Source organism: Solanum stenotomum, chromosome 5 (assembly GCF_019186545.1).
Source record: "Solanum stenotomum isolate F172 chromosome 5, ASM1918654v1, whole genome shotgun sequence".
Taxonomy (NCBI): domain Eukaryota; kingdom Viridiplantae; phylum Streptophyta; class Magnoliopsida; order Solanales; family Solanaceae; genus Solanum; species Solanum stenotomum.
Window position 1 is genome coordinate 45592204 of NC_064286.1, and position 72089 is coordinate 45664292.

Consider the following 72089-nt stretch of genomic DNA (forward strand, 5'->3'; position numbering starts at 1 on the left):
TCATGTCAAGAATATCAACTTTCAAACTCTTTTAGGTCAAATTTCGCTGAAGTAAACATGTTTGGCACGTGGGTGAATGAACCCAACGCTATGAGAGACCTCATACCTTGTAGGGCGAATTCCTCGACGAATCCGCAACCAAAATCGATCATTCTTGGCGAATCTTGCTTTTCCTCTTCTCCTTTCTCTTGCGTTCTTTCTCCAAAATCCCTAACTCTATTTCTCAAAAGTGTAAACTGAACTAACTCAGTTTTGACCCCAACTATTTTATTAAAAAATGCATTTAATTAATTGGGTAAGGAAAACACCAATCTACCCTTCAAAAATCCGGATAGGGCATTTCCTTATTCGAACAGCCCAACTTCCAAAGGGTATAACTCACTCATACAAACTCGGAATCGCGCAAACTTGGTGGCGTTGGAAATATCATTCCAAGAGATTTCTAACCATAGTTGGAACTACACCTAACTCATCCTGAGCTAGAAGTTATGGTCATTTTAAACTTCCTTCTAGTTCTTTCTAGTTGGGAGATGTTACAATATCTCCCCCTTGGGAAAATTTGTCCTCGAATGAGATTTACTCTTACTAAGCTAAGGGTGGTAACATCAAGCTCAAACATCCCAAAAGAAATTTCAAACAAAGAACACGCTCACTCATAATTTAGATAGTACTAAGAAGAAAATTAGTACCTTGGTCTGTATTTTCTCCGGTTTCAAAGAGATGTGGATATCTCTTCTTCATATCCTCTTCAACATCGTAGTTTCTTCAACAAATTGGTTCCTCCAAAGGAGTTTGACTGACACAACCTCCTTTGTTCTCAACTTGCAAACTTGGCGATCTAGAATCTGATCCGGAATCTCCTCATAAGATAAGCTATCCTTGATCTCAATATTTTCAGTTGATATGATCAATGAAGGATCGCTCATGCACTTCTTCAATATGGAGATGTGAAACACCAGATGAACCGCTGCTAATTCCTGTGGTAGCTCCAACTCATAAGCTACATTGTCAATCCTCTTGGCAATTCTATAAGGTCCAATATACTGGGGACTAAGCTTCCCCTTCTTACCAAACCTCATAACACCCTTCATGGGTGCAACTTTTAAATATACCCAATCACCTACCTCAAACTCTAACACCCTTCTCCTAACATCAGTGTAGGATTTCTAACGACTCTGTGTTGTTTTCAATCTCTCTTGAATTATTTTCACCTTCTCCATAGCTTGATGAACTAAATCTAGTCCTATCAACCCTGCTTCACCAACTTCAAACCATCCAATATGAGATCTGCATCTTCTCCCATAAAGAGCTTCATAAGGAGCCATTTGGATGCTCGAGTGAAAACTGTTGTTGTCAGAAAACTCAATGAGAGGTAGGTGATCATCCCAATTCCCTTTAAAATCAATCACACAAGCCCTCAACATATCTTCTAATGTCTAAATAGTGCGCTACTCTTGTCTATCAGTCTGAGGATGAAAGGCAGTACTTAAGTTCACCTTTGAACCCAAACCTTTCTGAAAAGATTTCCAGAATTATACAGTAAATTCTGAAATAATGGAGACTGGAACTCCATGAATTCTTACCACCTCCTGAATATATAACCTGGCATAATCTTCTACTGAATGGGTAGTCTTTACAGGCAGAAAATAGGCTGATTTTGTCATTCTGTCGACGATCACCCAAATAGAATCATGATGTCTGCAAAACCTTGGCAAGCCTGTGATGAAATCCATATTAATCATCTCCCACTTCCATTTCGGAAGTTCTATATTCTGCGCCAAACAACTGGGCCTTTGGTGCTCTACTTTAACTTATTGGCAATTTGGACACTTAACAACAAATTCTGCAATGTTCATCTTTATACTATTCCACCAATACACTTCTTTCAAATCATGATACATCTTTGTGGAACCCAGATGAATGGAATATCTGGAGCTATGAGCTTCTTCCATGATCCTCTCTTAGAGTCCATCCACCATTGGTACACACAACCTACCTTGATATCTCAATACACCATCTCCTATTGTTCAAAAGCTAATACTTTTTGCTTATGAACATTTGCCTTCAATTCAAGCAAAATAGGGTCTTGGTATTTCTTACCTTTTACTTCTGACACTAATGATGACTCAGCCCCATTCGTCACCACTATACCTCCTTCTGTGGAATCCATAAGTCTGACTCCCAAGCGTGCCAGTCTGTGCACATCTTTTGCTAACTCTCTCTTTCCTTTTTCAACATGGGTGGTGCTACCCATAGACAACCTACTTAAGGAATCAGCAACAACATTAGCCATACCTGGGTGGTAAAGAATACTCATGGCGTAGTCTTGAGTAACTCTAACCACCTTCTCTGTTTGAGATTAAGCTCTTTCTGAGAGAACACATATTGAAGGCTCTTGTGATCGGTGAAAACATCCACATGAACACCATACAAATAATGGCGCCATATCTTCAAAGCGAAAACTATAGCAGCCAACTCTAGATCATGGGTTGGATAATTCTTCTCATGAACTTTCAACTCTCTGGAGGCATAAGCTATAACTTTGCCATTCAGTATTAAGAGACAACCCAAACCAACTCTAGATGCATCACAATACACCACAAAACCTTGAGTACCTTTTGGTAAGGTCAAAACTGGGGTAGTAGCCAACATCTTTTTCAACTCCTGAAAGCTTTTCTCACAAGGTTCAGACCATTGAAATTTTACTGTTTTTTGAGTCAACTTGGTCAAAGGAGACGAAATAGACGAGAACCCCTCTACATACCTTCTTTAATAGCCAGCTAAACCCAAGAAACTCTTAATATCAGTTAGAGATGTAGGTCTAGGCCAATTTTGTACTGCCTCAATTTTCTGAGTATCAACTTTAATTACCTCTCCAGACACAATATGGCCTAAGAATGCCATAGACTCAAGCCAAAACTCACATTTAGAGAACTTGGCATACAACTCCTTATCTTTCAAAGTCTGGAGAACTATTCTGAGATGGCTTGCATGAGTTTCTTCATTCCTTGAATAGATTAGTATGTCATCAATGAAGACGATAACAAACATATCCAAATAAGGTTTAAAGACTCTATTCATGAGATTCATGAACGCTGCTGGTGCATTGGTCAAACCAAAGGACATGACCAAAAACTCATAATGAACATATCTGGTTCTGAAAGCTGTCTTTGGAATATCACATTCCCTTACTCTTAATTTATGATAGCCTGATCTAAGGTCAACTTTTGAGAAACAGGAAGCACCCTGAAGCTGATCGAAAAGATCATCAATTCTCGGAAGAGGATACTTATTCTTGATGGTAACCTTGTTTAACTGACGGTAATCTATACACATCCTAAGGGAACCATCTTTGTTTCTCACAAACAATATTGAAGCACCCTAAGGTGAGACACTTGGTCGAATGAAGCCCTTATCTAATAGATCCTTTAACTGTTCTTTCAACTATACTGGTGCCATTCGGTATAGAGGAATAGAGATAGGATGAGTATATGTAATGATGTCTATACCGAAGTCTATTTCTCTCTCAGGAGGAACTCCGGGTAAGTTATCAGGAAAGACTTTGGTAAACTCTTTTACTATAGGAACTGACTGAATAGGAGGTACCTCAACACTTAAGTCATTAACTAGGACTAAGTGATAGATGCAACCCTTTGAAACTAACTTTCTCGCCTTAAGGTACGAAATGAAACGACCCTTAGGCACTGCTGAACTACTACACAACTCTATGACTGGCTCATTAGGAAACTGAAACTTGACAACTCGAGTTCTACAATATATTGATGCATATCAGGCATGAAGCCAGTCCATACCTAGAATGACATCGAAATCCACCATGTCTAACTCAACTAAATCAGCCATGGTGTCTTTGTGATTGATGGAAATAACACAATCACGATAAACTCGCTCAGCTAGAATAGACTCCCCAACACGTATGGGTTCACAAAGTTTCTCAAGAATAACTTCAAACTTATTTGCAACATAAGGGGTTACAAAAGATAAACTTGCTCCTGGGTCTAGCAAAGCATAAACATCAAAAGTGAAGACTTTGATCGTACCAGTGATAACATCTGGAGAGTTCTCTTGCTCTTAGCAACTAGTGATTGCATAGAGGCGGTTTGCTCCTCCGCCAGTACTGGCAGTAGCTTCTTTAGGTACAGCCCTATCTGGTGGAGCAACTAATGAAGACTGGGCTCTATTGCCTGGATTTCCACTACCTTGCTTATTCTTAGGACATTCTTTCATGAAGTGTCTCTCTTGCCCACACTTGAAACAACCTGTCTGGCCATCACGACACTTACCTGAGTGGTTTCTACCACATCTACCACATACAGGAGCCCAACTACCTCCTTGTGCCACACTACCTTGAGACTGTGCTAGTCTAGCTCTAAATTTTTGTAAACTCTTGCCATTATACTCACATTTGTTCTTATGTGCAGGTGCACTAGCAGATGATGGTGCAGGCCCCTTTAGCTTTTGAAAGGACGAACGATTCACACTACCCTTCTGCCCAGACTCATTTCCTGTCTTCACTTTCTTATTCTTGAACTCCTCTCTATCTCTAAGCTTCTTTTCCACTACCTGCTGCACATAGACCATCAACCTCGAAATTTCCATGTCCCCAATAAGCATTGCTGCCCGGCCCTCTTTGCTTGATAGACGGCCCAACCCAGCAACAAACAAGCTCATTCTACTTCTCATGTCCTTAACCATCTCCGAAACATAACGGGATAGTTGGGTGAACTTCAACCCATATTCATGAACACTTAGAGAACCCTGCTTAAGTGTGAGGAACTCATGTACCTTGGCCTCTTTCAGATCCCGAGGAAAGAAACGCCCCAAGAAAGCTTCCTCAAAACAGGCCCAACTCGAAGGTGGTACATCTTCAGATCTACCCCCTTTCCACTGATCAAACCAGGTCCTAGCAACATTCTTCATCTGGTATGCAGCTAGCTCAACTTTCTCAGTATCAGCAATATGCATCACGTCGAATACCCTTTTTCAGTTCCTCAATGAAGTTCTCTGGATCCTCAGTAGTGCTGGAATCAGTGAAATTTGGAGGATTCATCCTCAAGAACTCATGAATCCTTGAAGTGTCAGCCTCTTCTTGTCGAGCCACTCTTTGTAGCCTAACATGGTTAGTTACAGCTTGTCTCAACATCTAGATAGCCTCACAGAACTCAACATTGGTGACTTCGCCTTGAGGTTGCACTTCAGGTACATTGGGTAACTCTTGCTCTTCAACTTTTCTCCTAGCTGGACGACCTCTGACTGCTCTTCGTGGAGGCATGATTATCTAAAAACACGTGCAAGCACTAATTAGGATAAACTTTTTAGAGATCAAACTCTAACACACGAAAGAGTGTGAAAGAAGTGAGATAATTTCCTAAGTGTTGCAGCCTCATAATTATAGATGTGGCGTGCTTCACACCGATAACTAGGACTCTACATACATGGCTTCATAGACTCACTAGGACTCTTGAACTATGTGCTCTGATACCAAGTTTGTCACCCTCTGAGCCAACACCCTGGGCGGGACTGGCACTTGAAGACCATTATTGGCCCCAAGCGAACCCTTGTCCTAGCTTACTTAACTTAGCGGAAGACAATATTCATATCTATAATGAACAATTAACTTAACTTAACTGAATAATAAAATAACTGAGAATGTTTTAAAAACATTCAACTTGGCCAAAGGTGGCAACCCAAGTCTTTAACATAAGAATGATAATGAAAGACTACTGAACTACTAACTGTTTATGAAGCCTCTAAAACGAAGAGGGATGTCGAGATAGGACCCCCGATCATCCTAACATCTGAAACACTAGAAAGCAAATAAAGGAGTCCTCCGGATTGCAAGGAGGCTCACCAACAGACTCTGAAAGCTCAAGCTGGATCAATGAGGCACTGGATGCTGATCCTGGTTACCTGCGTCTGCATTATAAATGCAGGCCAACTGGCATCACTACATTGAATATACGAGTATGCGAGTTGGAATGCTAACAAACAAACGCTCGAAAGAGATTATGGAAGAAACACCTACCTAGCTCTTCTCAACTCAAGGATACTCAACTCAATATAAAGCAATAAAACACATGCGATATATATATAAAGCTTATAAAACAACTGAAAACAATCTCAGTTCGTTAAAGATAAAGAAATAACAAACTTAACTACACTCATTTAGAAAGTAATATATCTTCTTTGGGAGATTTTCTAACCGACAACCATTACTGTGAGCCTAAGTGATGGTACAACATTTTACCTCAGGTTGCCAAGGACCATCCTATACCTTGCCATCGGTATAGAACCTGAACTACTAAATGGATCCACTAGTCTATGCTTAAAGCACTAAGGAATCATCTAAAAAGTAGGATCATTTTTCTGCCCATGATGGCAACATGGTTTATGGAGGCTTGAGTTAATATAAACTCGCGTCCCCATATCGGTGCTCAATACTACTCCCAAAATATACTTAGCTCATATGTTTTTAAAACAACTTCTTCTCTCGTTTGAGATAATTGCTCAAACTTCGCTTAAAAAGCTCTCGTGGAATCAATGTTCCCTTTTGTTGTTCAAAACTCTTTTGGAAATCTCACTTTCCCCTCATCTTAAATGTGATAACATTTACTCTTGGAAATAGTTAGTTCTTATATATCATTTTAAAGAAAATGAACTTTGCTCTCACTCTTTACTTAACTTCAAAACTTAAGTCTTAAAACAAAGTTAAAACGTTTATAAAAGACTTATGAAAACTTGAAATGAACTTCTCTTACATGACTCTTGACTTTGATCTTAACTGCTCTTGTCTTCACTCTTAACTGATCCTTGAATTGCATTATGGATTCAAGGATTATGATTGGTGTTTGGAAATATCTCATGTTGTTTAGGAATGATTTTAGATAGCTAAACATGAGAAAAGACCGAAAATCAAGATTTGAAGGTGGGTCCGTGATGTGGAGGCATAATTAAATTTTGGTTTCGAAAATGTCTTTTGAGGCAGAACACCTAGTGTCAGCTCCACGACGCGGAGCAGAATTTTTCAATCTTGGGAATAGGTCGCCCGACGCGCTCCCATACGAAATTTCTTCTTCGTTTTCCAGCCCCCAATCACCCAACCTTGGTTCTTTTTCTCAAATTACCTTTAGATACAGATACCCAGCAAATATACCTAAGAACCTAACTCGAAACGACTTTATAATGCGACGTAACGAACTTAGAAACTTCTCAATTCATCACATTTCAAGAACAACATTCAAATTCAAGAATTCATGTCAAGAACATCAACTTTCAAACTCTTTTAGGTCAAATTTCGCTGAACTAAACATGTTTGGCGCATGGGTGAATGAACCCAACGCTATGAGAGACTCACATACCTTGGCGAATCGGCAGCCAAAATCGATCGTTCTTGGCGAATCTTGCTTTTCCTCTTCTCCTGCGTTCTTTCTCCAAAAGCCCTAACTCTATTTCTCAAAAGTGTAAACTGAACTTACTCAGTTTTGACCCCAACTATTTTATTAAAAACGGATTTAATTAATTGTGTAAGGAAAAGACCAAACTACCCTTCAAAAATCCGGATTGGGCATTTCCTTATTAGAAAAGCCCAACTTCCAAAAGGAATAACTCACTCATACGAACTCAGAATCGTGCAAACTTGGCGGCGTTGAAAAGATCATTCCAAGAAATTTCCAACCATATATGGAACTACACCTAAATCATCCTGAGATAGGAGATATGGTCATTTGAAGTTGACCAAAAACTCACTTTAACTTACTTAAAATTTTCCAGATTTCCTTATAGTTTCCAAAAATAACTATTTCCAGATTTTAAACTTCCTTCTAGTTCTTTCTAGTTGTGAGATGTTACAAAAGGATCTTGGTCTTGCTTCTCTTTTACTTCTAACACTAATGATGATTCAGCCCCATTCATCACCACGACTCCACCTCTTGTGGAATCCATTAGTTGAACTCCCAAGCGTGCAAGTCTATGCATATCTTTCTCTAACTCTCTATTCTTCCTCAACATGGGCGGTACTACCCATAGAAACCTGCTTAAGGCATCAGTAACAACATTAGCCTTACGTGGGTGGTAAAGATTACTCATGTAATATTCCTTGAGTAATTCTAACCACCTCCTTTGCCTGAGGTTAAGCTCTTTCTGAGTGAACACATGTTGAAGACCTTTGTGATCAGTGAATACATCCACATGAACCCCATACAAATAATGACGCCATATTTTCAAAGAAAACACTACAACAACCAACTCTAGATCATGGGTTGGGTAATTCTTCTCATGAACTTTCAACTGTCTAGAGGCATAAGCTATGACCTTGCGATTCTACATTAACACACAACCCAAACCAACTCTAGACGCATCATAATAGACAACAAAGCCTTGCGTACCTTCTGGTAAGGTCAATACTGGGGCAGTAGTCAACTTCTTTTTCAATTCCTGAAAGTTTTTCTCTCAACTTGGGCAAAGGAGACGAAATAGAAGAGTACCCCTCTACGAACCTTCTATAATATCCAACCAAACCCAAGAAACTTCTCATATCAGTTGGAGATGTGGGTCTAGGCCAATTATGCACTGCCTCAATTTTCTGAGTATCAACTTTAATTCCCTCTCCAAACATAATGTGGCTTAAGAATGCCACAAACTCAAGCCAAAACTCACACTTAGAGAACTTGGCATACAACTCCTTATCTTTCAAAGTCGAAAGAACTATTCTGAGATGACTAGCATGATCTTCTTCATTCCTTGAATAGATTAGTATGTCATCAATAAAAACGATAACAAACATATCTAAATAAGGTTTGAATACTCTATTCATAGGGTCCATGAATGCTGCAGGCGCATTGGTCAAACCAAAGGACATGACTAAGATGTCATAATGACCATAACTGGTCCTGAATGTTATCTTTGGAATGTCACATTCCCTTACTCTTAACTGATGATAGCCAGATCTGAGGTCTATCTCAGAGAAACAGGTGGCCCCTTGAAGTTGATTAAAAAGATCATCAATCCTTAGAAAAGGATACTTATTCTTGGTGGTAACCTTGTTCAACTGACGATAATCTATACCCATCTTAAGGGAACCATATTTCTTTCTCACAAACTAGATCGGAGCTCCCCTAGATGAGACACTTGGTCAAATAGAACCTTTCTCAAGGAGGTCTTTTGACTGCTCTTTAAGCTCTTTCAACTCTGCTGATGCCATTCTATATGGCTGAATAGACATAGGACGAGTATGTGGGAAAACGTTTATACTGAAATCTATCTCTCTCTCATGAAGGAGTCCGAGTAGATCATCTGGAAAGACTTCACGGTCTGTGTGAAACTTCCCAGGACGTTTAGACGTATGTGGTCCTTAACCAGTGACTAGGGGAGAAACACCTTCTGAGTAGGCCACATGATGACCCATTGGACGGTCCGTCAACCTTATCATGGGCCATCTAGGCGTTCGTGTGAGGGACACCTGCCTGGGGCAGGTTCTGGGAACTTACCACGAGCAACCAAACAGACAGTGGTCCCCTACACAGCCCATCTAGGGCACCATGGAGGGTTCCATTGTCCATTTTTGGGTTATTGACAAGCCCATTTGACTCCTTTCTAGCCTTTCTGTAATCCGAGGTGTTACAGTTATAGTATTTAGTTATTAGCAGGCCAAAACAAGGTTTCTCTTGGAACCAACAATGTTTATGACGGCTGGTCGTGTCTAGGGTGTAAACTCAATTCATGACATATACATACCGAATAAATAGACCGTACAACTAGCATATATCATGTAAGCATTTTTCTATGCATGCATCTTTTAGGAACAAATCGCATATTATTGTCATCATAAAAACAATCAAATAAATTATAAGAATGATTCTTTGTGCCCTAGACAATCTTAATTAGGCCAAATAAATACACAATTCCTCTAACTTGCCCCTAATTTTCATTTAGGCATATCATCTGAACTTTGTTCTACTTCAACCCACTAACCCCTATTATATTATTACATAATATTTGAGTATGACTGTAAATTGTAATAGAGAGGTAATTTTACAAAGAATGTACTACTATAATGAATAATTTTGTTGTTATAGGTAGAATGTTTTTTATAGAGAATAAAATAAAACATGAAAAATTGATTATGGACAAAATCAAGGAATTATAACAAATGAGTGTATTCATGTATTTTTTCCTATGAATTACTTACATTAATACATCGCAAACCTTTTTTGGTAATAAATGATACATCTCAATTTTGTTTATATTTTCAACTTTTAGAGCGCAAATTCACTAAAGTAACATAAACGAAACCTAATCCCAGTTGATATTTTGCCCACCATCATCGAACTCGCTCTCCGACGTCAAAACTCAACTTTTGCCCATCTCTCTCTCTCTCTCCGGTTAATTAATTATAATTGTAAGTTGCTTATGTTTTTCTCATGAAACGAATACCCTAAACCCTTTCCCTTGTCAATTTTAACAATAGACATCAGTTGTAAATTCACTAAAATTGCTTTATTTATTTGTGATTGACAGTTTCAAATTTGTATTGATCTTCAATTTAGCAATCTACTCCTATTCCATAATTAATCTTTTTGGTATTAGTATGTGAACATTTGGGGATGAAAAGAGGGGAACTTTTTTAATGTATGTGTTGTGATTTTCTAAAACTTGGATAAAAGTTATAGTATTAAATTAAGACATTTATGAAATCCTTCCTACTAGTTTTAGAAGAGAAGAAATTGCAGGAAAAGAATAAAAACAAGAAAGGAAGTGTATAAATTAACATTGAAAGATTGATGTATTTTCACTGCAGTCTAAAAATATAATTTATAATAAAACTACAACTTCTAAGCCTAAAATTAAGCAAAAAGATATTCTGAAAGTACCAAACTCCTAAAGTCTATAAAATACTATTTATTTAAAATTCAAATAGAATCTAACTCGTAATTTAAAAGGCTAACTAGTTGAGTAGGTCTATTTTAATAAAAATACAGCAGTAAAAACTATACAATTCTAAAGCAAATTTTCAACACTGCTTTAGGAATTGCAAAATTTTGGCCTTCTATCTTGGGATCTCCACACTTGATATCTGAAAGTGATCTTGTGAATATATCTATACATTCATCTTTGGGCTTGTAGTAAACAAGATTCACTTCTCGTTTTGAATGCAACCATTGAGTACTAAATCGTTTTGGCATGTCTTCCTTCTTCATTTGCATCTTGAATTTAAACTTACCTATTTTATTTTCCTGAAACATAGGTTACTCTTCCATTGCTTTAATTCCTTTAGAAATATTGAAAGCTCCTTTAAACCTAAAAGGTTCACATTTCGCTTGTGCTTTTACAATTCGAGGATCATCTTCTAATTTTTTCAGCCAGTGATCTTTTTCATGTTCTACATAAACATCTTCCATTAGATCAAATAAAAAATGTTTACCTCTCATTTTAGTGTTTACAACTTCCTTTCCAGCACCATCATTGATAAAACAATACTTATCCTCAAAAGATACTTTGTATCCTTTTTCTACCAAATGATAAATACTCAACATGGTTTGATCAATATCAGGTACATAAAGAAAATCTGAAACTACTTTATTACCTGAACTTGTTTTGACGACAACAGTTCCTTTTCCTTCAACAAGAACCTTGTCACCATTTCCTATCCTAATTATGAATATTTTAGTAGGTTTTAATTCATTAAACAAACTCTTGTCATAAGTTATGTGGTTAGTGCAACCACTATCAATCAGCCAAAATTTTCTTGAAACCTTACTTAAGACACATGTTGCAACAAAAAGATGGTCTTCGTCTTCTTGATTGACCACATGTACATCTACTTTGTCGTTCTCAAATTTATTTTTGCAAATTACTACTTTATGGCTAAGCTGATTGCAGTTGCTACACTTCGCGTCTGGACTTTTCCAATATTTGTATGGTGGATGACCCATTTTTTCCACAGTGCTCATAAGGTGAGTAATTTTTCAAATTTTTACCCCTGCTATGAGTTTTATAGCTAGTTGTTAAGGCTCCTTCAATGATAACATCTTGCATCATAAGTCTTCTCGGCAAAGAATTTAACACTCTACCAAGGTAATCTTGGTCAGCTCTTGTGTATTTTCTAAGATGGTTATACACACTTCATATCTTTCGGGCAATGTAACAAGATTATTTCAACAATTTTTGAATATTTAAATTCAGTGCCTAGTAATTTTACCTTGTTCATAATGCAAAGCAATTTATCATAGTATTTTTTATTGTCTCTCAAACTCTCTTATTAAATTCAATATTTGCATTCATCTAATTCTTTCATACCCAACATATTCTTTCTTCATATAATCCCAATTTTTTTTTATGATGTGAGTGACATAATTATTGTGAAAATAATTGTTGAAATAGCAGGAAACAGAGTTTCCTTCGCCTTAGACTTTGTGATTTTCTTTTTCTTGTGACTCTTGATTTGAGCTATGGTGGAACTATTTGGAAGCGGATTAATTTCATTATCCACTTCCACGGCTTCCCAAAGATTAAGTTTCCATTCTCACAACCCATAATTGATAATTTTCACAATCAAAAACATAGGGTCATTCGTGGAAAACTAAGAATAAAAAACAAGAAAGAAAGATTATAAATTAACATTGAATTGATATATTTTCATTGCAATCTAAGTACACAATTTATAATAAAAGTACAACTTCTAAACCTAAAATTAAACAAAAAGTACTGTTGAAAATACCAAACTCTTAAAGTCTATAAATTACTATTTATTCAAAATTCAAATAGAATTCAACTCCTAATTAAAAGGGCTAACTAGTTGACTAGGTCTGTTTTAATAAAACTACTGTGATAAAAACTTTACAATTCTAAAGCAAATATTCAACACTTCCAATTAATTGAACTATGGATTTCAATCTCCTGATGTTTTAGATTTTAAACAGTTGCACTCTAGCAAAATCAGCCTTCCACTGAGCCTTCTTTTAAAAAAATTGACCAACACCACTTACTACAAAATCAATATTCAGGCGAGTTAAAGTGAGATAGTTTAATTTCAAAACTAATCTCTTGTATTTCCCAACTAAACTCTTGTATCTCTCTAGAATATTGAAGGGATCACCATCTTTTGTTAGTTGGTTGTATATTGGGATCAATTGGAGTAATACAAGGCTAGGTTGTCGACCTTTCAGTTTCCTTAAGAAGGTCAAGGATATACTTCTTTTGGGATGGAAATATTTCCTTCTTCTTCTACTTGCTTCTATTCCCAAGTATTTCAGTTGTCCCAAGTCTTTCATGTAAACCATCAAATGCAAGATAGACTTCAATCACATGCTACATAGTTAACTCTAACTATGCTCATTGTTGGCTAAAATAAAGGGGAAAAACCATGATATATTCCTTATTTGCGATAAAAGTCCAATCTCGGGTTAGCGAAAATGCACCAAAATTTGCAGATAAGTCCTATAATTCATGCTCAAAATTTCAGAACCTTCGGAATAATTTTTCGACCTTTAAAACTAATAATGAACCCTTTAGTTGCCACAATTTGCTGAAATAGTGTCAAAGCATCCAAGAAGCTTAAAAGCTCACCCAAAACTCATTTGGCACTTCCCGAACACAAACCAAATATGCTACTAGCTTGAAAATGACATTTCGGACTCAATGAAATCGTCGGAATTTGAATTCGAGGTCTCCTTGACCCGGTATCCGATAAGGCGTCAAGAAACTAACTTTAGGCTCAAAAACTCGAAACGCACTCGGGGCCTCTAAAAATTCAACCAAGACTCATTCTAGACTTAGAATCACCCCCTGAATCCAACGGTGCCCTCGGAATTCCATTTCGAGCACCGGAACCTCGTTTGTTGACCAAAGTCAACTCTTGATCAAAATTTCACAATTTTAGCAACTTAGGACCTCAAATCTTCGTTTTAACTCCAAATTCGACTCCGTAAATTCTCATAGACCCGTTTCAACATTCTAAAACTGCTAGAATCGACGGAAATCCGATTCGAGTCTCGAAACTCCAAATGACTCGAAATAGCACTTTTAACCAAACTTTAACTCTTAAAAACTCAACTTTCCAAAAACTCAACTTTTCATCAATTTTCCTTCAAACCAACTTCGAAAATACAACAATTAGGACTCAGGGCAACTATTGGGAGGGGTAAAATGGTCATTTTATGAAAATTTCCAAAACTGACCTTTAGGGTCATTACAAATTTCTACTTAAATAAATATGATGGGAAAAGAACATGTCAGAGGCATAGTTATTAAAGTTGAAATTATTTTTTAACTCTTCAAGAAATCACCATTAAAGTTTGAATGACTTTTTAACTCTTCAAAAAATCACCATTAAAGTTGAATGACTTTTAACTCTTCAAGAAAACACTATATCTATAAGTCTCTTACACGTTGTCTTCTAATGACAATACTGTACATTTGAATTTGGTTTAGAGAGCATAAAGCTCTTATCATATGTTCTTTCAAGCTTAGTTCTTTTCATTTTATGCTATCATTCCAATTATATTCTTAAATTGATGTTTAAGTGTTTGATCTCTCACATGAAAATATACTGCTAAAATTTTGTTTTATGAACTTATGATGTAATTTTTTAATCTCAGGTATAAACCAGAGGTGATGCTTTTGCAAACCGTTGAATAGAACTTTTAGTAGAAATTGCGCCAATACAAATGAGGTATGCGGCATGTCTCTCCAACAATTTTGTAATTTTTTGCATGAGTATTTTTGATAAATTTGATTAACATTTGATTATTGTATTTTTAATTAGATTTTAATAACTTAATGCATGTGTATTTTACAAAGTAGAGCCTCCTTGATAGCTTTAGTTTGACAGTGACTTGTTGAAATTATATTTTATTTTAGTCTCCTATCTTTCAAGGTAAAAAGGATAACTAATGCTTCTCATTCAACAACATCGAGTAAACGAAATCAAGAAAATCGCTGAAAAGACATATTCTAACAAATGAGGTAATTTAATTTAATATGAAGGAGTACTTAAAAGTCAAATATGAACAACATTAAAATTTATCTTTTTAAATATGAAAAAGGAATAACAATCTTAAAGAGAAAAACATATAATAGAAATTGAATTCGAATATAACATATAAGCACTAAAAGAGATTATTAGTTAGTGGTTAACAATTTTCACTCCTGACATGTTGCCAATTCTCAAAAAAAAAAAAAAAAACTCCTGACTCCACCAATATTTCCATTTTATAACTCAAATCTATTATAGATAAAAAATTTATTATCATAATAATAAAGAACAACGTGTAATGCACGTTACCAGAAACTAGTATAAAAAAAGTGTTGATAGATAAAAAGCATTTTGAATATGATTCGACAAATGTTCTCAAAAGAGTAGGAAGAAGGCAAAGAAAAATGAACTATGTAAACAAAAGATCAAAGATTTTTTTGTTTTATATAAATATCATTTGTAAAAAAAAGGTTGTTGATATAATAATAACTTAACAAATAAGAAAATGAAATCCAAAGTGACCTCTGCCAAAGACTCATTTTCTGGATTTCACTTCTTAAAAGACTATCCAATAAGTTGAGATTCTTGTAACTTTCTCAAATGGCCATTCCGGTTGATACCTGATTTGATACGGATTATTTGAGTTGAGGGTCTATATATCATAAATAACCTCTCTACCTTTGCAAGGTAGGGGTAAGCTACATACCCACCTTCCCCAGACACTACTTATGGGATTTCACTCAGTATAATGTGTAGTTATTGTTGTTGGCCTCTCAGGTTGATTCATGGTCCCCCTTCCATGTCATATTTTCAGTGCAAGAAGATGGTTTATTTTTCGATTGGAGTGTACTTCGTATAAGACAAGGCTTAAGTTGAGTGACTATATTGATACAAAGACAAGATAAATGACTTTGTCGCCAATACCGGAGAAGAAAATTCTGAAACTATTTCTATATTTCAATTATTAAGGATAATCTTTTTGAACTATTATAAATAATATTATCATCGAAAACTAACAAATGTATTATAGATTGGTTGGTAATAGACCCGTGATTTGTTTATATGTACTCAAGGAGTCCTCATAAACTGATTTTTGGGATTGAGTTATGCACAAATGTCATCGTATCTTAAAACATATCTTTCATCGGGTTACATGAGACTTGCCTAGTGTAGTTTCAAGTCTCCTATATGTGAAGGCTATTATAAGGGTAGTGACTGCAAGTTTCCTTGTCATAAAAAAACCGAGTGCCTATTTTATAGTAAGCATAGCATTTAAAATATGTTTTACCAGGTATCTCTATCCACCAAAACTTAGGCAAATTGAATGAAACTGGAAAGGATATACTTTGTCAAATGTTGGAGAGAATGTATGGACAAAGTGTGATCTTTGAGTACTTGGCAAGCAAATGAAAAATTCCAAAAAGCAACAATTACTTTCCTTTTTTCTTCTTTATAGTGTCTGTCATTGCAAGAAAGCATATATTTTGGGAAGTCCTAACATGAGTTTGAGTGAAGGAAGCTATGGAATCAGATGTTCACTACTTTAAAATGTTAGCTAATCAATACTCTCACTTTAAAGATATTATTTTGACCCCATTATTCTTATTCTCAACCCTAAATGCACAACTTATAAATCTCTGTGAATTTGTTGCTTGGAATAACACAATCAAACTCTCCATTACCTATATTAAGCTTTCATTTTCATACCAAATTCTCCAACATTGCTACTCTTTGATTTTCATACCAAATTCTTCATTTCCAATCCGCTCTATGATCTTTCGTTTTCATACCAAATTCTCTCACATTGGTGCTTTTTGATTTTCATACCAAATTCTCCATTTCCGCTCTCTCATATTTCATTTTCATACCAAATTCTCCATTTCGACCAGTTTCACACATTTACTTCCCAGTAACTAAGAAAACCAGTCAAAAAGAGAGAATTAGAAAGCATAAAAAAAAACAATAGCAGAGCTCAGACTTCAGAGTTGATAAAAGGCTTATTACTAAACTATACTAGCTATGGAGTTCTTTATCTATGTTTGTGGAAAAAGTCACAGATTGCTTGATGTAGCCAGTTGCGCGAGGATTTGGGTATATATTTTACTACAAGAGCAACATAAGATGCATTGATAAAGAATCTGAGAACCTGAAGAATATCAGAAGTGAGGAGCAGCGAAGAGCGGAAAATGCGCGGAGAAACTTAAAAGACATTTTCCAAATGACAAGGCTTGGTTAACTAGTGTTGATACCACTATTGCAGATGTGGCAGCTGTAATGCAACGAGGTAGAATTGAGGTTGAAAGATACGGTTGGTGTCCAAATTTGAAGTCACGTTACTCGCTGAGTAGGAGAGCTAAGAAAATTACACTGAAGGTGATTGAACTTCAAAATGAAAACAACAAGTCTGATGTAATCTCCTTTGATCATCCGATCCAAAGTGAGGCTATATAGTGAAAGATGATGGGTCACCTACAGTTTCCACCCACGGTCCGTCGGTCTAGTCTGTTGGTGACCCCGACAGAATTTAAGTCAGGGGTCGTTTGGTCTTTTCCCTATGCATTGGACCCCTAAACTACATAGTTTTGGTCAGTTTAAGCCTAGAAACATAATTAGACGTTACCCAAGTCAGATTATTCATCAAAGAAATTTAAAAATTAGAACGTAAGAGGAGAAAGAGGTCAAGAACCCTAGTTCAAGAACGCAACAAGGTTCCATCAGTTCCAGCCCCAAAATCGAAAGATTTCTCCGTGGAATTCTCACCAGGTATGTGGGATTTCACTAGTGGGTTCTTTTCACCCATTAGGTCCCTAGAATTCACTCAGATTCTTAATTCCATTATTTCCAACTAGACCTATGGTTTCTAGAATATCAGCAGATAATTATGAATTAGTTACTTTAATGTTCCTAATTAGTTTATCATGATTTTTAGCATGTTTTAGTGTTAATTCCTTCGTAATTTCAGAACCCTAGCTATGTAGTTCTTTTAGTTAATGAATTGCACATGCTAGGTCAGATTATTTAGTTATGCATGCTCCAGTTATAAATGCTTCATTATCAGTACATTAATGTTGCATTTTCAGTTAGTGTATCAATATTTGAGCTATCCAGAATTCAAAGCATTTCAGTTATAAATTGCTAAATTACATAATCAGTTGGGATTAGACTTAATACCGAGTGGACTAGGGTCAGTCACCTACAAGTCCCAGATCTACGTGCCCCGTAGGTTGTAAGTCCCCTCTGTGGGCAATATTTTAGTGGTCACGCCAATCATGCCTTTATACCTCTGGCAGGGTATATTGGGTCCTCTCGATGTGGCGTATACATCGGACTCCACATTGAGCTCATGTGGTTTTATGTCGGTTATTAGTAGATCTCACAGTTCAATCAGGTTGTATTGCATCGACCATGTTATCAGTTCAGTATTCAGTCTAAGCATGTTATAAACTTGGTCATTGCATTCAGTTAGTTCATGTTTAGTATATTTTGTATCCTTACCATGTTCAGATTATATCATTGCTTTATTGCTTTGTTTAGTTATGTTATTGTTCAGCTTTATCCTATCCTGCATGCTTAGTACCTTTCAAGTACTGACGCAGACTCTACGCTACATTTTCTCGTAATGTAGGTTCAGGTTCTCAGCTTCCAGATCACGCTGTAATGACCCTAAAGGTCATTTTTGAAAATTTTCATAAAATGACCGTTTTACCCCTCCCTATAGTTGCCCCGAGTCCTAATTGTTGTATTTTTGAAGTTGATTTGAAGGAAAATTGATGAAAAGTTGAGTTTTTAAGAGTTAAAGTTTGGTTAAAAGTGCTATTTCGAGTCATTTGGAGTTTCGAGACTCGAATCGGATTTCCGTCGATTCCAGCAGTTTTAGAATGTCGGAACGGGATTGTGAGAATTTATGAAGTCGAATTTGGAGTTAAAACGAAGATTTGAGGTCCTAAGTTGCTAAAATTGTGAAATTTTGATCGAGAGTTGACTTTGGTCAACAAACGAGGTTCCGGTGCTCGAAATGGAATTCCGAGGGCACCGTTGGATTCAGGGAGTGATTCTAAGTCTAGAATGAGTCTTGGTTGAATTTTTAGAGGCCCCGAGTGCGTTTCGAGTTTTTGAGCCTAAAGTTAGTTTCTTGACGCCTTATTGGATACCGGGTCAAGAAGACCTCGAATTCAAATTCCAACAATTTCATTGAGTCCGAAATGTCATTTTCAAGCTAGTAGCATATTTGGTTTGTGTTCGGGAAGTGCCAAATGAGTTTTGGGTGAGCTTTTAAGCTTCTTGGATGCTTTGACACTATTTCAGCAAATTGTGGCAACTAAAGGGTTCATTATGAGTTTTAAAGGTCAAAAAATTATTCCGAAGGTTCTGAAATTTTGAGCATGAATTATAGGACTTATCTGCAAATTTTGGTGCATTTTCGCTAACCCGAGATTGGACTTTTATCGCAAATAAGAAATAATTGTTTACCGAGTAGAAATGATATTTGACTGGGCAAACGAGCATGAAATTGAGCTCCGATTGAACGAGCAGGTCCGTATCATTATTTAAGACATTTACAAAAAAGAATCGGGTCATTTCACTATCGTATGAGGAAATTACGGCCTTTTTAGTGAAAGATTAACTGCTGTTTTTCTGGTGCATAACAGCCATGTACTGTTATAAAAATCTCAGACTGTGTTCATTTGGTATTTTGAGCATATCGGGAGTTCTAGAGATCGGAATGGAGTGATTCTTACGGGTTTCTTCTTGAATTAATATGAGGGTTAGTATTCAATCTTCAATTCGACATTTTCTCATAATTTCTTTATCTGGTTTTTTTTCCTATCCGTAAATCTCTTGGGAAAAATTGGGGTTTTATCGATTTGGACTCCCTTTTTGATGAAAAAGGTATATTTACGATCCTTATGTTATGGGTAAACTGATTTTAACATAAAATTATTGATTCATCGATTATTTTCATCATATTAACCGCGTACAATTTGGACTTTCCCGGTAAAGTTAAAGTTTGATAAATTGAGAATTTCAAGGTCGATCTTAACTCCGTTTTTGATGAAATTTCATATTTGAACTTATCTAAGCATGGGTAAGATGTTTTTCAAGAGATATTTCATTTTCGAGTCGGGGTTTCGGATCCGAATATTTTAGGCTTCTTCAAGAACGTGGATTTTCCTTCAAATTGAGTTTGTGAATTGATTTCAACTCCGTTTTCAAATTGGTTTTCACCATTAGCTTCCAAATACTTTAAGGATCATTTTACATCAAAAATTTCCAGATTTGGGTATCGTTTTCCGATATGAGACTTTTGGACCGTTTTGCCCTTTTTCCCTAAATTTCTTGATTTTGGTGTCATTGGACTCGAATTGTGATTGTGAATAATTGTTTGAATAGATTATCGTGATCCGGATTATACTCGGAAAGGAAAGGCTCAAGTCAAGTAACTTTTGGAGTTCGTTTTAAGGCAAGTGGCTTCCAAACTTTGTAAAACTCTTAGACTACGCATGACTACTTTCCTAATTGTGTTGGGGAGTAATGGGGATTGAGGATGGGTTTTATTTGTTGATTGAAATTGTTGTAAATGAAAGATGGGGAATAAAACGAGCTAAATGTGTTATATGTGACTTGAATTTGTTGAATAAGTCATGTGATAACTGATATTGAGGGGATAGAAGAGCATGAGTAGGCTATGATTGATACAGACATTGATGTTGAGACAGGTGATGTGTAATACTATGATGTGGTCGTGATATGGTTGTGATTGAGACAGGTGATGTGTAATACTATGATGTGGTCGTGATATGGTTGTGATTGAGACAGGTGATGTGTAATACTATGATGTGGTCGTGATATGGTTGTGATTGAGACAGGTGATGTGTAATACTATGATGTGGTCGTGATATGGTTGTGATTGAGACAGGTGATGTGTAATACTATGATGTGGTCGTGATATGGTTGTGATTGAGACAGGTGATGTGTAATACTATGATGTGGTCGTGATATGGTTGTGATTGAGACAGGTGATGTGTAATACTATGATGTGGTCGTGATATGGTTGTGATTGAGACAGGTGATGTGTAATACTATGATGTGGTCGTGATATGGTTGTGATTGAGACAGGTGATGTGTAATACTATGATGTGGTCGTGATATGGTTGTGATTGAGACAGGTGATGTGTAATACTATGATGTGGTCGTGATATGGTTGTGATTGAGACAGGTGATGTGTAATACTATGATGTGGTCGTGATATGGTTGTGATTGAGACAGGTGATGTGTAATACTATGATGTGGTCGTGATATGGTTGTGATTGAGACAGGTGATGTGTAATACTATGATGTGGTCGTGATATGGTTGTGATTGAGACAGGTGATGTGTAATACTATGATGTGGTCGTGATATGGTTGTGATTGAGACAGGTGATGTGTAATACTATGATGTGGTCGTGATATGGTTGTGATTGAGACAGGTGATGTGTAATACTATGATGTGGTCGTGATATGGTTGTGATTGAGACAGGTGATGTGTAATACTATGATGTGGTCGTGATATGGTTGTGATTGAGACAGGTGATGTGTAATACTATGATGTGGTCGTGATATGGTTGTGATTGAGACAGGTGATGTGTAATACTATGATGTGGTCGTGATATGGTTGTGATTGAGACAGGTGATGTGTAATACTATGATGTGGTCGTGATATGGTTGTGATTGAGACAGATGATGTGTAATACTATGATGTGATCGTGATATGATTGTGATTGATGACATGTGCATATTCATTATTCATCCCATGTGTGAACTATCTGTTGCATGAGTTCTGAGACACTGATATGAGGATGGATGGATATGAGACACAGTTGAGACTAGCTCCGGCTAGAGATATATGAGATGGACTAGCTCCGGCTAGCGATTTGGATGCCGATGGGATCTGGTTCCGGCGGTGATACATGGTCCATGTGTGGCCCCCATGGGTTCTGATTTGAGTATTCAGCGCGGACTGATTACGTCAACAGATGTGTATCGTAGGACAGACATGCATCACGACTACATGACATCATTATTGCATTTTGCATCGCATTTGCCTTATCTTTGTCTGTGATGTGTGGATTGTATCGGTTTACCCTTCTTATGTGGAATTTGATCTACTTGCTCTTATTTGTTGATCTGAGGTTGATGAGGATATACTGTTGGTTCTGGCTGTTGAATATGATCTGTTTAGTATAGGTTGGTTGGTTTGCTGCTAGATTGAAGTTTCGGTGGTTCGGTTGGGATTGAAAGGAGTTGTTTGTAGCTGCTAGTTTTGCTTAGTTTAGAGTTACTTGCGAGTACCTGTGGTTTTCGGTACTCACCCTTGCTTCTACACAATTGTGTAGGTTGACAGCTCTCTCAGATTCGGCTTAGTATTTTCTTTAGCAGATTGAGCTTCGGGACATACTCGAGAGGTAGCGGTTCATTCCAGACGTGCCCTTGAGTTATCTTTACTTTCAGTTTTGTTCTATTCGAGAACTATACTCTGAGACTTGTATATTTTTATTCAAATTCTGTATTTAGAGGTTTGTACATGTGACAATCAAATTTTGGGTAGTGTTAAGTCTTAATTAAAGTCTTTCGCTTATTTATTATCTTTTATTCTCGTATTTCTACTTCTCTATCGTTATGGTTGGGTTAGGCTGATGTGTCTGGTGGGAAATGGACACGTGCCATCACATCCGGATTTGGGTTGTGACACACGCATAGATCGGTTCCCTATCTTCAGTTCAGCAACATCAGTGGTGAGTCCTCATTCTTCGAGGACGATTGACATGTCTATTTTCTACTTGTAATCTTTAGTTTCAGTTTTTCTAGATCTAGTTGGGGCATGTCCCAGTATTTATAGTCAGTAGAGGCTTTATTTCTGACATAGTTAGATTTAGCTTTAGTTTTGAGTTTATCTTCAGTTGTCATTGAACTCTTCTCGAATTATTTTATTAGATAGTTTATGGGTATTTCCCTATCATTTCAGTTTACATGATAATTTAGCTTCCGCACAGTATTTCTTTACTTCAGTATATTTAGTATGCTTATGATATGCCAGCAGGGTTAGCTTGGGGTCACTCATGATCCTAGGTCCCGTGTCCGCGTCCTGGAGGTAGTTTCAGGCGTGATAAACTTGGTATCAGAGCCTTAGGTTTAAGTGTCCTAGGATGTCTAAAAAGTTGCACTAAGTAGAGTTCTTTGCATGGTTGTGAAGTGCACCACATCTAATGAGAGGGAGGCTACAAGGTGTTTTAGGAAAACTTCATTTTCTTGCTACTCTTATCATACGTGAGGTATGATCCAACTTATCATTCTAATCTTTCGTTACGTGTTTCAGATCATGCCTCCTCATAGAAATTACATAAGGAATGTGAATTCAAGGAATGCAAACGCAACTACTCCAGTTCCAGATCAAGAAGTTTCGAATGCTAAATTTTGGAACACTATCTAGTTGTTGGCTCAGAGTGTGACCAACCAGAAAAATCAGCAGGTTCCAATTTCGGCAAATACTAATGTTGGATCAGCTGCAGCTAGAGTGCGGGATTTTGTTAGGATGAATCCTCCTGAGTTCTTAGGATCACAGATTGGTGAGGATCCCTGATACGCTCAAATTACACCTCTCTAAAGAAGTATAAGCGATCGTTATCAAGTAAAGAACCCAACTTGTAGGTTGGAATCGATCCACGAGGAATATGATTTAGACTTAACTTTAACCCATGATTATATTTGTTTAGTCAATGTATTTCTGAAATGTGTAGCTAAAAAGGGGGGGGGGGGTTTCTGAAATAAATTCTAGAAATTATGTGAATAATCAGTGAACAAGATTCAAACTTTAGTTGTTATCTAGATGAGAGAGAAATTAGGGTGTACGTGTTCCCCATAAGCTCATAACGCAGTAATCTTAGTAATAGTAACCATTTCCTAGTGTATTACATGCAAAGTGATAAGTTACGTATCTCTAATTTCTTGGTCCGGAAACTAGAGAAGTTCACCCCGCACCTTGGTCCGGCTACGTGTGTATAATTTACTAACTCTTACCTTTACCTCATATTAGACATCACATCAATGTATGGCTTAGTTTTCACCCTCGCACCAATTGACATTAGACTATTAGATAGTATCACACTAAATCTATGTTGATAATTCTTTTCTTATTAACTACCTCCTTGGTTCGACAAGTAGCGACAAGGTGAGTTCTAACGTTGCGCACCGTTAAAAGACTTCTAAACGAAAGAATTATCAATGCATGTAATAACACTATTCAAGAATTACTTAATTACTATTCATACTTTGTTAATCGCTCATGGTTCCCACAACCCTAGTTGTGGATTTAGTTACCAATATTAGCAAGAACACATTTCATATTTTAAAAAGAAGAATTCATGAACTTAGGTAATGAGTAGAAGAAACTCGAAATCTTCAATTGAAATTCAAAGCACGAATCTTTATAAACCGAAATTAGGAAATCAAATTGCTAATGTTTGAAAGTTAATTCCCAAGAAAACACCAAGAACTAAAGTTAAACAATAGTGGCTAACCTAATAAGAAGAAGAAGAAAAGAACCCTAAAAAGTATCTCCTATCAATTGATCTCCTCCAAAAACAATTACTTCTATGGACTATTTATAGATATAAAAAACCCTAAATAAAATAATTGAATCCAAATTAAATTAGGAATCCAAAATCAAAAGGAATTTGATTCCTTTTTTTCTGCCGCGTGAGCTGTTCGCGTGAGTTAAAAACGGCCTCAAATTTTTGATTCTGCACCACCATGCATCAATTGGCCAGTGCGTTGAGAGACTGCCATGTGGTAGCTTATTCCTTCAACTTAAATTATTTTGCAATTCGCAATTTACAGCAATATGCACCTTATATATTTACTAGTGATGAAGAGCCCGTGCTTCCCAATATTTATTTAAAAGTTAATTTTTAATTGATGTTAAATAAATAGTTTTAACTTTTAAATTTGAATAAATTATATATATGTATATGGTAGTAAACGTTCATGTTAACTCTAAAATGAATACATGATAAATATAAGTATTAACTTTGATCATTTCAAGTAATTTTTATTAAGTAATTTTAATTTTGTATGCACGGATCAAATATTTATTCATAAATTTATTTATTTAAGCGGTGTTAGTTAAACAATTTGAAATAATCTCATTAAATGTAAAATAAATACTCAATAAATGTTATTTTGTTATAAAATAATATATTGTGGATGTCCACTACATCAAGAAGTTACTCCATTACTTTACTCCATTATGAAGATAATCATAACCTCCATAACCTCCACCTTTATAACCATTATTCTTGTGACCTTTCACTTCCATAACCTCCTCCATTATATTCATGTTAATGCCATGTTTATGACTAACCTTTTGTATGCCTCTATGTTACACTATAAATAGAGGCATAAGGGTTCATATTATAGACACTTGAAGACTTGGAATAATAAGAAAAACTCTCATCTTTTGTCTCCCTATTCTATTGCTTTCATCTTCTATATTTCTTGTCTTATTTTGCTTTAGTTTTACAAAACGTTAGCAACACGAATGTTTTACCATTGCAGGATTGAAGCAAAGTAAATAAAAGAAGGTAAAATAATTGTGTTTATTTTTCTCTTGGGAACAAGGTAAATTATTGTGGAATCTATTTTATATTCTACTTGTGAACAAGGTGAATGATTAATATAATTGTTACTGCACATTTTTTTTTCACCTATGACTATATATATTTTCTTTTTTATGTGAAACTTATTTTATATTTTATTTATGATTATGCTCACTGTTTTGGTTATTACATACGCTTTTAATTTATTTTATTTTGTCTGTGAAGTATTTTGGGTTCACATGGAAATTGAAAAAGGGGTGATGGCAGTGAGGAGTTTTATTTTAGTGTAATTGAAGTTATTATTTTCTTAATGTCCAATTAATTCTTTGATTTATAACGGTAACTCACTAGCTAAATGTAATGACTTGAAAAGTTGACTTTGGTCAACCTTCTTGGAAGTCGTGCTCAGATGAAAATTCTGACAGCTAGGTTAGCTTCCGAATATTGATTTTGGTCTAGAACGACCCTTTTGTTCACTTCCCGAGGCTTTAGATGGCAATTGTGGAATCTGGTTCAAAACGATATTGGGTGTGGGACCCACTTTTCATCGAAGCGAGCTCCAAATGGAAATTCCGCCTTCACCGTTGAGTACGAAATATCGTTTCCAATCAGATTCCATATAAGGTTTGTATTTTTCCGACTCCGAACGAGTCCGAAACATCGAAATTTAAGTTTGAAGGGTTGTAGAATTTTTGACGCGGCGGTGACGTGGCAGAGCCACGTGACGACACGTGGCAGAGGAGTGAAATCTGGAAATTTCCAGAATTAAAAACGAATTTTGTCCATATTTTTCATCCAACTTCAACTTGAGATTAATCCTTCATTTTGAGTCCAAATTAAGTGATTCAAAAGGCAAACTTTAAGAGAATTTCGAGGGGAATCTAGCGGTGATCTCGGAAACGCGAGGGGAGGCTTCGTTTGAGGTAAGAAATCAATTTTAGCCACTGCCAGTGTGATTTCCGGATGGTTTTGTTATTGAATTTTGAAATGTGAGATCTTGATCATCGTAAGTCCGTTTTAAGTCATTCTTGGGGCTAACTTGTAGAGTTTTTCGCAAGGATCGTCGTGGTATAATCTGTTTGGGTTGAAAGGGTCTCGTTTTTCCGAAAATTGGTGATCAAGGGGCTGCCCTTTTTAATTATTGTGGCTGATTTGCGGTGTTGTAGGCATCTGTTTGTGCTAAAATTTTGGGATATTAGTTTAGTAAGGTAGTTGGGACGTTTCCACGGATTCGATTTTGAGATTCTAAGTGTGGGCCCCACAATCCCGTTTTAGACCCGATTTTGGGTCCGTCTCCGAAAAATATAATTTTAGTGTCAATATATTCGTAATGACGAGGTGATTAACCTTTTGTTAGTGGGGAAGCATTTGGAGACCGTTCGGAGAGGAAAAGATCCGGTACCGTGAGTTGGAGCACGCGTGATCGGCTTTCAGGTAGGCTATGGTTTTCTCTCGTGAGATTGAGCATGTTTAGGCAATTGTTTATTGATTTGCTTGAGTATGGAGGGGTTCGGGTGTCGAGCATGCTAAATTTCTATAATTCCTGCCTTAGACCTTATTTCGGGAAAGTGTTGGATTATGACAGCATGTCTCTTGATATTATTGAATAGCCATATCTGGTGGTGTATATGATAATATTGATTTGAAGTATGTTTGGCCTTAGTCTAGGCTTAGACTAGTGTTGCCATAGACTTGCGAGATTTCGGATGTCGTTGGGCAGTAGAACTTTTTCCGACGTCGTTTCGGACGGTTAGCTCCTTGTAGACTGATATAGCAGACTTGAGTCTGATAGTCGGTAACTCAGCTTATGACCTTGTATCCATAATGCCCTGCTTTTATATCGGCTACAAATACCCGGTTAAAGTCCGTGGTCTAGCTTACTCATTATTGGATACTTCCTCGGCGATTTGGGGTATATGAGGGTCGGACTAAAAGGATTATTTATGGTAATCGGTTTGGTGATATTTCCCGCGACGGATGGTTGGATATTGATTCTTAGCTACAGTACCCGGTTAGAGTCCGTGGTCCAGCTTACTTATTCCAGGTTTAGCTACAGTACCCGGTTCGAGTCCGTGGTCCAGCTTACCTGTGATCTGGTTTCAGCTACAGTACCCGGTTAGAGTCCGTGGTCCAGCTCATTTATGTCCAGGCTTAGCTACAGTACCCGGTTCGAGTCCGTGGTCCAGCTTACCTGTGATCTGGTTTCAGCTACAGTACCCGGTTAGAGTCCGTGGTCCAGCTCATTTATGTCCAGGCTTAGCTACAGTACCCGGTTCGAGTCCGTGGTCCAGCTTACCTGTGATCTGGTTTCAGCTACAGTACCCGGTTAGAGTCCGTGGTCCAGCTCATTTATGTCCAGGCTTAGCTACAGTACCCGGTTCGAGTCCGTGGTCCAGCTTACCTGTGATCTGGTTTCAGCTACAGTACCCGGTTAGAGTCCGTGGTCCAGCTCATTTATGTCCAGGCTTAGCTACAGTACCCGGTTCGAGTCCGTGGTCCAGCTTACCTGTGATCTGGTTTCAGCTACAGTACCCGGTTAGAGTCCGTGGTCCAGCTCATTTATGTCCAGGCTTAGCTACAGTACCCGGTTCGAGTCCGTGGTCCAGCTTACCTGTGATCTGGTTTCAGCTACAGTACCCGGTTAGAGTCCGTGGTCCAGCTCATTTATGTCCAGGCTTAGCTACAGTACCCGGTTCGAGTCCGTGGTCCAGCTTACCTGTGATCTGGTTTCAGCTACAGTACCCGGTTAGAGTCCGTGGTCCAGCTCATTTATGTCCAGGCTTAGCTACAGTACCCGGTTCGAGTCCGTGGTCCAGCTTACCTGTGATCTGGTTTTAGCTACAGCACCCGGTTAGAGTCCGTGGTCCAGCTCACTTATGTCCAGGCTTAGCTACAGTACCCGGTTCGAGTCCGTGGTCCAGCTTACCTGTGATCTGATTTCAGCTACAGCACCCGGTTCGAGTCCGTGGTCCAGCCCACCCGTGCCCGACCTTTGGCTACAGCACCCGGTTCGAGTCCGTGGTCCAGCCCATATAGGTTGACTCATTAGCTATAGTACCCGGTTCGAGTCCGTGGTCCAGCTTGCACGTGGTGTATTCCCAATTCCTCACTAAAGCTTCAGTTTAGTCTTGATTACTCTCATCTGTAGGTTGAGGTTTTGGAGGTTGGAGAGATTCCGGTTAAAGTCCGGGACGTAATGAGATCTTGGAATATGATTGGGAATGGTTCAGTTACAAGTCCGGAAATTGGTAATATTGTGATAGACCTTCTAGCTCCATTATTTTACTTCAACTGTCAGTCCATCTGCCGGGCTTATGGGGGTCCGTGCAGGTGGTTTCTTTTATTGTGCACGAGCGTACCCGTCGGGTTTATGGGAGCCCGGCGGAGTTAGTTAGATTGCTTGTCTTTGTTGCCTGTACGCTCGTGTACATACCCCCCATTTACTACTCTTTGCACTTGATGTGACCCTTTATTTGCATTTCAGTTTACTTTTGCTTATCTTGCTCAGTCGGCCGATGATGCCTACTGGGTACCTGTTGTTTTGGTACTCATGCTACGCTCTGCATCTATTTTGTGATGCAGGTCCGAGCACTAGTAGCCAGCGTTGATCGAGCTTGGAGTAGACTTATCTGGAGACGGGGGTGAGCACACGGCGTTCTGTACTATTTCGGTCTCCATCTGTATATATAGACTTGTCTTCTTCCCTTCGAGACAGTCCAGTCTCTGTTGTCCAGTTTTGGGACTTGTACTCATTTTGTAGTAGCTCTGTACTAGTGACTTCCAGGTTCTGGGAGGGATCTTTATTTGTATATAAGTTTTTGGTTTGCGTCCGCCTGTTTATATTGTTATTTGCCTACTCTTGTTTGATTTCTACCCTCAGACCCATTACTTGTTGTTCCGGGTTACGGGTTGGCTTACCTACTGGTGGGTTATAGTAGGTGCCATCATGACTTGATAAATCGGGTCGTGACAAATTGGTATCAGAGCCCCAGGTTCGTCGGTCTCACTTGTACAGAGCTAACGTCTAGTAGAGTCCTGCAGATCGGTACGGAGACGTCCGTTACTTATCTTCGGGAGGCTACAGGATGTCTTTAGGAACGTGCTGCTTTTGTATCACTGTCGTGCATTGTGTGTCTTATCGATTTCTGAAAATTTTACTTGTACCACTCTTTTATAGGGATGGCTCGCACGCGTGGTAGGGCCCCAGCTAGGGGTAGAGGCCGACCTCGAGGTCGTGCCAGAGCTACAGCACCAGCCCAGGACCGAGAGCAAACTCCAGAGCCGGTGATAGAGCCACCAGCAGCTCCAGCACCGCAGCAGCCGATGGGTCCGGGATCAGCCCAGCCACCGCCCGAGCCTGTGGCAGCTCCAGATATACAGGCGATGCTCGTACAGATACTAGCTGCCATTGGGGGTATGCAGCAGGCCCCAGCTCCAGTTGTTCCAGTACCGCAGGGCCAGCCTACACCAGCGGCACCGATTGTCCAGCCTGACGATTTGGAGAGCGTCATGCCACTACGGGAGCAGAAGATGCTCGGTGTGTTCCTTAGACTATCACCGCCGAGGTTTTCTGGGGCAGTGGGGGAGGATGCCCACGAGTTTCTAGTTACTTGCCGCGAGCGGCTACAGACTTTGGGTTTAGTGGAGTCGAGAGGGGCAGACTTCACCGCTTACCAGTTAGACGGTCCCGCCAGGCAGTGGTGGCGTACATACTTAGAGACCAGGCCAGCTGGGTCTCCACCGGTCACATGGACTGAGTTTTCAGAGGCCTTCTTGGCCCGATTTATTCCCAGGAGCATCAGAGATCAGCTCAGAGATCAGTTTGCTCGGTTAGAGCAGGGCTCCATGACAGTATCAGAGTATGAGGCCCGATTCCACGAGCTCTCCAGGCATGCCGCCATGATATTACCTACTGAGGAGGAGAGGGTTCGTTGTTTTGTTCGGGGTTTGAGACTACAGTTGCGGATTGAGACTCAGTCTTTAGTCTCAGCGGGCCGCTCATTTCTAGATGTAGTGGACCATGCCCGCACTATCGAGCAGCTCCGTCGCGAGGCCCAAGGGGGCAGCGGCAAGAGACCTAGACAGGAGGATAGCTATGATAGGCGCCGTTTCAGACCCCGAGGGTCTTATGATAGATCCCAGCAGAGGTTTCAGTCGGGTCAGTCTAGTAGCCCCTTCCAGGCTGCTCTCCAGGCATCAGAGGGTGATCAGCACCGCCATATTGGTTTTAGTGCCGGTCCTAGTCGGGGCCGAGATAGTTCACAGATGGGTTCTTCTGGCCGGGGTAGCCGACCTCCAGCTCTCAGTCGACAGTTCCAGGGGTGTTATGAATGTGGGGGGTTAGATCATTGGGCCCGCGAGTGTCCCCATCGCAGGTTAGCCTTACCCGCTCCACAGGCAGCTAGGCATGCGCCAGCACCTCCAGCTAGAGGCAGAGGCCAGGGACAGGACCGTAGGGGTGGTCACCAGGGTATACGGGGTGGTCCCCGAGGAGGCAGATTAGGGGGCAGAGTCGATGCACAGGGTAGGGGAGTCCAGGCCCACTTTTATGCAGCTCCAGCTAGAGCAGATGCTGAGACCTCGGACGATGTGATCACAGGTACAGTGTTATTATGCCAGCAGCCCGCCTTGGCTTTATTTGATCCAGGCTCTACTTTTTCGTATGTTTCTGTCTACTATGCCTCTCGATTGAGTTTGATGTCTGAGCCTCTGGTAGCGCCGTTGCGTGTGTCGACCCCCGTGGGTGAGTCTTTAGTAGTGGATCAGGTATTTCGATCTTGCTTAGTTACTATCCAGGGGTGTGACACCCGGGCTGACCTTATATTGCTTGACATGGTTGATTTTGATGTGATTCTGGGCATGGATTGGTTATCCCCTTATCGCGCTGTTTTAGATTGCTTTTCTAAGACCGTTACCTTAGCCATTCCCGGTATTCCTCCGGTGGTGTGGCAGGGATCTCGTGGTAGCACACCAGTTGGGGTTATTTCTTTTATTCGTGCTAGGAGGCTAGTGGCTAGCGGATGCTTATCATATTTGGCCTATGTACGTGATGTGAGTAAGGAGGTTCCTCCGGTTGAGTCAGTTCCTGTTGTTCGTGACTTCATAGATGTGTTTCCTACTGATCTACCTGGCCTACCCCCAGAGCGTGATGTCGACTTTCCGATTGAGCTTGAGCCAGGTACTCGCCCTATTTCTATTCCGCCATATCGGATGGCTCCTGCAGAGCTCAAGGAGCTCAGTGTTCAGCTTCAGGATCTCTTGGGTAAGGGATTCATTAGGCCTAGTGTATCGCCTTGGGGTGCCCCAGTCCTCTTCGTGAAGAAGAAGGACGGTACTATGCGATTGTGTATTGACTACAGGCAGCTGAACAAGGTGACAGTGAAGAATCGATATCCTCTGCCTAGGATCGATGACCTATTTGACCAGCTACAGGGAGCTTCAGTGTTCTCTAAGATTGATTTGAGGTCCGGTTACCACCAGTTGAGGATTAGGGCAGCGGACATCCCTAAGACCGCATTTAGGACTCGTTATGGCCATTATGAGTTCTTGGTGATGTCGTTTGGGTTGACTAATGCCCCTGCTGCCTTTATGGACTTGATGACGCGTGTGTTCAGGCCTTATCTTGATTCCTTCGTCATAGTCTTCATTGATGACATACTAGTATACTCGCGGAGCCGGAGTGAGCATGAGCAGCATTTGAGGATAGTGCTCCAGACTTTGAGAGATCAGCGGCTTTATGCCAAGTTCTCAAAGTGCGAGTTTTGGCTTGAGTCTGTAGCCTTCTTGGGGCACGTGGTGTCCAAGGAGGGTATTAGGGTTGATCCGGCGAAGATTGAGGCTATTCGTGATTGGCACAGGCCCACTTCAGTTACTGAGATTCGGAGCTTCGTCGGACTAGCAGGCTATTACAGACGCTTTGTTGAGGGCTTTTCTACTATTGCAGCCCCGTTGACTCGATTGACTCGTGTTGATGTTCCTTTTGTTTGGTCAGAGGAGTGTGAGGCGAGCTTTTTGAGGCTCAAGGAGTTATTGACCACCGCTCCTATATTGACTCTTCCAGTTGAGGGCGAGGGCTTCACGGTATATTGTGACGCATCCGGCGTTGGTTTGGGTTGTGTATTGATGCAGCAGGGCCGGGTTATTGCTTATGCGTCGAGGCAGCTTAAGATTCATGAGCGCAACTACCCCACCCATGACTTAGAGTTGGCGGCGGTAGTTTTCGCACTTAAGATTTGGAGGCACTACTTGTATGGAGTTCGATGTGAGATCTATACCGATCACAGGAGTCTTCAGTACATCATGAGTCAGAGGGACCTTAATTCGAGGCAGCGTCGTTGGATTGAGCTCCTAAAGGACTACGACCTCTCTATTCTCTATCATCCGGGCAAGGCGAATGTGGTAGCGGACGCCTTGAGCCGGAAGGCAGTGAGTATGGGTAGTCTAGCCTTCTTATCTGTTGAGGAGAGACCCTTAGCTTTGGACATTCAGTCCTTAGCTAATAGCATGGTTCGGTTGGATATCTCAGATTCTAGATGCGTCTTGGCCTTTATGGGAGTTCAGTCTTCTTTGCTTGATAGGATCCGTGGTTGCCAGTTTGAGGATGATACTTTGGTGGCCCTTAGAGATCGAGTGTTAGCGGGTGATGGTGGTCAGGCTACCTTAGATCCTGATGGAGTGTTGAAATTTGCCGGCCGCATCTGTGTTCCGAGAGTTGGAGATTTGATACAGTTGATACTTTCTGAGGCCCATGAGTCTAGATACTCTATCCATCCAGGCACAGCGAAGATGTATCGCGATTTGAGGCAGCATTACTGGTGGAGTGGCATGAGGAGAGATATTGCTGACTTTGTTTCCCGTTGCTTGTGTTGCCAGCAGGTAAAGGCCGAGCATTTGAGGCCTGGTGGTGTGTTTCAGAGATTACCCATTCCGGAGTGGAAGTGGGAGCGTATCACTATGGACTTCGTTGTGGGGTTGCCTCGGACTTCTAGAGGTGTTGACAGCATTTGGGTCATCGTGGATCGATTGACCAAGTCAGCACACTTCCTTCCTGTTCATACTACCTTCAGTGCTGAGAGGTTAGCTCGTATCTATATTCGGGAGGTAGTTCGTCTTCATGGTGTGCCTGTTGCTATCATTTCAGACCGAGGTTCACAGTTCACTTCCAGCTTTTGGAGGGCTTTTCAGGAAGAGTTGGGAACCCGTGTCCACCTTAGCACAGCATTTCACCCACAGACGGATGGTCAGTCAGAGCGTACTATTCAGGTCCTTGAGGATATGTTGCGGGCTTGTGTTATGGATTTTGGAGGTCAGTGGGACCAGTTCTTGCCTTTGGCGGAGTTTGCGTACAATAACAGCTACCACTCTAGTATTCAGATGGCCCCGTTTGAGGCCTTATATGGTAGGCGTTGTCGCTCTCCAGTGGGTTGGTTTGAGTCTACAGAGCCTAGGCCGCGTGGTACAGATTTGCTTCAGGAGGCCCTGGATCAGGTGAGGGTGATTCAGGATAGGCTCAGGACGGCTCAGAGTAGGCACCAGAGTTATGCGGATCAGAGGCGTCGACCTTTGAGATTCTCTGTTGGTGATCGGGTATTCCTCCGTGTGTCGCCCATGAAGGGCGTGATGAGGTTTGGGAGGCGGGGCAAGCTTAGCCCCAGGTACATTGGGCCATTTGAGATACTCCGGACAGTTGGAGAGGTTGCTTATGAGTTGGCCCTACCTCCAGTATTTTCAGCCATCCACCCAGTGTTTCATGTTTCGATGTTGCGGCGGTATGTTCCTGATGAGTCCCATGTGCTCCAGTATGATGCAGTCGAGTTGGATGATCGTTTGACATTCGTAGAGGAGCCAGTTGCCATTCTATCCAGAGATGTGAGGAGATTGCGCTCGAGAGCCATTCCTGTTGTTAAGGTCCGTTGGAGACATCGTCCAGTTGAGGAGGCTACCTGGGAGATCGAGCATGAGATGCGGGCACAGTTCCCCGACTTATTTGAGCATTCAGGTACTTCTTGACTCTTACTTTCGCGGACGAAAGTTCTTTTAGTAGTGGATATTGTAATGACCCTCCAGGTCATTTTTAAATTAAAGAATTCATTTCATCGTTTAGAGCGTTCCTGTAGCGACCCCAAGTCATTTATGACTTGCTGGCACTGACTGTTCGGTCGCCTGGTCGTTCGTTTGGGTTTTAGGCCCGTTCTCCTGTTTTGGAGATTTTTATAACTTGAAAAGTTGACTTTGGTCAACCTTCTTGGAAGACGTGCTCAGATGAAAATTCTGACAGCTAGGTTAGCTTCGGAAGATCGATTTTGGTCTAGAACGACCCTTTGTTCACTTCCCGAGACTTTAGATAGCAATTGTGGAATCTGGCTCAAATGATACTGGGTGTGGGACCCACTTTTCGTCGAAGCGAGCTCCAAATGGAAATTCCGCCTTCACCATTGAGTCCGAAATATCATTTCCAATCAGATTCCATATAAGGTTTGTATTTTTCCGACTCCGAACGAGTCCGAAACATCGAAATTTAAGTTTGGAGGGTTGTAAAATTTTGACGCGGCGGTGACGTGGCAGAGCCACGTGACGACACGTGGCAGAGGTGGAAATTTCCAGATTTTTAAGAACGAATTTCGTCCAAATTTTTGTTCAACTTCAAATTGAGATTGCTCCTTCATTTTTAATCCAAATTAAGTGATTCAAAAGGCAAACTTCAAGAGAATTTCGAGGGGAATCTAGCGGTGATCTCGAAAACGCGAGGGGAGGCTTCGTTGAGGTAAGAAATCAATTTTTAGCCACTGCCAGTGTGATTTTCGGATGTTTTGTTGTTGAATTTTTGAAATGTGAGATCTTGATCATCGTAAGTCCGTTTTGAGTCATTCTTGTGGCTAACTTGTAGAGTTTTTCGCAAGGATCGTCGTGGTATAATCTGTTTGGGTTGAAAGGGTCTCGTTTTTCCGGAAATTGATGATGAAAGGGCTGTCCTTTTTAATTATTGTGGCTGATTTGCGGTGTTGTGGGCATCTGTTTGTGCTAAAATTTTGGGATATTAGTTTAGTAAGGTAGTTGGGACGTTTCCACGGATTCGATTTTGAGATTCTAAGTGTGGGCCCCACAATCCCGTTTTAGACCCGATTTTGGGTCCGTCTCCGAAAAATATAATTTTAGTGTCAATATATTCGTAATGACGAGGTGATTAACCTTTTGTTAGTGGGGAAGCATTTGGAGACCGTTCGGAGAGGAAAAGATCCGGTACCGTGAGTTGGAGCACGCGTGATCGGCTTTCAGGTAGGCTATGGTTTTCTCTCGTGAGATTGAGCATGTTTAGGCAATTGTTTATTGATTTGCTTGAGTATGGAGGGGTTCGGGTGTCGAGCATGCTAAATTTCTATAATTCCTGCCTTAGACCTTATTTCGGGAAAGTGTTGGATTATGACAGCATGTCTCTTGATATTATTGAATAGCCATATCTGGTGGTGTATATGATAATATTGATTTGAAGTATGTTTGGCCTTAGTCTAGGCTTAGACTAGTGTTGCCATAGACTTGCGAGATTTCGGATGTCGTTGGGCAGTAGAACTTTTTCCGACGTCGTTTCGGACGGTTAGCTCCTTGTAGACTGATATAGCAGACTTGAGTCTGATAGTCGGTAACTCAGCTTATGACCTTGTATCCATAATGCCCTGCTTTTATATCGGCTACAAATACCCGGTTAAAGTCCGTGGTCTAGCTTACTCATTATTGGATACTTCCTCGGCGATTTGGGGTATATGAGGGTCGGACTAAAAGGATTATTTATGGTAATCGGTTTGGTGATATTTCCCGCGACGGATGGTTGGATATTGATTCTTAGCTACAGTACCCGGTTAGAGTCCGTGGTCCAGCTTACTTATTCCAGGTTTAGCTACAGTACCCGGTTCGAGTCCGTGGTCCAGCTTACCTGTGATCTGGTTTCAGCTACAGTACCCGGTTAGAGTCCGTGGTCCAGCTCATTTATGTCCAGGCTTAGCTACAGTACCCGGTTCGAGTCCGTGGTCCAGCTTACCTGTGATCTGGTTTCAGCTACAGTACCCGGTTAGAGTCCGTGGTCCAGCTCATTTATGTCCAGGCTTAGCTACAGTACCCGGTTCGAGTCCGTGGTCCAGCTTACCTGTGATCTGGTTTCAGCTACAGTACCCGGTTAGAGTCCGTGGTCCAGCTCATTTATGTCCAGGCTTAGCTACAGTACCCGGTTCGAGTCCGTGGTCCAGCTTACCTGTGATCTGGTTTCAGCTACAGTACCCGGTTAGAGTCCGTGGTCCAGCTCATTTATGTCCAGGCTTAGCTACAGTACCCGGTTCGAGTCCGTGGTCCAGCTTACCTGTGATCTGGTTTCAGCTACAGTACCCGGTTAGAGTCCGTGGTCCAGCTCATTTATGTCCAGGCTTAGCTACAGTACCCGGTTCGAGTCCGTGGTCCAGCTTACCTGTGATCTGGTTTCAGCTACAGTACCCGGTTAGAGTCCGTGGTCCAGCTCATTTATGTCCAGGCTTAGCTACAGTACCCGGTTCGAGTCCGTGGTCCAGCTTACCTGTGATCTGGTTTCAGCTACAGTACCCGGTTAGAGTCCGTGGTCCAGCTCATTTATGTCCAGGCTTAGCTACAGTACCCGGTTCGAGTCCGTGGTCCAGCTTACCTGTGATCTGGTTTTAGCTACAGCACCCGGTTAGAGTCCGTGGTCCAGCTCACTTATGTCCAGGCTTAGCTACAGTACCCGGTTCGAGTCCGTGGTCCAGCTTACCTGTGATCTGATTTCAGCTACAGCACCCGGTTCGAGTCCGTGGTCCAGCCCACCCGTGCCCGACCTTTGGCTACAGCACCCGGTTCGAGTCCGTGGTCCAGCCCATATAGGTTGACTCATTAGCTATAGTACCCGGTTCGAGTCCGTGGTCCAGCTTGCACGTGGTGTATTCCCAATTCCTCACTAAAGCTTCAGTTTAGTCTTGATTACTCTCATCTGTAGGTTGAGGTTTTGGAGGTTGGAGAGATTCCGGTTAAAGTCCGGGACGTAATGAGATCTTGGAATATGATTGGGAATGGTTCAGTTACAAGTCCGGAAATTGGTAATATTGTGATAGACCTTCTAGCTCCATTATTTTACTTCAACTGTCAGTCCATCTGCCGGGCTTATGGGGGTCCGTGCAGGTGGTTTCTTTTATTGTGCACGAGCGTACCCGTCGGGTTTATGGGAGCCCGGCGGAGTTAGTTAGATTGCTTGTCTTTGTTGCCTGTACGCTCGTGTACATACCCCCCATTTACTACTCTTTGCACTTGATGTGACCCTTTATTTGCATTTCAGTTTACTTTTGCTTATCTTGCTCAGTCGGCCGATGATGCCTACTGGGTACCTGTTGTTTTGGTACTCATGCTACGCTCTGCATCTATTTTGTGATGCAGGTCCGAGCACTAGTAGTCAGCGTTGATCGAGCTTGGAGTAGACTTATCCGGAGACGGGGGTGAGCACACGGCGTTTTGTACTATCTCAGTCTCCATCTGTATATATAGACTTGTCTTTTTCCTTTCGAGACAGTCTAGTCTCTGTTGTCCAGTTTTGGGACTTGTACTCATTTTGTAGTAGCTCTGTACTGGTGACTTCCAGGTTCTGGGAGGGATCTTTATTTGTTTATATTGTTATTTTCCTATTCTTGTTTAATTTCTACCCTCAGACCCATTACTTGTTGTTCCGGGTTACGGGTTGGCTTACTTGCTGGTGGGTTATAGTAGGTGCCATCATGACTTGATAAATCGGGTCGTGACACTAAATTATTGTGAACCAAACATAATATAATATAATGATATATGTAACACTTTGTTTTGCAAGTTTAATATATTAGTACATACTTTGTTGAGAATATTTTTAATTGTGTTTCTTTTGTTCTATATTTATTTGTGCACGTTAATCACAAAGTGGCAATATTTTTAAACGCACAATGGTGAGGCCTATTATATTTGGCTTATTATGACATTGATTGAGGGTAAGACGGTGAATTCAAGTTTCACCACACCAAGCGGGTAAGACATCGAGTTAAAGTCTCGGTGCACCATGATATTAAGAAGTTGGGTTCAAGTCCCATTGATTTATGATCAAAGACGTTTTGATATGGGTAAGACATTGGGTTTAAGTCCTAATGCACTATAGTGATGATATGATGATGACTAACATAAAGTTGTATACTTTTGATTGAAAGTCATAAAATTTGCCCAATTAATTTTCTCCATTCTCTTATGTGAATGTGGTAGCAATGCATAATATGTCTGAAAAATGACAAGTGGTTGAATGTATGAATATGGGTGTGGTAAAATGTTAATGGTCATCATTGTGATAATTAAAAGGAAGAACATTATGGGTTCTTAAGATGGCCCTTCAAATGTGAAGGCAATTTGTCCATTAAAGTAGTATGAAAAGTTATTGGCCACATTGTTGTTGGTGCAACCCAATTTGAAAAGTTTTGTAAATTCTCCATCAAAATTAAGGAATACAAAGTGGTAGTACATTTGGTACATTTGACCTCTTAAAGTAATGTTGAGGTGAGTCACATAAACTTGATAATGCGAAAGCATGACAATGAGTTTCTAATAAAAACTTATGGAGCATGTTCAAATGGTTATGGTCCATTTCTTAAAGAAAATGTGACTTGTGTTCTTATGGATAAGAACATGTTCATGTATTGTTGGATAAATGTCACATCTCACCTCTACGGGAGGTTTGAGAGATTGAAAAGAAATATTTTGGCATAAATGATCATTTAGTCATATACTTTAAGTACTGCACAAATATTGTGGTATGTTAAATTATGACCTATTGAAGGACAAAAGAAAGAAATAATTCTTTCCTATAAAGGTTGTGGCCATGATCAAAATAAATATTATTGTGTGGCAACACAATTTTGTCATTGGTTGTCAAGAAATAAGTCTGACCTCCTTTAAGGAGATGGTCACCATAAGAATGATGTTGTGAAATTTGTGGCAGTACACAAACTTAATTAAGAGTTTCGAAAGAACTAATTTATTACTATTCAGAAATGAAAATAGTTCATAATATTGAGGTTGTAGTAAGTCTCAAAAGAAACTTTTTAAGTTTCGGAGGAATTGAAAATAATTATTTTATTGAGACTGTAAATTATTGAAAGATCATATATCTTTAGATTACTACAATCAAAGTGTGTTATGAATATTTACATAAAAGGTTACCCACCTTTCTCTTGTTTTTCTCTTGTTTGTTGTATACAAAAATAGGCATGATGATGGAATCACATGCAAAAGTAAACTAGAAGTTTACTAGAATAAATATCAGTTGGCATAACCGTTTGACCATTTCGAATCAAATGTGATGGAAAAGAATTGAGAATTCATGTGGTTATATGTTGAAGAAATAAAAGATTCTTCAAGAATTCTCATGTGTTGCTTGTTCTCATGATAAAAATGATCATTGTACCAGCTAAGGTTGAGATTGTATCCCTTGAAATTATTTGGAACATATAAAAATGTGAATATGGGCCCGTTCACCTGTCATGTGGAACGCTTACTATTATAATTTAATAGATGCATCTATGGCATGGCCGCATGTGCATTTGTATCAACTTACAAATTGGTTTTTGTAAGGTTGTTTGCTCAAATTGTTAAATTAAGAGCAAAGTTTCAAACTATAAAATTATGTTGATAATACTGGTTGGTTTAGCTGAAATTGTTTGCCTCCAATTATAGCTAGTCCATTGATTATGAGAACAAATCTCTCAAATAAAATTTGGTATGAGATGAGTTTATTTAACATGTATGCATCAAGCCAACAAGGTTCTCCCATCACAATTGGTTTAGGGTAAGGAACCAAATAATTTCCATCTAAAAATTTGATGCGTGCACATATGAGTTTATTGCTCCACCACGCACAAAGATGGATCCCCAAATGAGGTTGGTGATAAATGTTAGATTTCCTAACATTAGGGGGAGATATGTTTAGCAGCTGAAAATTATGTGTGGGTTGAATTATCTAGATCCTCGTTAAAAAAAATGAACTTGAAGTTCAAGAGATAATTCATTTGCAAAATGTTGCAAATAATTTGTCAGATGTATTTGCTGACCCAATATTTTAATTAAGCTGCAAATGCTCCAATAAATAGTCCTGAAAGGACAGAGTTTATATGGTACGCCAGAAGTGTGATAGGCCAATCGATTCCAAACGTCAAACTTCTTGAGGAAGGAGAGGAGCAAATTATCAAAATGGTCATGATAATGAGGTAAGTGCTTTGAAAGAGCATTATGACATAACACTTCATAAAACCTTGACAAAGGTTCAGGTACCTGAAAATTATGAAAAATGAAGAGATCTCGATAAGTTATGTCGTATTGGAATCAATATCAAAATGACTGTTGACGGTATCTTTGATATGAAGTAGCACTCAATGCTATAAATGATTACAAGGATCTTAAATTCAAATCTGTCATATAGTGTGGACAGATAAATTATTGGCACTATTCAAGTATATTTTATTTCACTTAGAAAAGTGATTTTTTGATCTTATAGTTCATGGATCAAAATATAATGTCAGTGTGATACAAATGAATCATTGTGAGAAAATATAACCATATGATATAATGTGCGGTTTGTGCCTCGGGGCATAAAGAATTTTCACTTTTTTTTTTACATTATTAAATGGAGGTATATTCTCCAGTGGTGGATGCAATGAGACTTGTTTCAGTTTGGCAATAGATGAAATACTTGAATATGCATAATGAATGATTATTATGTCTAACTAGACGATGAAGGTTATATGAAATCCTTGAAGGATTTAAAAGGTCTTAAAGCAATTCCATTGAGTACCCAATGGTTTTGAGACTGCTTAACACAGAGAAAGAACCTTTTTGATCTCATGAAACTGATTTAAAATGTCATGTATTAGTGCAATTGGTGCACTTACAGATTGTTGGTTATGCAAATGCTAGAAGATTATTTGATATATATAACGAAAGTTATGTGAAAATATTGTCATAGTATCATTCAAGTTATGACAAGTAACAAAGCAAGTGACTCAACACATAAGATGTGTAATATTCTTTCAGATGAAAAGACGAGCGTCAATAAAATTGAAATGATCAATCCAGAGTCAAAAATGATTTGATTATGTAGATGCAGAATATTTATTTGATCTGCATAAAGCTCGATCGCAAATGGACTAATATTTACATATGGAAACACAACAATATCTTGGAAATTCAAAGAATCACATTAGTAACCACTTCTCAAATCATGCAGAAATAATATTGATCTGTGAATTAAGTCGGGAGTGTGTTTGTTTGGAATCATGACCTATCATATTCATAAAATATGTGTTTTTCTTTTGAAAAGGATATTCCAGCCACTATATACGAAAATGATATATAGCTCAATTGAAGTGAGGATACAATCAAAGCAGATCGGACAAAGTATATTTCACCAAAAGTCTTTTTCACGCATGATCTTCAACAAAATGGTGAGATAGACATTCAAAGATCCATTCTTGTAAACTTATTCACTAAAGATTGTCAACATCAATATTTGAGAAGTTGTGATACAAGATTGTAATGCTTTGCTTCCAAGATATCAAGTAAAGTTTTTATCAGGGGGAGAAAAATACGCATTGTACTCTTTTCCTTCACGATGGTTTTATCCCAATTGGATTTTCCTGGTAAGGTTTTTAACAAGGCAACATTTAAAGCGTATTAAAAGATATGTGTACTCGTTTTCCTCCACTAGGATTTTTTCCCACGAGGTTTTCTCCTAGTAAAGTTTTAACGAGGCGTATCATTTATGGACATCCAAGGGGAAGTGTTATAAAATAATATATTGTGGATGTCCACTACATCAAGAAGTTACTCCATTACTTTACTCCATTATGAAGATAACCATAACCTCCATAACCTCCACCTTTATAACCATTATTCTTGTAACCTTTCACTTCCATAACCTCCCCCATTATATTCATGTTAATGTCAAAGGTTCATATTATAGACACTTGAAGACTTGGAATAATAAGAAAAACTCTCATCTCTTGTCTCCCTATTCTTCATCTTTTATATTTGTTGTCTTATTTTGCTTTAGTTTTACAAAATATTTATAGTAATAAATTTTAAATCATATTAAATTGAATAATTTTATATAAAATATGAAGAGACCTATTTGATATCCATCATTAAGATATTTTTTTTTATCGATTGTTAATTTTTACTCAAAATTACAAAATTTACATAAATATTATTGATATTTAAAATAGTAAAACTACAACCTAAGGCTTTGAACATAAAATTAAAGAACATAATTAAAGTTGGTCTCACCATTTAAAAAAACCTATGCAGTAATTTAAATTAAAATAGTTTCTTTTCAAAATGGCCTTTTTTAATGTTCCGAAATGCCTTCTGAAAATACATTGCAGCTAGCCAAATATGGGGCCCACTTGTAAAAAAAGGTATAAACTACAAACGAGGTATCTTTTTGTCTATAATGGAAATGTTTACACAACAGAACCAGTAGTACAACACAATTAAAGCTTGAAGTTTAAAGAAAAATCCTTAAATGACCAAAATAACCCTTAAACTCAATTTTAATCTCAGAAAGCATACATGTCGACGGTGTGGTGGCTGCTTCATCAACTAATATTTTGTATGTTTTTTCAAATATATTTTAATTGCTAATTTGTTATAATTTATAAAAAACATTAACGTCATTTTCAAATAACTTATAGTAACGTTAACTTTCAATAATATATATTATTCCATCTATTCAAATTCATGTGTTACCGATAGAATTTCAAGAGTCAACAAAAAATTTTCAAAAAAAAACATATTTTAAGTTGTTAATTATTGTGATTTATAGTACTTTTAACGTCATTTTAAATATATAACAAAATATTTTAAGTTGTTAATTATTGTGGTTTATAGAATTTTTCGAACATATAACGTATAGTGTGTTTGTAGGCTCTTATTAGATAGTAAAAATATTTTAAATTATTAATTATTGTAATTGATAGTGTAAATTACGTAATTTTCAAATTTGTAATAAAATACTTTAAAATATTAATTCTAATAATTTATAGTATCTTAAACGTAATCTTTGAATACACGATAAATTAAAAAGAAAAGTAAGACGAATAAATTATAAATTGAATAATTGACATTTTCAAATGTTAATTTACCACAAAATGAAAGTGAAAGAAGAAGTTGTGAGGCAGAAAAAGAGAGAAGGGAAAGGAATTGGTGAGGTGGGGTCCATATTCATTAAAAGGGATTGAAACAAATGCATGGTAAATTGAAAAAGGTGTGAAATAGAGAGGAAAACAGGCCCACATGCATTGAAAATCAAGAACTCTTCGGCTGATGATAAATAAGCTAGACATGACCTTTACCTGTGTGCTTATTCACACATATATTAGTAGTGATATATTAGTATATTCAGTTTAGAGCCTGTTTGGATGAGCTTTTAAACTAATCAAACTGACTTAAAAGTCAATTTTTGACTTATTAGAGTGTTTGAAAATTATCAAAGTGACTTATTTTAAGCCAAAAGCTAAAAGCTAGGGGAGAGGAGCTTTTTTTTTTTTTTTAACTTAAAAACCCTTTTATGTTGACCAAGTATCTTACCTTTTTGCCCTTAATTCTTTTATACAATTCCCAAATTGCCCATATTGAATTAACCCTAACATCTATTACTATTATTATTATTATTATTATTATTATTATTAGTATTAGTATTATTATTATTAGTATTATTATTAGTATTAGTATTAGTATTATTATTATTAGTATTAGTTTTAGTACTAGTAGCAGTAGTAGTAGTAGTAGTATTGGTGTTGAATTTCAGCACTTCTCGGGTTATAACACCAGCGAGACTTATCGGTTTCGCACTTGCACCAAATTGAGAAAACTTTTTATCAAGAAGATTTTGAAGGTCGTGCAAAGGTCTAAGAATAAAGTCCTGAATCTCAGGAGGCCTTTGAATATGAACATCAGGTTGTTTTGACGAAGAAGCTTGTTCCGAAACTTGTTTACCAGATTTTAGCTTATTATCAATTTGAACAATCAGATTAGACAGACTATCTAATTTTTTGTCTAGAGAACAAATATGTTTACCAATAACTTTGACATATAGACCCAAATAATTATTTTGAGAAATAAGACGATTAATTTCATTTATACTTACTGCGGCGACATCATTATCAATAAATTTATGAAAAGCAGTAAAAGTAATACCAGCATTATTTTGTAAAATAAACGGAGCTTGAGGAGGATAAATGGATTGAATATTATTACCTGATTCATCTTTGTAAGATCGTTCAAGAACGTTGATGAATAAAGGCAAATAAGTGGTTATAAACCAAGACACAAAAAACATAATATGATTATGTAATGCACAAGTTTCATAAAACTCTTGAGAAATATTATTTAAATCTTCTTTACTATAAGTGTCAAAAAACCAAGTTTTAAACCAGTTCCATTTTTCATTTAAAAATTCATTTTGAATATATTTTCTTGCCAGTGAACCTGGACTAAAATCAATTTGATGTTCACTCATCATTAAGTATCATTAAGATTAAAATACATCTCGGATACAGAAGGAATATCCTTATCAGAAATATCAGATGCTTTATCATTCGTTTGAACAATGTTTAACCGAGGAACAATTTTTATTTTTCTTTTTTCTGCAGATATAACTGTTGATAAAGTGTGTAATGAAGCAGCGCGATTTCTAGCTGGACCATAACAAGGTTCTATCGGAGAAATATGTTGAATAGCCAGTCTTCTATCAGAAGCAAAAGAATGTCTACTATAAGGAATACTTTTTTCATCAAACTGCATACAGATTTTTCCATCGGAATTTTGACTAATATGAGAATATTCTGAATTAGTGACAGCATCGGTCATTTGCTCAGAAGGTATAACAGAATCTAAAATCCAAGTGGTAGGAAAATTAATTTCTTCCCATTTTATAGGTCTTCTAATAGTGACCTTAGATCTGACAAAATTAGTTTCTACTAAAATAGTTTGATCAGATGTATCATATAACTTACATCTAGGATTCAAAGTAGCAAGTAATTTATAATAGATTCTATACGACAAGCAAATTAATTCAGATCCAGGTGTATAGTTATAACCATACGTTTTAACATTCAAGGTTAAAGCATCTAATATATTAGAATCAATCAAAGATAACTGTAAATTGGGCTGAGCATTAAAATAAACTAGACTATAAGCCACCGTAGATTCTATCGAACCCATCAAGGATTGACGAAAATTTAAATTCCTCGCATCTCGTAGAGCAGCTAAGAAAGTCTCTGGTAACCCTTTAAGAGTTAGAGGTTTAAAAACAATTTGAACCATGCCAATATGCAAAAATTTATATTGAGATTTATATAATTCAATATCACGCTTATTTAATAAACGAATAGTTTGTTCGGACTAATTTAACGCCAAGGATTGTTCAGTTGTTTTAATCAACTGTTTATTAGAAATCTTATCAAACCAACCATAATCATAAATGGTTTTTATATTAACTTTCGGACTTGTCCATTTGTTTAACAAATCAAGGTTTTGAGGTATATCTACCTCTTCTAGTCGAGTGCTTTTAATATCTTCTTGATCCATAAAAGAGAATATATCTATGCCGAAATTCTTCACATCAATTATATATATACCATGAACTTTCCAAGGCTCTGATGCAAACATATTACTATCCCAGGCCTACTCCTCAAGATGTTTTAATAGAGGAAAGAGATTGGAATCAAACTAACACTTCTTATAGTGGAAGTGAGATTTATGAATGGAATCTCGATGGGCTAACTGATAGGCAGTTGACGATTATGGTTCATAGGATGCTTATGTATGCTATTATTTGCAAAAGTGTCAATAACACTGACAGGACCATCTGCAAGATGATTATTGCGGGATTTACCGGTCAACTAAGAGGATGGTGGGATAATTATATGCCCTCTGATGCTAGAACAGCAGTAATTAATGCTAGGGCAGCAAATGAAGGTCATGACAATTTAGGCTTTGCCCTTCAAATTAGAGAAGACGCTGTGTATACACTTATTTTGACTATTCTTGAACATTTTAGTGGTAGATTTACCAATCAATATGAAACCATTAGATCTCTTCTAAATGGTCTTAGATGTAGACATTTAGGTGAGTTTAGATGGTATAAATACACTTATTTCAGTCAGGTCATGGAACTTCCCGAAAATGGTTTAGAATTCTGGAAAGCCAAATTTATTGATGGCTTGCCTTCTTTATTTGCAGAAAGAGTAAAAAAGACTCTTAGAAATCCTCAAGGAATTATTCCCTATAGTGATTTTACTTATGGAAAACTTATTGGGGCTTGTACGCAAGAAGGCATAAATTTGTGCAATGAGTTAAAACTCTCAAGACAGCTTAAGATGGATAAGCTTAGAGAAAAGTCTCAATTAGGAGATTTTTGTACTCAATTCGGTTTACCGAATGCTTCAAAAAGCACCAACCGAGAAACTTCTAAATCAAAATCTCATAGATCTCATCATAAGAAAAGAAGATCTAGAAGAAGGACTAGAGAAGAAAGAGATGAACGTAGGACTCATCGTAAATCTCATAGATTTACCAGGAATAGGTCAAGGAGAAATCTTGATAAGATTAAGTGTTATAAATGTGGAAAATTTGGGCATATAGCTACAAATTGTAAGCTGGAAAAGCTTAAGACTCTAGAACTTGATGATGATATTCAAAAGAAGATTTATAGTTTTCTATATACTTCTGGTTCCGAATCAGATTATGATGATTCTAAAGCAAGTTATGCAACAGAGGATGAGCAACCTGAGCCTTCTAAGGTTCATCAAGATTCGAATGATGCTTGCAAATGTCATGGTGATATTTGTCACTGCGAACATGATGAATTTTACAAGCTGCAATCTCAGTTTGAAGATATGAATATGTTCACTATCACTGCTGATAATGTGATAGAACTTCTAAAAGAAGTTACCGATAATACTCTTCATGAAAAGATCATTCAATTGGCTGCTAGTGAAACTAGCTCTTCAACTAGTATTCCTAGCGATAAAAAGGTTAAAGATGAGTTTAATTATTCTGCTCCTTACTCCTTGTCTGAAGTTCATAATAGACTCTCTTCTAAACAAACCATGATTATTCGTGATACCTCTTTTGATGATTTAAAAGGAGAAATTGAACATTTGAAGGAAGAAATTAAATTTCTTAAACAAAACCATATTATTTGTGATCATCGTCATACTCAAATTGAGTCTGCTTATAGCAAAGGAAAAAATAAGGTTGATGAATCTACTACTGAAGAAAATACTTTTGCCAACACTTTGAATATCGATCCGAAACAAAATATGTTTTTAGGAATGATGCAAATTGTTACATCTCATAAATGGTATGTTAAATGTACTATATTAATTGATAATACTTTTTCTATAACTAACATTGCTATGATTGATAGTGGCGCTGATGTGAGTTGCATTCAAGAAGGTCTAGTACCTACTAAATATTTTGAAAAAATAACTCATATGGTTAAATCTGCATCTGGTCATGCTTTGGATATAAAGTATAAATTATCTAATACTTGGATTTGCCAGAATAAAGTTTGTATTCCTCACTTCTTTTTCTTAGTAAAAAATCAGTTATACCCTCCTATTATTCTAGGAACTCCTTTTATAAATGCAATTTATCCTTTTACTAATATAAATGCTAAAGGGTTTTCTGCTACTTATAAAAATCAAGATATTAGTTATACTTTTATCACCGAGCCTATTTCTAGAGATATTAATGCTCTAATTGAAATGAAACAAAAGCATGTTGATTATTTACAACTAGAGATATTTAGTATGAATATATTCGATACTTTAAAATCTGCTAAAGTACAGGAAAAGATTAAACTCATTTCTGAAAAAATGGCCATTGATATTTGTGCTGATCATCCTAGTGCTTTTTGGAATCGGAAAAAGCATATTGTAACTCTTCCATATGAAGATGATTTCTCTGAAGAAAATATCCCTACCAAATCACGTCCTTGTCAGATGAATACCGAATTGGTCGAATTCTGCAAAAAGGAAATTGATAATTTATTGCAAAAGGGTTTAATAAAACCTTCCAAGTCACCCTGGTCTTGTACTGCATTTTATGTTAATAACGCAGTAGAAAAAGAACGTGGCGTTCTCAGGTTAGTAATTAATTATAAACCTTTAAATAAATTTTTAAAATGGATTAGGTATCCTTTTCCAAACAAAAGGGATTTATCATCAAGATTATATGATGCTAATATCTTTTCAAAATTTGATTTAAAATCTGGATATTGGCAAATCCAAATATTTAAAGACCATTCTTATAGAACGGCATTTAATGTTCCATTTGGACAATACGAATGGAATGTAATGCCCTTTGGATTAAAAAATGCTCCCTCGAAATTTCAAAAGATTATGAATGATATTTTTAATCCTTATTTGGATTTCATCATAGTTTATATTGATGATATTTTGGTATACTCAAAGACTCTTGAAATACATATTAAGCATCTAGACATTTTTAAGAAAATAGTTATTCAAAATGGTTTGGTCATATCTAAACCTAAAATAAGTCTTTTTCAAACAGATATTAGATTTTTGGGTCATTTGATTTGTCAAGGGAAAATGACTCCTATTCAGCGATCTATTGAATTCGCATCTAAATTCCCTGATATTATTATAGATAGGACGCAATTACAGCGGTTTCTGGGAAGTTTAAATTACATTTCCCCCTTCTACAAAAATTTGTCTCGAGATTTAGCTCCGTTATACGACAGGCTAAAAAAGGATCATAAGAAGCCTTGGACTACTAGTCTCACAGATCTTGTAAAGACTATTAAAGAAAGAGTTAAATCTTTGCCTTGTTTAACCCTTGCTAATCCTGCTTGGCCAAAGATCGTTGAGACAGATGCGTCCAATATAAGTTATGGTGGAATATTAAAACAGATTAACCCGCATGATAAAAATGAATACCTTATTCGGTTTCATTCAGGAAAATGGAGCGATGCTCAGAAAAAATATGCAACGGTAGCTCATGAAATATTAACTATCGTTAAATGTGTTTTAAAGTTTCGGGATGATCTTTACAATCAGAAATTTGTGATAAAAACAGATGCTCAATCAGTCAAATATATGTTTGATAAAGATTTTAAACATGATACATCCAAATTAATATTTGCTAGGTGGCAGGCACAATTAGCCCCTTTCGATTTCGAAATTAATTATACAAAAGGAAGTGATAATTCCCTCCCAGACTTCTTATCTAGAGAATATCTTTCTTCTTAAAAAAATGGGTTTTCTTGACTTCTTTACTGATATTACTTTGGTTACAATTTTGAAAGCAGTTCCTCTTAATAGAAATTTACAGGAACATATTTTATGGAGAATTATAGACGGAATGGTGATGAATATCGTCTCTAATTACATGATTGAACAAGAGTTATATGAAAGATTTTATTGTTCTGAAGTTTATGACCTTTTATATGATTAAAACTAAATGCTATGTTTGTAGAATGGATCCTCCTTGGGTAACCAAGGCTAGAGGAAGGGGCAGTTATACTCGCGGAAGGGGAAGATCCTCCTCCTCAAAAACATTAGGATCGTCATACGGATCATCATCCAGCTCTCCAATTATACAAAGGGGAGGAATGAGCTTGGTAAAACTAACAAGTTCTTCAAAAGAAGCTACTTTCTCGATACATCTGGATGATATTCCAGAGAATAATCCATTATACGCCCAACTGAGAGCATATTTATCTCAAAAGCAAAGTGATACTTTTGCATCGGTGGCAAAAGAAGAGGTTGATGATATTAGATCCTATGAAAGGGTAGTAAAGAAAGAAATGATATTTCTTATTGAAAACTCTGAGATACAGAGAAAAGAAGAACCCTGGATTATACTTCCTAGGAGAGTCATACAAAACCCGCTTGTATTACGAGACCATTTTAATGAATACAAGTAGTGTTGAATTTCAGCACTTCTCAGGTTATAACACAAGCGAGAACGTTTATAACTTCTCCAAAATGATCATAAAGCAGATTATATCAATTGAAGATTGGGGTATATCCTCAATGAAAGAAAGGCAGATTAGCCTCAATAAAATCCCTACCAATTTCACTTATTGGGATTATATTAACGCTTTCAACAAATTCCTTTATTATAACAATGAAAGGCATAAACATACTTGGTTTATCAAGGTATGTGCAAAGATATTTGTTGACCCAATTCCTAATTGGTTCTTGAACTGGTGGTCATACCACGGACTGACGGTAAAGATTTTACCTGATCCCTTTTTAAAGTTATACAAAAACTGGGTTAAGGTTTCACCAGACCTTAATGATTTATACCACTCAGATCATGTTTGTTATATAGAACAAATTGAACAAATTTATTTCTTCATAGAATTCTCGATTCCATGGATCCATAAATGGACCCCGGAAGTAGGTTTTACTGAAGAACAAATCCCATGCTTATATCGGATTTATTATAATAATTTCTGGGATAAATTAATGAAGATGGATCCCATGACTAAATCATTATATGGCCAAGAATTATTGGACTCTATTTCTCAAAGAATCCAAGATTATGGTACTATTCCTCACAAAGGAATAATTGCTGACAACTCCGTCAAACATATTGCCAGAAGAATTTCCATTCAAGATGGAAATAAAGAAGAAATGATAAAGGAATATTTGGATGAAATTTGGAGGAATCTACTCCTCAATATCACTCACTATGAAAAATCAGACACTTCAATGAGAAGTGAAACAAGTGATGATATCGCAGATAATGCTCAAGAGGCCCAGCCTTGTGAATCGACGAAACCCGTGACAGAAGATATGCTGTGTAAAGCAGAAGGTTTACTTCAGGAGTTGAAAAGGAAAGACAAGATGACCACTATTGATTAACAGTAGATACACTGTTAAAACCACAGTAGAAAAACTGTTACTGTACATTTGGGACCCATTGATAAGGGACCCAGGGTCATTGTAAATCACTGCAGATTGGTCACTGTAGATCACTGTAGATAGGTCCCTTTTTCTTCTATAAATAAGGTCTTTTGTAGTTTGAAGGAGGGGCGTAAAAAAATACTCTCTCTTCAAAAGTTTTTTTTTTTAAAGTTGTTTGTTTCTCTTAGTTTGTAAAGCTCTCGGTTTGCCGGAAGTTCGCCGGAAGTTAATAAAGTTGTTGATATTTCTCTTCGGCCCTGTTGGCCATTATTACAAGGTAATTTAATTCTCTTCTTTTAATTATAAATCTTTTTATATCCTCGATCTGGAAGCCGTGACTATGTCCGGCTAAAAATTTATATCTATGCCGAATAACTAACTTCTCTTTTATATAGACCATGAACGGATCTAAGCTTTATTTAAATATATAAGAATTTTAGTATGGCTTCTCGACTTGGTTCTGAGATTGAGGTACAGTCAGATCTAGTACTACTTTTATTGGTTTTGTCTTTATGACTCCGTCTGATGAGCCGTGGTTTTTAGCCCGAAATTGAGTTTGTTAAGTAGGGCGCCTCATACCCGGTTAGAACTATCAGATACATGGGCTTAATAAAAGGATGTATTAACTTCTTGACAGACCCTTTGCTTGGGTAAAATAATTAAACCATGCAGTCTGAGAAACTATGTTAAAATTCTTGTGTATTTCAATTCTTATGTAGTTGGACTACCTCTAAGGATATTAACTTGCTTGATCTATGATTGGGCGGACCACCACCAGGTCAGTGATCCTGTATCGTTGGTATTAGAGCCTTGGAAGTTCATGGTATTATTAGTATTATTATTATTATTATTATTATGATTATTAGTATGATTATTATTATTATTATGATTATTATGATTATTATTATTATTATTATTATTATTATTATTATTATTATTAAACGAATTTTTAAATGAACAATAGAACCGGTTTAAAACTTGGTTTTTTGACACTTACAGTAGAGAAGACTTAAATAATATTTCTCAAGAATTTTATCAAACTTGTGCATTACATAATCATATTATGTTCTTTGTGCCTTGGTTTATAACTACTTATTTACCTTTATTCATCAACGTTCTTGAACGATCTTACGAAGATGAATCAGGTAATATTATTCAATCCATTTATCCTCCTCAAACTCTGTTTGTTTTACCAAATAATACTGGTATTACTTTACTGTTTTTCATAAATTTATTAATAATGAGGTGGTCGCAATAAGTATTAATGAGATTAATCGACTTATTTCTCAAAATAGTTATTTGGGTTTGTATGTTAAAGTCATTGGTGAACATATTTGTTCTCTAGATAAGAAGTTACATAATCTAACTAATCTGATTATTCAAATTGATGACAAGTTAAAATTAGCGAAGCAAGTCTCTGAACAGGCTTCTACGTCCAAACAGCCTGATGTCCCTATTCAAAGACCTCCTGAGATTCAGGATTTTATTCTTAGACCTCTTCATGATCTTGAAAGCCTTTTAGATAAAATTTTTTTAGAATTTGGTGCAAGTGCAAAATCAATAAGCCTCGCTGAAGATTTTGCAGATGAAATGGAAGCCACTTTCGATTTCAAGACACAAGTGGAAATGGAAGTTAATAAACTTCATGGTTATCCAAAGAAGAATACTGGTAATACGTATGTTAGAAAACCTAGTATGCAAACTTACTGTTATCCCAGACCAACTCCTCAAGATGTTTTAATAGAGGAAAGAGATTGGAATCAAACTAACACCTCTTTTAGTGGAAGCGAGATTTATGAATGGAATCTCGATGGTTTGACTGAGAGACAGTTAACTATTTTAGTTCATAGGATGCTTATGTATGCTACCATCTGCAAGAGTGTTAATAACACTGACAGGACTATTTGCAAAATGATTATTGCAGGTTTTACGGGTCAATTAAAAGGTTGGTGGGATAATTATATGACCCTTGATGCAAAGGAAGCAGTCATAAACGCTAAGACTACAGCCGAAGGAGTTGATAACCTAGGATTTGCTTTAGTTAAAAATAGAGAAGACGCTGTTTATACTTTAGTCTTGACCATCCTAGAACATTTTAGTGGTAGATTTACCAATCAATATGAAACCATTAGATCTTTACTAAATGGTCTTAGATGTAGACATTTAGGTGAGTTTAGATGGTATAAAGACACTTATTTAAGTCGAGTAATGGAACTTTCCAAAAATGACTTAGAATTCTGGAAAGCCAAATTTATTGATGGTTTACCTTCTTTATTTTGCAGAAAGAGTGAAAAAGACTCTTAGAGATCCACAAGGAATTGTTCCCTATAATAATTTTACCTATGGAAAGCTTATTGGGGCTTGTATGTAAGAAGGCATAAATTTGTGCAATGAGTTAAAACTCTCAAGACGGCTAAAGATGGATAAGCTTAGAGAAAAGTCTCAATTGAGAGATTTTTGTACTTAGTTCGGTTTACCAAATGCTTCTAAAGGTACCAATCGAGAAACTTCTAAATCAGAATCTCATAGATCTCATCATAAGAAAAGAAGATCTAGGAGAAGGACTAGAGAAGAAAGAGATTAGCGTAGGGCTCATCGTAAATCTCATAAATTTACCAAGAATAGTTCAAGGCGAGATCTTGATAAGATTAAGTGTTATAAATGTGAAAAATTTGGGCATATAGCTCCAAATTGGAAGCTAGAAAAGCTTAAGACTCTAGAACTTGATGATGATATTCAAGAGAAGATTTACAGTTTTCTATATACTTCTGGTTCAGAATCAGATTATGGTGATTCTGAAGCAAGTTATGCAACAGAGGATGAGCAACCTGAGCCTTCTAAGGTTCATCAAGATTCGAATGATGCATGCAAATGTCATGGTGATGTTTGTCATTGCGAACATGATGATTTCTATAAGCTGCAATCTCAGTTCGAAGATATGAATATGTTCACTATCACTGTAGACAATGTGATAGAACTTGTAAAGGAAGTTACCGATAATACTCTTCGTGAAAAGATCATTCAATTGGTTGCTAGTAAAACTAGCTCTTCAACTAGTATTCCTAGTGATAAAAAGGTTAAAGATGAATTTAATTATTCTGCTCCTTACTCCTTGTCTGAAGTTCATAATAGACTCTCTTTTAAAACAAACCATGGTTATTCGTGATACCTTTTTGATTATTTAAAAGAAGAAATTGAACATTTGAAAGAAGAAATTAAATTTCTTAAACAAAATCATATTATTTATGATCACCGTCTTACTCAGATTGAGTCTGCTAATAGCAAAGGAAAAAATAAGGTTGATGAATCTACTGCTGAAGAAAATACTTTTGCCAATACTTTGAATATTGATCCGAAACAAAATATGTTTTTAAGAATGATGCAAATTGTTACAGCTCATAAATGGTATGTTAAATGTACTATATTAATTGATAATACTTTTTCTATAACTAATATTGCTATGATTGATAGTGGCGCTGATGTGAGTTGCATTCAAGAAGGTCTTGCCAGAATAAAGTTTGTATTCCTTACTTCTTTTTCTTAGTAAAAAATCAGTTATACCCTCTTATTATTCTAGGAACTCCTTTTATAAATGCAATTTATCCTTTTACTAATATAAATGCTAAAGGATTTTCTTCTACTTATAAAAATAAATATATTAGTTATACTTTTATCACCGAGCCTATTTCTAGATATATTAATGCTCTAATTGAAATGAAACAAAAGCATGTTGATTATTTACAACTTGAGATATTTAGTATGAATATATTCGATACTTTAAAATCTGATAAAGTACAGAAAAAAATTAAACTCATTTCTGAAAAATGGCCATTGATATTTGTGTTGATCATCCTAGTGCATTTTGGAATCGGAAAAAGCATATTGTAACTCTTCCATATGAAGATGATTTCTCTGAGGAAAATATCCCTACCAAATCACGTCCTTGTCAGATGAATACCGAATTGGTTGAATTCTGCAAAAAGGAAATTGATAATTTATTACAAAAGGGTTTGATAAAGCCTTCCAAATAACCATGGTCGTGTACTGCTTTTTATATTAATAACGCAGAAGAAAAAGAACGAGGTGTTCCCAGGTTAGTTATAAATTGTAAACCTTTAAATAAATTTTTAAAATGGATTAGATATCCTATTCCAAACAAAATAGATTTATTAACCAGATTATATGATGCTAATATCTTTTCAAAATTTGATTCAAAATCTGGATATTGGCAAATCCAAATATTTAGAGACCATTCATATAGAACGACATTTAATGTTCCGTTTGGACAATACGAATGGAATATAATGCCTTTTGGGTTAAAAAATGCTCCCTCAGAATTTCAAAAGATAATGAATGATATTTTTAATCCCTATTTGGATTTCATCATAGTTTATATTGATGATATTCTGGTATACTCAAAGACTCTTGAAATGCATATTAAGCATTTAGACATTTTTAAGAAAATAGTTATTCAAAATGGTTTGATCATAACTAAACCTGAAATGAGTCTTTTTCAAACACAAGTTAGATTTTTGGGTCATTTGATTTGTCAAGGAAAAATGACTCCTATTCAGAGATCTATTGAATTCGCATCGAAATTCCCTGATATTATTACAGATAAGACGCAATTGCAGTGGTTTCTGGGAAGTTTGAACTACATTTCTCCATTCTACAAGAATTTGTCTCGAGATTTAGCTCCGTTATATGACAGGCTAAAAAAGGATCATAAGAAGCCTTGGACTAATAGTCTCACAGATCTTGTAAAGACTATTAAAGAAAGAGTTAAATCTTTACCTTGTTTAACTCTTGCTAATCCTGCTTGGCCAAAGATTGTAAAGACGGATGCGTCTAATATTGGGTATGGAGGTATATTGAAACAAATTAATTTTCATGATAAAAATGAATATCTTATTCGATTTCATTCAGGAAAATGGAGCGATACTCAGAAAAAATATGCGACGGTAGCTCATGAAATGTTAACTATCGTTAAGTGCATTTTAAAATTTCAAGATGATTTATATAATAAAAAATTCTTGATAAAAACTGATGCTCAGTCAATAAAGTATATGTTTGATAAAGATTTTAAACATGATGCGTCTAAGTTAATTTTTGCAAGGTGGCGGCACAATTAGCCTATTTGATTTCGAAATTCATTATAAAAAGGGAAGTGATAATTCCCTCCCAGACTTCTTATCAAGAGAATATCTTTCTTCTGATGGGTTTTCTTGACTTCTTTCCTGATAAAGATTTGGTTATGATTTTGAAGGCAGTTCCTCTTAATAAAGATTTAAAGGAACTTATATTATGGAAAATTATAGACGGAATGGTGATAGATATCGTCAATAATTACATGATTGAAGAAGAGCTTTATTAAAGATTTTATTGTAATGAAGTTTATAACCTCTTGAATGATTAAAAATATATCATCTTGAATGATTAAAACTAAATGTTATGTTTGCAGGTTGGATCCTCCTTGGATAACCAAGGCTAGAGGAAAAGGCAGTAATACTCACGGAAGGGGAAAATCATCTCCAAGTTCATCAAGATCATCATACGGATCTTCATCATCTAGTACTCCAATTATACAAAAGGGAGGAATGAGTTTATATAATTTAAACTCTAGAGCACAAGAAAAAGCTTCATCATCAATACATCTGGAAGATATTCCAGAAAGTGATCCATTATATGCTAAACTACAGGAGTTTCTAACTCAAAAACAAGGTGATTCTTTTGCTTCAATCGCCAAAGAAGAAGTTGATGATATCAAAACATATGAAAAGGTAGAAAAAAGCGAAATGATATTTCTCTTAGAAAACTCTGACATACAGAGGAAAGAAGAACCTTGGAAGATATTCCCGAGGTATTTAGTTAATGGGCTTTATTTTTCGGGTGAGTCATACAAAACTCGGAAATATTATGAGACTCTGCTGATAAGCACATGTGTTGAATTTCAACATTTTTCTGGATATAATACAAGTGAGAATGTTTATAACTTCTCTAAAATGATTATAAAACACGTCATTCATATTGAAGATTGGGGTATTTCCTCAATGATTGAAAGACAATTCAGTCTGAACAAAGTCATGGTAAGCTTTACCTATTGGGATTATATTCAGGCATTTAATAAAGTCCTCTGTTATAACAATGAGAGGCATAAACATACTTGGTTTATAAAAGTATGTGCCAAGATATTTGCTAACCCTATACCAAATTGGTTTTTAAACTGGTGGTCATACCACGGGCCAACCATAAAAATATTGGCCGAACCATTTCTCAAGTTATACAAAGAATGGGTCAAGATTTCCCCAGATCTCAACAAGTTATATCATCAAGAACATATTTGTTATTTTCAACAAATTGAACAGATATATTTTTTTTATAGAATTCTCTGTTCCATGGATTCATAAATGGGTTTCAGAAGTAGATTTCACTGAGGAACAAATCCCTTGCCTATACAGAACTTATTATAATAATTTTTGGGACAAGTTGATGAAGAAAGATCCTCAAACAAAGTCTATATACGGACAAGAACAGTTGGATCTAATAATGAAAACCATACACGATTATAAATCGATTCCTAATAAAGGAATTAGGACTGATGACTCAACCTCCGTAAAACATATGGCTAGAAAAATTTCTAACCATGATGAAGGAGAACAAAATGAAATGATTATGAAGTATCTAGAAGAAGTAAAGAAAAAGATTCTTCTAATTGTAAGTCATTATGCAAAATCAGATTCATCAATGCGTAGTGAAACAAGTGAAGATATGCACGAAGCACAACCATATGAAAAAGACGCACCAGTGGATGCACTGAAGAAAGCCGAAGATTTTTTGGCAAAATTAAAGGACAAGATGTAAAAAAAAAAGTGTAAAGCTTATCCGCGTCGGTAGTAGGCCCGTACTACTGTAGCAACACTGTTCACCTATAGTAGATACACTGTTCACCTACAGTAGATACACTATTACCAGGACCCAGATAGGGGCCCAGTATCATGTACAAAGATGCTTTCTTTTTTCTATAAATAAGTTTGTTTTTCTTTAATTGAGAGCAGGTTTTAGAAACCCTCTCTTCCATTTTGTACTCTCTCTCTCTTGTAAACTTTTCTTACTAAGTTTTGTAAGCTTGCTGGATTTTGGTCGGAATAATAAAGTGTGCAGTTTGGTAACAAAAAGGTACTTTCTTTTCTTTTTCTTCGTGTCTTTTACTTTTATAAATTCTCCGAACTAAGTCGTGACTATGTCCGGCTAAAAAATTATATCTATGCCGGATAATTAACTTCTATTTTATATAGACCATGAACGGATCTAAGCTTTATTTAAATATAGAAGAATTTAGTATGACTTCTCAACTTGGTTTTGAGATTGAGGTACAGTCGGATCTAGTACTGCTTTTATTGGCTTTGTCTTTGTGACTCTGTCTAATGAGCCGTGGTTTTTAGCCCGAAAAAGAGTTTGATAAGTAGGGCGCCTGATACCCGGTTAGAACTATCAGACACATGGGCTCAATAAAAGTATGTATTAGCTTCTTGGCAGGCCCTTTGCTTGGGTAAAATAATTAAACCATGCAGTCTGAGAAACTATATTAAAATTCTTGTGTATTTCGATTCTTATGTAGTTGGTCTACCTCTAAGGATATTGACTTGCTTGATCTACGACTGAGCGGACCACCGCCAGGTCAGTGATCCTGTATCGTTGGTATCAGAGCGTAGGAACTTTCATGGTATATATATATATATATATAATTGATGTGAAGAATTTCGGCATAATTATATTCTCTCTTTTAATTTATGGATCAAGAAGATATTAAAAGTACTCGATTAGAAGAGGTAGATATACCTCAAAACCTTGATTTGTTAAACAAATGGACTATTCCGAAAGTGAATATAAAAACTATTTATGATTATGTTTGGTTTGATAAAATCTCAAATAAACAGTTGATTAAAACAACTGAGCAATCTTTGGCGTTAAACTCGTCAGAACAAACTATTCGTTTATTAAATAATCGTGATATTGAATTTTATAAATCTCAATATATTTTTTTGCCAGTGAACCTGGACTAAAATCAATTTGATATTCTCTCATCATTAAGCATCATTAATATTAAAATCCATCTCAGATACAGAAGGAATATCTTTATCAGAAACATCAGATGATTTATCATTTGTTTGAACAATGTTTAATCGAGGATCAATTTTATTTTTTTGTTTTTCTGCAGATATAACTGTTGATAAAGTATGCAATGAAGCAACTCGATTTTTAGCTGGACCATAACAAGGTTCTATCGGAGAAATATGTTGAATAACCAGTCTTCTATCAGAAGCAAAAAGAATGTCTACTATAAGGAATACTTTTTTCATCAAACGGCATATAAATTTTTCCATCAAAATTTTGACTAATATGAGAATATTCGGAATTGGTGACAACATATGTCAGTTGTTCAGGGGGTATAACAGAATCTAGAATCCAAGTAGTAGGAAAATTAATTTCTTCCCATTTTATAGGTCTTCTAGTAGTGACCTTAGATCTGGCGAAATTAGTTTTTACCAAAATAGTTTGATCAGATATATCATATAACTTACATCTAGGATTTAAAGTAGCAAGTAATTTAAAATAGATTCTATAAGACAAGCAGATTAATTCAGAACCAGCTGCATAGTTATAACCATGCGTCTTAACATTCAAAGTTAAAGCATCTAAGATATTAGAATCAGTCAAAGATAACTGCAAATTTGGCTGAGCATTAAAATAAACTGGGTCATAGGCCACTGTAGATTCTATCAAACCCATCAAAGACTGTCGAAAATTAAGATTTCTCGCATTACGAAGAGCAGCTAAGAAAGTCTCTGGTAACCCTTTAAGAGTCAAAGGCTTGAAGACAATTTGAACCATGCCAATATGCAAGAATTTATATTGAGATATATTATTGTTATTGTTATTGTTATTGTTATTTTTATTATTATTATTATTATTATTATTATTATTATTATTATTATTGTTGTTGTTGTTGTTGTTGTTATTATTATTGTTATTATTTTTATTATTTTTATTATTATTATTGTTATTATTATTATTATTATTTATTTATTTATTATTATTATTATTATTATTATTATTATTATTATTATTATTATTCCTCTTATAAATAATTTGTGGTGGTAAAGAAATATGTGAATGATAGGAAAATATTATTACTTATGGATGTAAAATATAAATTTATTTTGTTTTAATTTTTTTTAAGTATAAAAACCTTAAATTAATCAACTTTTTCATGTTAACAGCTTAAAGGGTATTTCAAACATATTGATTAAAAAGAGTGTTTACCAGCACTTATTTGCCAAATACATCAACAACTTTTTTTTCAACTGCAGTACTTTTATCCAAACACATAACTACTTATTTTTAAAATAAGTTCCAGCACTTTAAAAAGTTACTTTTTAAAAGTTACTATTTTTAAGTCAATCCAAACGGACTCTTAATCCATTAAGCTGTCTACTTGATTTTGTTCTTCAATCTTTCATCTTTAATTTGTTTTAGCTTCAAACTTCTTTATTTTTCCATCAATTTAATCGTACAAATAAAATATACTATTTAGCACAATCCATAAAATCCACGCTCAAAAAGGACAAATATAAATAATAAATGTGAGGCAGATAATGATAAAATATATATTTTTGATCTCACATCAACACCCACACTTAAATTTTTGTTCGTCCTCGAGCAAACATTAAAGTTCCAGAGGCGTATGCAGGAGGGGATCACTGGATTCACGTGAATCCATGCTTCCCTCCTAAAATCATATATAGTAGTGTTATATTTTTTAAATTTTGTTAAATATAGATGTGTGAATCCACAATCGAAGTATCATATACTGTGATGATGATTAAGTGCACCTTTCAGTAAGATTAAAAATTTGACATTTTATATCTATCTTGTATTATTTTTCTTTCTAAAATTGGGTAACACCTCTCTAAGTGTTATTGGTAGAACTTTTGACGTTTTAATTAATTAAGAATTTTAATTTTGGACCTATAATTTAAAAAAAATTCGTTTCAATTATATGAACCTAAATATCAAACCGATTAGATCCACTTTTTCATAATAGTGCACCCATCATACCGAAATTCTGATACGCCTCTGTAAAGCTCATCTCAAAAAATTAAAATAGGAATGTCATCACTTTGATTAATACAAACAATTAGGTCATATACCAATTTCAAAACATCAAGTAGACTTTTCAATCATTATGCAAGATATCCAAATAAACAACAAACCTCTAACCTCATAACCTAAAGGAAGGACTTTGAACTCATCAAGTTTAAGCTTGCTTACCTACTCTCATCAGAGAAATCTAATAAAATCACCTATGTATCACGAAACAAGTGGCCACACAAAAAGAAATAGTCCACACATTCAATTCAAAAGATTGAATATAAATTAAGGACTTTATATCAAGAATAACTCTCACATGTATGCACAAAGAACCATAGGCTTGCCCATTATGTACATCTTCACTAATTATGCATGTTTGAATAGAATCAAATATGATTTTAACGGGTTGTAACGTAGGCTAGGGGCCGGCTAGGAAAACTATATAATAGTAACTCACACTACCTTAAGCACTTTGCAATTTTAGACTTCATCACCCAAGATTTTCTTCTCTTTATTTTCAGCCATCTCTTGAACAATTATTTCACAGGTAATGCTCATCAACTCAAGAATACTTCAATCATTTTTTTCTTTTTTATTCTTTTTTTTCCAGAGGTTTTGCACTAGCCACCCTCAACTCAAGTGAGGTGCACAATATCCATAAGGGACCAGGGTCAAAACAGCGTTTTCACACTTTTCTTTATTCTTCATACATCAAGCATTTTCACCCTTTTTTTTCTTCCACCAATGTTTTCAACTATTTTTTTCTCAACATAGTGCATTAATGATTTCTTTTTGGATCAAATAGAATTATGGTATCAATAAAAAGGATTCGGCTCGATCATGTGGTTTACAAGAAAAATATAGGTTAAAAGGCTCTAAAGGGTTAACTAGTTATATAATATCTGAAAAAACTAAAATTTATCAGACAAATCAAAGAAAGCCTATTTTCATCTCCTAAACAAGACAACATTTTTTATTTCGCTTCAATTACATGCAGGGCAAGTTTTAGACTAAGATGCAAAACATGGAATAAACAAATTCTCACCACACTTGGCACAAGTATCAATCAAGATGAATCAATTCCACTTCTAAGAGATACAGGATCATAACAAACTACAAAATAAAATAAGCTATATAAAAAGTCACAACCATGAACCTAGATGTCAAAGAGTTTGCAATTTCACTATCAATCAAGCATTCACAAGAAAGTACTACTAAAAAATCAGGCCTAAATAGCAAGTATCACACCACTCAAAATGGTCTTTTCTTTTCTCTCACAAAAAATAATCAAAAGAAAACTTATTCCTAAAAAAATAAAAGACACACGGTTCAAAGGGACTATCCTCAGGAAAAGAACAAAAAACAAAAGCCAAGGAACTCATCCTAAAAAAATGACTCAATAAAATAGTAAAAACTAGGCCTAGCTAGTAGCATGTTCTCTTTATTTTCATCAAGGGGCGTCACCCTACACTTAACCTCAAACATGCTCCTTTGCTTCAAACTTTTTTACTTTTTTTTTGGGTACTCAGACTTCCCCAAATATGCAAAAAAGAAAAAAAAAGACCAAAAGAAAAAAAACGTGACACTAATAAAATTAAAATAAAATAAAATAAGAAGTTACACTACTATTTGGGTTGCCTCCCAATAAGCACTTAATTTAACGTCGAAGCACGATGTAGACACCTTAGTTACTCGGTTCCATCTCATTGTCCTTCTCTTATTGGATTATTGTGTATCCTTAGATTTGCCATTTTTCTCAAAATCTTTCTTAGTTCAGGATCATAGGGGGTCAAGGGTTCGTCTCGACTCCGTGTACTTGTCATACACTAGAGTTGAAACCTGTAGAAAAAAAATAAAACAAAAAATGTAAAATTGAGAAATAATTGACTAAAGTTCAATAACGTAGTTAAACTTAATCTAAAAGTAAAATTCCCCGACAGCGGCGCAAAAATTTGATACGTTCAAATTACACCCCCTAAAGAAGTATAAGCGATCGTTGTCAAATAAAGAACCAAACTTGTAGGGTTGGGGTGGATCCCACGAGGAATATGGTTTAGACTTAAACTTAACGTACAATTATAATCGTTTAGTCAACTTATTTCTAAGACAAGTAATTAAACAGGGGGGGGGGATTTGTGAAACAAATTCTAGAAATTATGTGAATAATTAGTGAACAGGATTCAAACTTGAGTTGTTATCAAGATGAGACAGAAACTAGGGTGCACGTGTTCCCCATAAGCTCATAATGCAGTAATCTTAGTAATAGTAACCCTTTCCTAGTGTATTACATGCAAAGTGATAAGTTAGGTATCTCTAATTCCTTGGTCCGGCAACTAGAGAATTCCACCCCGCACCTTGATCCGGCTACGTGTGTATAATTTACTAACCCTTAAATTTACCTCATATTAGACATCACATCAATTTATGACTTAGTTTCCACCCTCGCACCAATTGACATTAGACTATTAGATAGTATCACACTAAATCTATGATGATAATTATTTTCTTATTAACTACCTCCTTGGTTCGGCAAGTAACAACAAGGCGAGTTCTAACGTTGCACACCGTTAAAAGACTTCTAAACGAAAGAATTATCAATGCATGTAATAACACTATTCAAGAATTACTTAGTTACTATTCATACTTTGTTAATCGCTCATGGTTCCCACAACCCTGGTTGTGAATTTAGTTACCAATATTAGCAAGAACACAATTCATATTTTTAAAAGAAGAATTCATAAACTTACGTAATGAGTAGAAGAAACCCGAAATCTTCAATTGAATTTCAAAGCAAGAATTTTTATAAACCAAAATTAGGAAATCAAATTGCTAATGTTTGCAAGTTAATTCCTAAGAAAACACCAAGAACTAAAGTTAAACAATAGTGGTTAACCTAATAATAAGAAGAAAAGAACCCTAAAAAGTATCTCCTATCAATTGATCTCCTCCCAAAATAATTATTTCTATAGATTATTTATAGATATAAAAAATCCTAAATAAAATAATTGAATCCAAATTAAATTAGGAATCCAAAATCAAAAGGAATTGGATTCTTTTTTTTTTTTGCCGCGTGAGCTGTCCGCATGAGTTGGAAACGGCCTCAAATTTTTGATTCTGCACCGCCATGCATCAATTGGCAAGTGCGTTGAGAGACTGCCACGTGGCAGCTTATTCGTTCAACTTAAATTCTTTTGCAATTCGCAATTTGCATCTTATATATTTATTTATTATTACATTCAATTTAATCCATTAAGTTGCCTGTTTGATTTCCTTCTTCAACCTTTCATCTTTAATTCGTTTTAGCTTCAAACTTTTTCATTTTTCCACCAATTTAATCCTACAAATAAAATATACTATTTAACACAATCCATAAAATCCACGATAAGAAGGACAAATATAATAATAAATGTGAAACAAATTCTAGAAATTATGTGAATAACCAGTGAACCAGATTCAAACTTTAGTTGTTATCAAGATGAGAGAGAAACTAGGGTGTACGTGTTCCCCATAAGCTCATAACGCAGTAATCTTAGTAATAGTAACCCTTTCCTAGTGTATTACATGCAAAGTGATAATTTAGGTATCTCTAATTCCTTGGTCCAGCAACTAGAGAATGTCACCCCGCACCTTGGTCCGGCTACGTATGTATAATTTACTAAGGCCTAACCCATCGGTAGCTCCCTAAAGTTGGCAGCAATTTTCAGTTAGACACCTTAACTAGCCTATGTTTATTTTAGACACCTCATGTCAGGCTCCATTGTGTCATTTTGACACTTTTCGCTGACACGGCAAAGTGAGTGTTATACACTCGCTATTGACACGTGAGGGGCTTATTTAGCCTATTTTATTTTATTTTTTCTCTCCTTCTTTCCCATTTTACAGCCATTATCTCTCACATTATTTCTCAAAGCTTAAAGTACTTCAATGGAGGTTAAATCTTTTGTTATCAGGTAGATCCAAAAAAGAAACAAGAAATCGAACCCATATCTACAACACCCAAATCATGTAAAGTTCACCCAAAATAATCCTAAAGAAAAAGTTAAAAATAATTCTTCAAATTAAACGTATCCATAGTCTCAATTGCCCACATATAACCGCCAACAACTCAAATTTCAAGTTAACAAAAATAGGAGCCAAAAAGATCCCAATTTTCATTATGTAAATGTTAATCTCACTAACCTTAAGCCCTAATTAAATTACAAATATCTCAAAATTAAAGAAAAGGAGACTCAATCTTAAAAATACGAACCATTGTTGTTATACATTTGCACCTCATAACCCGAAATCAAATTAAGAAATGTGAGGGAAGGTGCAATGAAGAAAACGTCAGAAGTCGGGTGAATATAGCAAAAACAATCAAAAGAGGAATAAAACAGAGAAGATGACTGTGTGGATGTGGGTGTGATGGAAAAGACAATGAAAATGGAGGAATATGATAGAGTAGATTGCGTGGATGTGGGTTTATGACAGAAAAAATAAGGCTCCAAAAATAATAAAAATGGAGTAATACAACGGAGAAGATGACTTTGGGAAGTTGTGGGGGTGTTGCATTTTTCTTTAAATTTGTCAAACTATTTTATTTATAATTTTTTGATAAAAAGACCACGTGTCATTTATTCATTGTTACTTTGTCATATATTTTGATTCTTATTTTTTCTCTTTAATATGATAGACTTTTAATGAGTTGGCATGATATAATTTGGCATCTAATCCATGTGGACGCACTTGGTTAACACGCACTTGGAGTCAACATGCACTAGTGAAAAAAGTGTCAAAATGACACAATAGGTCTGACATGAGTTGTCTAAAATGAACAAAGTCTAGTTAAAGTGTCTAAGTGAAAATTGCTGTCAACTTTAGGGGGCCACCGATGGGTTAGGCCATTTACAACCCTTACATTTACCTCATATTAGACATCACATCAATTTATGACTTAGTTTCCACCCTCGCACCAATTGACATTAGACTATTAGATAGTATCACACTAAATCTATGATGATAATTATTTTCTTATTAACTACCTCCTTGGTCCGGCAAGTAGCAACAAGGTGAGTTCTAACGTTGCGCACCGTTAAAAAGACTTCTAAACGAAAGAATTATCAATGCATGTAATAACACTATACAAGAATTACTTAGTTACTATTCATACTTTGTTAATCACTCATGGTTACCACAACCCTAGTTGTGAATTTAGTTACTAATATTAGCATGAACACAATTCATATTTTTAAAAGAAGAATTCATGAACTTACGTAATGAGTAGAAGAAACCCGAAATTTTCAATTGAAATTCAAAGCAAGAATCTTAATAAATCAAAATTAGGAAATCAAATTGCTAATGTTTGCAAGTTAATTCCCAAGAAAACACCAAGAACTAAAGTTAAACAATAGTGGCTAACCTATTAATAAGAAGAAAAGAACCCTAAAAAGTATCTCCTATCACTTGATCTCCTCCCAAAATAATTATTTTTATAGACTATTTATAGATATAGAAAACCCTAAATAAAATAATTGAATTCAAATTAAATTAGGAATCCAAAATCAAAAGGAATTGGATTCCTTTTTTTCTGCACCACCATGCATCAATTGGCCAGTGCGTTGAGAGACTGCCACGTGGCAGCTTATTCGTTCAACTTAAATTCTTTTGCGATTCACAATTTGCAGCAAACCTTATATATTTATATATTATTATATTCAATTTAATCCATTAAGTTGTCTGTTTGATTTCCTTCTTCAACCTTTCATCTTTAATTCGGTTTAGCTCCAAACTTCTTTATTTTTCCACCAATTTAATCCTACAAATAAAATATACTATTTAGCACAAATAAAATCCACACTTAAAAAAGACAAATATAAATAATAAATGTGAGGCAAATAATGATAAAAATATATATTTTTGACCTCACATCAATCCCCAAAACTTCATAGATGAGGTCAAGAAGATGTTTGAAGTTATGCAGGTAACTGGGAATGATCAGGTTGAGTTGGCATCTTACCAGCTTAAGGATGTGGCTCATATCTGGTATACTCAGTGAAAAGAGAACAGGGGTACAGATGCAGCTCCTATCACTTGGGATTACTTTAGTGAAACCTTTCTGGATAGATTCTTTCCGAGGGAGTTGAGGGAGGCTAAGGCTCAAGAATTCATGAATTTGAGGCAAGGTACATTGTCAGCACAAGGGTACGGACTCGAGTTCACCCAACTTTCCAGGTATGCTCATCATATGGTTGCCAATTTCAGTGCCCAAATGAACAAGTTTCTGTATGGAGTGTCAGACTTAGTGAAAACAGAGTGTAGGAATGCTATGTTGCTGGAAAATATGAACATCTCTAGTCTCATGACTCATGCCCAACAGGCTGAGGGAAATAAGCTTAGGGAAACAAAAAGGCTAGGACTGGCAACTATGAGTATTCCCAACATAAATCGGGTGGTGGAAATTGCTCGCAGGTTCAACAGAAATCTCTAGCCGCAACACCTTCATCAACTAGTGTTCCATCCTCCAAATTCAGACATGATCAGAAAGGTAGGGCATCAGGCTCTAAGTCGCAGGGAAGTGTTTCAAGCACCAGAACCTACCCAACTTATCCTAAGTGTGGTAAGAACTATTCGAGCGAGTGACTTGCAAGAAAGGAAGGATGTTTTGGGTGTGTTAAGTATGGTCACAGGTTGAGGGATTTTCCTTCTAAACAGGGTCAATGAGGCAATACTAGTAGAGCTTAGTCTATAACTTTAGCAGCGCCAGCAAGCCGGCCGACTCAGCAGGGTAACTCATCTGGTACAGGTGGTGGTCAGTGCCAAAATAGACTCTATGCTCTTCAGGCTCGCCAGGATTAGGAAAATTCTCCTGATGTAGTCATTGGTACGTTACGAGTCTTTAATATCGATGTTTATGCTTTGTTAGTTCCAGGGGCTACTTTTTTCTTTGTAACTCCTTATATAGCAGTAAAGTTTGATGTTAGTGTAGAAACTATCTCCGAACCTTTCTCAGTCTCTACCCTAGTTATAGCTAGACGGGTATACAGAAATTGCCCTGTCACAGTTTCTCAGAAATTCACCTCAGCATATCTTGTAGAGTTAGAAATGGTAGATTTTGATGTTGATTGGATAACACTATCAAAGACACTTAATCCAGTTCTAAGAGTCAACGATCGTTAGTCAGTAAATAACCTAACTAAGTGAGTTGGGATCATTTCTACATAGAGCGGTACGTGCTTAAGATTCAGTAGTCAAGTGCGAATAAGTTCGAATCAGCCATAGGAGTAGACATTATCGAATAAAAGCATAATTCAAATAAAGGGGTGACACGAATGTCAAATAAAAGGGGTTTTGGTTTTAACTATCAGCTACAACAACAACAAATAACACGAAAATAACAATATTGAGACGGGTTCTTGGGATGTGATTGGATTATAGGTTAAGGTAGACAAGTGGGTAATTGCAACTGCTAGTAAATAGATGTAAATCAGTGACTAAGCTAGACTTTAGTGGGGATAAACTTTCTCTCGAACAATTTACCCCGAATCAAGTTAGTTTCTCTCGAACACCAACAAGCATGAAAATAAGATCTGCCTACGCTTTAGTCCATTCACTCTCATAAGCTGAATGTCTGGAAAAAGGCTTAGGGCTCACTCTCTTGAGCTGAACCCATAACAACCCAATACCCACAGACCATTAATTCAGTAATCTTGGTTTTAAAACCTCTCTCTCAAGCAAACCAAAAACACGAAAGTAGAACTGCATTTGCAACTACAATTCTTTAAATTGAACCACAATTACTGATTGAAATCACTTTTAAACAACATTTAAACTAACAATCAGCAATACCCACAAGCTAAATTAACTCATAATCACATAATCACACCCCAAGAATTGGGGTTTAAGCTAGACATCAAAAAAAGATAGAAATCGTTACTGAATTGTGTTTCCATCAACTGGGTACGATTAATTTCGTCTTTACAAAGGTCCAAATTGAAGAATCGCGAAGACCCACTTTCATTTTCTAAAAAATGAAAAGTTTCATTTCTTTAAAGCTAAGGAAAACTTAGTCTCAATTTCAAACTCAATTGATAGTGATAAAAATTGATAAAAGATAAAAATTCGACTCATACTAAACGTAATGTTTGAAAATATTTTTATAGTCGCCAAAAATATGCTACGAAGGACCATTCGGCACAGTAAATCGGGCTCGCCAATCTGCTCGGTGATCCGCCCTTTGGTCAGTTCCATCGCCTTGTTGCTTTGGCCTTCAACACTCTCAAGTTCTGTAACTTTGGGCGATCTAACACTGCATTGCAGAGCCATTTGACGGCACGCCGACTTCTCTTTTCTCTCGTCAAATTAATTTTCTCCTTCAAGGCTTGGCACATTGGAACTTTAGGCGGTTAGGAGGCCATTAGGCGATTCGCCGAAGGGACTTGGCGATCACCAGGCCTTCATCTATTCGCTCTTCCAGCTTGCTTTGTTCCTTTTTGCAAATTAGTGTCCATGCTTTTCTCCTTAATCCAAATACTTGGAAATCAAGGATTTTACATCAGTTATTGGCACAAAACAAACATTTGAGGACATAAAATCTATCTAAGTACAACCCTAAATGAGTCCAAATTGTGGACTCATCAACACCCCCAACTTAAACTTTTGCTTGTCCTCAAGTAAAATTCAAGTTCAGCAGTTCAAAAAGGATGTCTCAAACACTGTTACACAAGACTCAATCATGACTGCACACAAAAAGACTCAACTTACTCAAACAAGGATCAATTGTGCACTCAAAGATTCAAGTTGTGACTCACCATTATCAAAGATTCTCAAGTTCACAATACTTGCTTCAAATGCAAGTTCAAGCTCAACAAAGGTACTCAAATGCCCTCACACAAGGAATGATTCCATATTCACACACATTAGTTCAACAATTTATAGTTCCGAAATAAAAAACAACTCTCAAGCTCACAAAGATAAACACATGTATGACTTTACCCATAGGTTTGCCCTTATTTTCTAATCAACACTTGTTTCTGCTCACTCAAGATCAAAAAGGTCTTTTCAATGCTTGTAACGGGGCTGAGTGTAAAGGGATGGTCATTTAGGCTCAGGGCTATTTTCCTCATGAAATGTGGTGTGAACAACACTTCCTTTCCTTTTCTTCATCATTCTCATTCAAGCTCACAATTCACCCCTTATTAACTTTCCATGGAACACCGGACACCCCATTTTCTTTTGCACTTTCACAATTTTATTTCCAACTTTTTTGTTCTTTTTCTTTTTCATTCATCTTTCTTTTTCTCTCTTTTTTTGTATGGAGGAGTTCCATCTTTCTCAAAACCATGGATCAAGGGGGATTCTTTTGCAATTCTTGATTTATCTTCTCTTTTCACCACACCCCCAACTTTGGCTTTTGGCCTAAGTTTTCTATTCAAACAAACCACATCTTGTGAGGATTAAGGGCGAAGGGATAAAGAAAGGTCACAATTTCATCAAGTTTCTTCCAAGAAAGGGATAAGGCTCAAAGGGTGTTCAAGCAAAGTTCACACACTCACAAGGTTGGCCATAAAAGAGGTATAATGTCAAATTGTTTCACTCTTTAAAATTTGTTGCCTAAGATCATTTCAAGAGCTCACATCACTAGGTCAACCGAACCAACGGGGAAAATTCTAAGTGTCATCACACATGGTTCACAATAAGCTTATCACATAAGGCATTGACACCAATGTCAAACAAGACTCCATACTTTCGCTAGTGTGCAATGGTCATCACAAGAGACTCAATTTGATAATCGGCTAGTCACAACGAGATGCAAAAATTTCACATATTGCCTATGCAACTTAATTTGGCCTCATCGTAGTCGCACATTCACTTTTGTTCGATTGAGAGCACTATTCAAGTCATCGATATTGAACAAGATCGATACTCAAATTTGCACAAAAACAACTACATTCAAACACAATCAAGTGGTGGCACAATATTTTTTGAAAGGGTCCAAAAATCAATTTCAATTAAAACAAGGAGTCACTAGCTCAAACATCCACAAAATATAGTGCCAAAATTCAATTTATAGCACAAAACTCAATACATAAACAAAATAATAATCACAAACAGTGGGCCTCACACCACCACAAAACAAAAGCAATTTGTCCTCAAATGCAAGAAAATATCCAAAAAGTAAATAAAATAAGACAGAGAGGGAGGTCAAGGGAAATCTTTTCTAAATAGTCGCTCCATTTGTCGAGGCATCAGTGCCCGGTGTAGTACTCTGAACTTGGCCATCAATGCCCGAAGTCACCTCAAAAGGAATAGGTCCACTAGGGGCTGTCATGGACGTCTCTATTAGCGATG

The 72089-nt window shown here is 36.6% G+C and overlaps 1 protein-coding gene and 1 pseudogene across 5 annotated transcripts; both read left to right on the forward strand.

Annotated features, from left to right (window-relative positions):
* Window positions 1-26417: 26417 nt before the first annotated feature.
* LOC125865883 (uncharacterized) lies at window positions 26418-38281 on the forward strand. Of its 5 annotated transcripts, none has more exons than XR_007446421.1 (4): window positions 26418-26543; window positions 26978-27054; window positions 29203-29261; window positions 29798-29874. XR_007446421.1 is itself a non-coding variant. In XM_049546150.1 (4 exons), exons 3-4 carry the CDS (start codon window positions 29800-29802, stop codon window positions 38067-38069), a joined length of 1446 nt encoding a protein of 481 aa, XP_049402107.1. In that variant the 5' UTR covers window positions 26425-26543; window positions 29203-29261; window positions 29798-29799; the 3' UTR covers window positions 38070-38281. The 5 variants fall into 5 exon arrangements, 1 of the variants encoding a protein (XP_049402107.1); XM_049546150.1 differs by lacking the exon at window positions 26978-27054 and adding an exon at window positions 38044-38281 and having other exon boundaries at window positions 26425-26543; window positions 29798-31219; XR_007446420.1 differs by lacking the exons at window positions 29203-29261; window positions 29798-29874 and adding an exon at window positions 38044-38281.
* A 17154-nt stretch (window positions 38282-55435) lies between these two features.
* LOC125864045 (uncharacterized) lies at window positions 55436-59077 on the forward strand (annotated as a pseudogene).
* Window positions 59078-72089: the final 13012 nt, after the last annotated feature.

What these genes read in the sequence shown, in the direction of transcription:
- LOC125865883 (XM_049546150.1), top strand. Translation starts at nt 29,800, where the DNA reads ATGGCTCGCACGCGTGGTAGGGCCCCAGCTAGGGGTAGAGGCCGACCT. An exon ending in CTCGGACGATGTGATCACAG is followed by an intron (nt 31,220 to 38,043) that starts GTACAGTGTTAT and finishes TTTGTGATGCAG; the next exon opens with GTCCGAGCACTAGTAGTCAG.